General features: G+C 35.5%; 4 protein-coding genes and 1 non-coding gene across 6 annotated transcripts; 4 read left to right on the top strand and 1 right to left on the bottom strand.

Moving 5' to 3' along the window:
* Positions 1-9,311: 9,311 nt before the first annotated feature.
* On the bottom strand, positions 9,312-9,418 carry LOC148581305 (small nucleolar RNA R71). Its single transcript, XR_015895695.1, has one exon. It is a non-coding gene; the product is annotated as a small nucleolar RNA R71 (small nucleolar RNA).
* Positions 9,419-37,216: 27,798 nt separating this feature from the next.
* LOC107624347 (uncharacterized) lies at positions 37,217-39,097 on the top strand. Of its 2 annotated transcripts, none has more exons than XM_016326848.3 (7): positions 37,217-37,599; positions 37,701-37,749; positions 37,834-37,936; positions 38,016-38,111; positions 38,192-38,266; positions 38,583-38,652; positions 38,783-39,097. In XM_016326848.3, exons 1-7 carry the CDS (start codon positions 37,468-37,470, stop codon positions 38,855-38,857), a joined length of 600 nt encoding a protein of 199 aa, XP_016182334.1. In that variant the 5' UTR covers positions 37,217-37,467; the 3' UTR covers positions 38,858-39,097. The 2 variants fall into 2 exon arrangements, with proteins under 2 accessions (XP_016182334.1, XP_016182335.1); XM_016326849.3 differs by having other exon boundaries at positions 37,266-37,599; positions 38,198-38,266.
* Positions 39,098-40,818: 1,721 nt separating this feature from the next.
* Positions 40,819-44,964, top strand: LOC107624349 (UDP-xylose transporter 3). The gene is made up of 8 exons (XM_016326850.3): positions 40,819-41,417; positions 41,594-41,729; positions 42,636-42,820; positions 42,943-43,010; positions 43,145-43,277; positions 43,743-43,904; positions 43,990-44,262; positions 44,587-44,964. The coding sequence occupies exons 2-8, from the start codon at positions 41,609-41,611 to the stop codon at positions 44,683-44,685; spliced, it is 1,041 nt and encodes a 346-aa protein (XP_016182336.1). The 5' UTR covers positions 40,819-41,417; positions 41,594-41,608; the 3' UTR covers positions 44,686-44,964.
* Positions 44,965-47,331: 2,367 nt separating this feature from the next.
* Positions 47,332-51,225, top strand: LOC107623383 (UDP-xylose transporter 2). The gene is made up of 8 exons (XM_016325621.3): positions 47,332-47,829; positions 47,956-48,098; positions 48,983-49,167; positions 49,252-49,319; positions 49,591-49,723; positions 49,935-50,096; positions 50,194-50,466; positions 50,678-51,225. Exons 2-8 carry the CDS (start codon positions 47,978-47,980, stop codon positions 50,783-50,785), a joined length of 1,050 nt encoding a protein of 349 aa, XP_016181107.1. The 5' UTR covers positions 47,332-47,829; positions 47,956-47,977; the 3' UTR covers positions 50,786-51,225.
* A 2,227-nt stretch (positions 51,226-53,452) lies between these two features.
* On the top strand, positions 53,453-55,935 carry LOC107623220 (superoxide dismutase [Mn], mitochondrial). The gene is made up of 6 exons (XM_016325407.3): positions 53,453-53,893; positions 54,162-54,208; positions 54,294-54,419; positions 54,539-54,595; positions 54,808-54,885; positions 55,524-55,935. Exons 1-6 carry the CDS (start codon positions 53,581-53,583, stop codon positions 55,614-55,616), a joined length of 714 nt encoding a protein of 237 aa, XP_016180893.1. The 5' UTR covers positions 53,453-53,580; the 3' UTR covers positions 55,617-55,935.
* Positions 55,936-72,089: the final 16,154 nt, after the last annotated feature.

Genomic DNA, 72,089 nt, shown 5'->3' with positions numbered 1-72,089 from the left:
GGACAAATAATGCTTAATGCCTAATCATTACTGTCAGGAACCTGTGAAGAATTCTTAGAAAAAGATTTGTGAAATAATTCAAGATATGAAAACTCAGTTTTACTAAACTTCACATGCCTAGAAACATAAATCCTGCCAGTAGAATCAAGATATTTGTAGCCTTTATAATTTGTGGCATAGTCTAAAAATAAATATTTGTGGGATCTAGATTCAAGTTTATTGCTAGAATAAGATCGCAACAATGGATAACAAGAACAACAAAAGATTTTAAAAAAAATTATAATATGGTTTTTGATGTAAAAAAACTTCATATGGTAATTTATTTGCCAAAACAGAAGTAGGTAATCTATTAATTAAATATGTTGAGGTAATAACAGCTTCATCCCAATAGATTAAAGACATAGACGTAGTGGATAGCATAGACAAACTCATTTCAATAAGATGTCTATGCTTCCTCTCTGTACAACTATTTTTCTCAGAAACATAAGGACATGAAAAACGATGTGAAATGCCTTCTTGTGCCATGAAATTAGAAAAATCAAGAGATTTATATTCACCTCCATTATCATATTAGAGTTCTATAATTTTACAATTAGTAAGGTTCTTCAGGAGATTTTTATATTGTTTAAAAGTATATAACACATGAGATTTGTTAATAAGCAAAAAAATACAAGTATACCTACTAAATGCATCTATAAAAGTCATATAGTATCGATAACTAAGATGAGAGACAACAGGGACAAGGCCCCAAACATCACTATAAATAAGTTGTAAAGATGCATCATAAGATGTATTAGAATAAGAAAAAGACAGTTTACGCATTTTAGCTTCAGCACAATTTTTACAGATCTTAAAAATTGAATCAGAACTGAAACTATTATAAGCTATATTACATTGATGGAGAACTAATTGAACTATTTTGGTGACAGAATGACCTAAGCGTTTGTGCCACAGATCAAAATTAGAACAGGAAATAGAGAAAACATAAGGAGTATTAGAGGATGATGAAGATTGAAGCACAAAAACATTCACAAACTGATAAAGAGCTCTTCTTCTAAAACCTTGTAGAAGAACTCTCTTGGTAAACTGACAACGAACAACACAATAAATTGCATGAAATTCAAAATAAACAAAATTATTTTGAGTAAATTTGGATACACTTATTAGGTTCTTAGTGATGTGTGTTGTGTGTATGAGCTATTGTAATGAAAACCATTGTTTAGAATCTAAAGAATACAAAAATGAACTACCAACATGAGACATAGAGATACCTGAACCATTGCCAACTTGAACCTGATCAGGGCCAGTATACTCTAAGCAAGAAAAGCATGTTAGATTGATTTGGAGTTACATGATGCGAAGCTCTTGTATTTGAATACCATGCTGGATCAGATATGGTGGACGGTGCAGCAGAAAGGGATTCTCAAACTAATTATATGCTATTTGTGCAATGCCTTTTGGATCAGTTTTGTCATCCCCATTCTCAGTCTCTAGGCTAGTGATTCGGTTTTTTCTACTCCTTGTTTGAAACTTGGAGTGAAAAAATCGAGTATTGTTATCTCCCTTTTTGAGCCATTGAATGCGGGACTTTTCCTTCCAATACCATTCCTCCATTTCTAGTACTTTTTCTAACTCATCTTCAAGTTGTCGAATGGTAACTCCATCTACTAATGCTTCTTTCTCTTTTTCATTGGCTAGCCAAGTTGTAAGGTGAGATATTTGAGCCTGAGAATTGGTGTTATGAGACTTTTGTCAATCGATAATAGCATGCCTACACTATTTTAGTTTCTGGTGTAACTTAAATATAGGTGAGTCCATAACTTCTGTCTTCCACACTTTATTTATTATCTTCCTGACCTCCTCTTTATTGTACCATTTTTCTTGGAAATGACACCTTCTCTTCGATTTATGATAGTCAATATCTAAATTAAGTAAAAGAGGTCTGCGGTCTAAACCAATGTCACTCAAATGATTGATTGTAGCCCTCGAATAACTAGATCTCCATTCACTATAGCTAAGAGCTCCATCCAGTCTCTCCTTGATGAAGTTGCTGCCAAATTGCTTGTTAGACCAAGTGTACTTTGGTCCCTCATAACCTAAATTAATCAATCCACCATCGTTTATAAAGTCATTGAAGCTTTGAATTGATGAAGCTAATTTCATTTTACCTCTTTCCTTCTCATGGTAAGCTCTAATCGCGTTGAAATCACCAATAACCAATTTCAGCCCATCTCTGTTAGCCATTAGACTGAGAAGCTCATTATATTTTATCTCTCATTATCGTTCTTCAATGATTAAATATACCTCCATGAGCTCCAATATCATTTGTGTTCTAGAATATGCCTGTAGAAACTACACATAATAATCGTCACAACTAATTACCTGAACGACCGTATCTTCCTACCAACACAACACTAAACCTCCAGCATAACCCCTAAATAATATAAACACAAAATAAGTTAGGGAAGCCAACACCCCGCATAATCCTCTCTACATATGGGGTGGTATTTTTTGTTTCAAATAAAAATACCACAGGGATGAATGAGCTTTGTACAACTCTTCATGCTGTGAGCTGTCAAGAGTTTTTCCGAACCCCGACAGTTTCACATCAACATTTTCATGGCTCCTTGTGTAAGAACCCGCTTTTTTTCAAAAAAAGATTTTGAAAATAATAATTAATTAGGTAATTCTAGTGTCACAAATAATTTTATCTGTTATTTCTTCTACAATATTCTTAAAATATTAATGCCAGTCAAAGTCTATGTCAAAAGTAAAATCGGCACTACAAGAAAAAGTAATATTTGTAACAAAAAAATTGTTACAAAAAATCAAAATTTTGAAACAAAAGGATTTTGTAACAAAAAAAAGAGTCGTTGCAGTATATCCCGTTACAAAAAGTTTTTGTAACAAAAAATAGAACTATTACAATTCGAAGTAATATTTTGTAACAATTTTTTCTGATACAAAACTAAAAACCGTTACAAAAGTGATAACAAATTTTGATCTTCAAAATATTTTTTGTGACAATATATTTTTTCCTATCATAAAATTTTGTTACAAAATGCAACTTGATTTTGTAACATTTTTTTCTTTAGTTACAAAACACTATTTATTTTGTAATAATTTTTTTAATATAAATTATACACATAATTTGCTAAATTATATTATTTTTTTAATTAATTAATATATTAACTAATTTACTCAACAAGTTAACATTTATATAACATATAATAATATAGATAGTTCAAATATCTTTCATTTAACTAAGATTGTTTTATAAATCTTCAATATATAAACTTTAAAGTACAAACTAACAAGACACATTGAAGAATCCTAATGAACTAGATAGATACATAGGACAAGAAAAATAAGGAATTATAAATCTCCAAAATATAAACTACAACAAGGGTTAAGTATGATTTTGGTGCCTAAGGTAGGGGCTAAAAATTTATTTCGTCCCTGGCCTTTTTTTCACTACAAAATGTCCCAAATATTTAACTTAGTTTTAAAATCATTCTTCGGACTAAAATACCATTTCCCTTCCCCTTCTTCCCCAAAATCAACCAGAATTTCCTTCTCCTTCCCCTTTTCCTTCCCCTTCTTCCTCAAATTCAACCAGAAACAAATCAGAAATAGTAGCAATAATGAAGCAACAACCCTTCCCCTTCCCCTTCCCCTTTCCCTTCTTCCCCAAATTCAACCAGAAACAGAAACAACAGCAATAATGAAGCAACAACAACACCAGCAGTAACAATAATAAAATCAGAAGTAAAATCAATGTAATCAGAAGCATAAACAGAAGCAAAAACACAAAGAAAGGCCCAATGTAATCAAAAGCAAAATCAATGTAGTTAGAAGCATAAACAGAAGCAAAATCAGATGACTATCTGTCTAGTGGTACACGACAGCAAGAGCAGCTCCAATGAAAGGCCAAACCCAGAAAATTCACTGCAATGAAAAAAAGGAGATATGAAATTCAGAAAGAAATAAGTGAGAAAAAAAAGCCGGAAACGAAGAAGACGTACCTGATCATTCCATGCATGGTCTCTATTGAAGATGATGGAGATGATGGCAGCACCAAGGCTCCTAACTGGATTAATCCCAGTTCCAGTGATAGGAATGATTGCCAAGTGGACCAAGAAGACAGCAAACCCGATCGGAAGCAGCGGCAACTGGTGAGGAGCAGCGACAACCGGCGACCGAGTGAGGAGGAGAAGTAGAAACGGCGAGCGGTGAGCGGCGCACGACGTCCACCCTCCCGGATCTGCTGGCGTCAACGTCGAAGAGCAGCGGCGAGGACCAACGACCGAACGACGGAGAGCAGCGGCGGTGGACTCCCTTTTCCTTCCCTTTCCCACCTTCCCTTCTCCCTCTTCTTCCATTAAAAACCCACCCCCCCAGCCTGATTGAGGGATTAACCCTTCCCCTGTTCCCCAGCCTTTAACCCATTTTTTTAATTAGGGGTAATTTGGTAATAAAAATTAAAATTTTGGTAAAAAGTACGATTTTAAAACTAAGCCAAACCTTTGGGACCATTTTGTAGCAAAAAAAAGGCTGAGGACAAAATAAATTTTCAACCCCTGCCTTAGGGACCAAAATCGTACTTAACCCTTACAAATTCTATCATGTTCATACAGCTCCTTTCTCATGGAGAAACTTCTAATAAGTGCCACACACCTGAAAAGACCACCAACCAAAAATTAATAGCTTAAGAAACAAGATTTGTTTTTCTTTAAAAATGCACAGGAAAAACAAAAAACTATACTCGTATTATTCAATAATGAATATAAACTCTAAAATTCTTACCATGTCCTTTCCCAACTTTTTTTTAGTTGAGCAACATACTCAGCAATTCTTTTGATGGCTTCCACCTATCGATGTAATAACTGAAGAGTAGAGTTTAGACTTGACAAAGTAATTTATTAAAAAAATCCGCATAATCTCACACTATTAACTTAAATAATCATAATAATTATGATCATTTATACTAACTGGTTCCAGATTATGATAGAATATTTTTGCAAGAATCACTTGTCACCGTTTAACATAAGAAAACTATCTGTGAATTAGAAAAACAATGGGATCCAACCCCATGGCATCTAGTAACTCATTTTGTCCAGCATTAGAATGAAAACATGCTCTATATTACCAATTAATAAATTACTCCAAAGTCAGTTGCATGATAAATTAATAGTCAGGAATACTGATGAGCGGATAATTTATACGCTTTTTAGTATTATTTTTAGTATGTTTTTAGTAGGATCTAGTTACTTTTAGGGATGTTTTTATTAGTTTTTATGTTAAATTCACATTTCTGGACTTTACTATGAGTTTGTGTATTTTTTTGTGATTTCAGGTATTTTCTGGCTGAAATTGAGGAACTTGAGCAAAAATCAGATTCAGAGGTTGAAGAAGGACTGCTGATGCTGTTGGATTCTGACCTCTCTGCACTCAAAGTGGATTTTCTGGAGCTACAGACTTAAAATGGCGCGTTTCTAATTGCGTTGGAAAGTAGACATCCAGGGCTTTCCAGCAATATATAATAGTCCATACTTTGGCCGAGTTTAGACGACAAAAAAGGGCGTTGAACGCCAGTTCTACGCTGCAGTCTGGAGTTAAACGCCAGAAACACGTCACGAACTAGAGTTGAATGCCAAAAACACGTTACAACTTGGCGTTCAACTCCAAAATAAGCCTCTGCACGTGTAAACTTCAAGCTCAGCCCAAGCACACACCAAGTGGGCCCCGGAAGTGGATTTATGCATTAATTACTTACTTTTGTAAACCCTAGTAGCTAGTTTAGTATAAATAGGACTTTTTACTATTGTATTAGACATCTTTGAACCATCTTTAGATCATATTGATCACGTTGGGGGCTGGCCATTCGGCCATGCCTGAACCTTTCACTTATGTATTTTTCAACGGTAGAGTTTCTACACTCCATAGATTAAGGTGTGGAGCTCTGCTGTTCCTCATGAATTAATGCAAAGTACTACTATTTTTCTATTCAATTCAACTTATTCCTCTTCTAAGATATTCATTCGCACTTCAATATGAATGTGATGAACGTGACAATCATTATCATTCCCTTACGAACGCGTGCCTGACAACCACTTCCGTTCCACCTTAGATTGAATGAATATCTCTTGGATCTCTTAATCAGAATCTTCGTGGTATAAGCTAGATTGATGGCGGCATTCATGAGAATCCGGAAAGTCTAAACCTTGTCTGTGGTATTCCGAGTAGGATTCAGGGATTGAATGACTGTGACGAACTTCAAACTCGCGAGTGCTGGGCGTAGTGACAGACGCAAAAGGATAGTAAATCCTATTCCAGTATGATCGAGAACCTCTAGATGATTAGCCATGCAGTGACAGCGCATCAGACCATTTTCACAGAGAGGATGGGATGCAGCCATTGACAACGGTGATGCCTCCAGATGATTAGCCATGCAGTGACAGCGCATCGGACCATTTTCACAGAGAGAATGAAAAGTAGCCATTGACAACGGTGATGCCCGTACATAAAGCCAGCCATGGAAAGGAGCAAGATTGATTGGATGAAGACAGCGAGAAAGAAGAGATTCAGAGGAACGAAAGCATCTCTATACGCTTATCTGAAATTCTCACCAATGAATTACATAAGTATTTCTATCTTTATTTTCAGTTTATTTATTATTTATTTTCGAAAACTCCATAACTATTTGATATCCGCCTGACTGAGATTTACAAGGTGACCATAGCTTGCTTCATACCGACAATCTCCGTGGGATCGACCCTTACTCACGTAAGGTTTTATTACTTGGACGACCCAGTGCACTTGCTGGTTAGTTGTGCGAAGTTGTGAAGTTATGTTTGGACCATGGTATTGTGCACCCGTTTTTGGAGCCATTGCCAGGGAGAGAACGAACAACAATTTTACAACCTCAGAGTAACAATTTCGCATACCAAGTTTTTGGCGCCGTTGCCGGGGATTGTTCGAGTTTGGACAACTGACGGTTCATCTTGTTGCTCAGATTAGATAATTTTCTTTTTGTTTTATTTTCAAAAATCTTTCAAAAATTTCTCATCTGTTTTCGAAAATTATTTTAGAATTTTTAAGAATGAATTCTAGTGTTTCATGAAGCATGTTGAAGCCTGACTGGCTGTAAAGCCATGTCTAAACTCATTTGGACTGGGGCTTCCAACCCAACATTATCAAGAGCAAGCTAGTTGTTGCTAATCCACCTGCTGCTGTTCCTGATCCACTTGATTTACATGCTAAAGCTTGACTGGCTATTAAGCCATGTCTAACCCTCAGATTGGAGCTTTAGACTAAGAGTGCAAGATTCCTGGAATTCATATTAAAAATTTTGGAATCCTTATTTTTCTTTTTCACAAATAATTTTCGAAAAATCCAAAAAAATTAGAAAATCATAAAAATAAAAAAAATTTCATGTTTCTTGTTTGAGTCTTGAGTCAATTTTTAAGTTTGGTGTCAATTGCATACTCATCTTGCATTTTTCGAAAATTGCATTCATGCATTGCATTCATCATGATCTTCAAGTTGTTCTTGGCCAGTCTTCTTGTTTGATCTTCATATTTTCTTGTTTTGTGTCTTTTCTTATTTTTCATATGCATTCTTGCATTCATGGTGTTTATACATGAAAAATTTCTAAGTTTGGTGTCTTGCATGTTTTCTTTGCATAAAAATTTTTTCAAAAATATGTTCTTGATGTTCATCATGATCTTCAAAGTGTTCTTGGTGTTCATCTTGACATTCATAGTGTTCTTGCATGCATCATGTGTTTTGATTCATAATTTTCATGTTGTGAGTCATTTTTTTTATGTTTTTCTCTCTCATCATAAAAAAATTCAAAAAATCAAAAAAATATCTTTCCTTTTTTTCTCTCATAAATTTCGAAAATTTGGATTGACTTTTTCAAAAATTTTTAAAATTCAATTGTTTCCTATGAGTCAAATCAAATTTTCAATTTAAAAATCTTATCTTTTCAAAATCTTTTTCAAAAATCAAATCTTTATCATTTTTCTTATCTATTTTCGAAAATTCCAAAAATATTTTTCAAAAATCTTTTTCATAATTTTACATCATATTTTCGAAAATATTTAATTAATGCTTTGATTCAAAAATTTCAAGTTTGTTACTTGCTTGTCAAGAAAGATTCAAACTTTAAGTTCTAGAATCATATCTTATGATTTCTTATGAATCAAGTCATTAATTATAATTTTAAAAATCCAATCTTTTTCAAAACTAATTCTAATCATATCTCCCTATCATATCTTTTTTTAAATCTTATCTTTTTCAAAAATTTAATTTTAAAAATATCTTTTCTAACTTCTTATCTTCTTATCGTTTCAAAAATTGATTTTCAAATCTTTTTCAACTAACTAATTGACTTTTTGTTTGTTTCTTATCTTTTTCAAAACTACCTAACTAACCCTCTCTCTCTAATTTTCGAAAATATCCTCCCTCTTTTTCAAAAATTCTTTTTAATTAACTAATTATTTCAAATTTTAATTTTAATTTATTTCTTCTTTTAATTTTCGAAAATCACTAACCATTTTTCAAAAATAATTTTCGAAAATTCTTCTCTCTCATCTCCTTCTATTTATTTATTCATCTACTAACATCTCTCCCTCACTCACCAAAAATCTGAACCCCCTCTCTCTCTCTGAGTTCAGATTTTCTCTTCTTCTTTTCTTCTACTCACACAGGGCACCTCTATATCTGGGTAAAAAGGATCCCTATTATTATTTTTCTGTTCCCTCCTTTTTCATATGAGCAGGAGCAAGGACAAGAACATTCTTGTTGAAGCAGATCCAGAACCTGAAAGGACTCTGAAGAGGAAACTAAGAGAAGCTAAATTACAACAATCCAGCAAGCACCTTTCAGAAATTTTCGAACAGGAAGAGGAGATGGCAGCCGAAAATAATAATAATGCAAGGAGGATGCTTGGTGACTTTACTGCACCTAATTCCAATTTACATGGAAGAAGCATCTCCATCCCCACCATTGGAGCAAACAATTTTGAGCTGAAACCTCAATTAGTTTCTCTGATGCAGCAGAACTGCAAGTTCTATGGACTTCCATCTGAAGATCCTTTCCAGTTCTTAACTGAATTTTTGCAGATCTGTGATACTGTTAAGACTAATGGAGTAGATTCTGAAGTCTACAGGCTCCTGCTTTTCCCTTTTGTTGTGAGAGACAGAGCTAGAATATGGTTGGATTCTCAACCTAAAGATAGCCTGAACTCTTGGGATAAGCTGGTCAAGGCTTTCTTAGCTAAGTTCTTTCCTCCTCAAAAGCTGAGTAAGCTTAGAGTGGATGTTCAAACCTTCAGACAGAAAGAAGGTGAATCCTCTATGAAGCTTGGGAGAGATACAAGGAACTGACCAAAAAGTGTCCTTCTGACATGCTTTCAGAATGGACCATCCTGGATATATTCTATGATGGTCTGTCTAAATTAGCTAAGATGTCATTGGATACTTCTGCAGGTGGATCCATTCACCTAAAGAAAATGCTTGTAGAAGCTCAAGAACTCATAGACATGGTTGCTAACAACCAGTTCATGTACACTTCTGAGAGGAATCCTGTGAGTAATGGGACGCCTCAAAAGAAGGGAGTTCTTGAAATTGATACTCTGAATGCCATATTGGCTCAGAATAAAATATTGACTCAGCAAGTCAATATGATTTCTCAGAGTCTGAATGGAATGCAAGCTGCATCCAACAGTACTCAAGAGGCATCTTCTGAAGAAGAAGCTTATGATCCTGAGAACCCTGCAATAGCAGAGGTGAATTACATGGGTGAACCCTATGGAAACACTTATAATCCCTCATGAAAAAATCACCCAAATCTCTCATGGAAGGATCAACAAAAGCCTCAACAAGGCTTTAATAATGGTGGAAGAAATAGGTTTAACAATAGTAAACCTTTTCCATCATCCACTCAACAACAGTCAGAGAACTCTGAACAAAATATCTCTAATTTAGCAAACTTAGTCTCTGATCTGTCCAAGGCCACTGTAAGTTTCATGAATGAAACAAGGTCCTCAATTAGAAATTTAGAGGCACAAGTGGGCCAGCTGAGTAAAAGGATCACTGAAATCCCTCCTAGTACTCTCCCAAGCAATACAGAAGAAAATCCAGAAGGAGAGTGCAAAGCCATTGACATAGTCAACACGGCCGAACCTAGAGAGCAAGAGAAGGACGTGAATCCCAGGGAGGAAGGCCTCCTGGGACGTCTAGTGATCAATAAGGAGTTTCCCTCTGAGAAACCAAAGGACTCTGAGGCTCATCTAGAGACCATAGAGATTCCATTAAACCTCCTTACGCCCTTCATGAGCTCTGATGAGTATTCTTCTTCTGAAGAGAATGAGGATGTCACTGAAGAGCAAGTTGCCAAGTTCCTTGGTGCAATCATGAAGCTGAATGCTAATTTATTTGGTAAAGAGAATTGGGGAGATGAACCTCCCCTGTTCACCAATGAACTAAATGCATTGGATCAACTGAGATTGCCTCAGAAGAAACAGGATCCTGGAAAGTTCCTAATACCTTGTACCATAGGCACCATGACCTTTGAGAAGGCTTTATGTGATCTTGGGTCAAGAATAAACCTCATGTCACTCTCTGTAATGGAGAAATTGGGAATCTTTGAGGTACAAGCTGCTAAAATCTCATTAGAGATGGCAGACAACTCCAGAAAACAGGCTTATGGACAAGTAGAGGACATGTTAGTAAAGGTTGAAGGCATTTACATCCCTGCTGATTTCATAATCCTAGATACTGGGAAGGATGAGGATGAATTCATCATCCTTGGAAGACCCTTCCTAGCCACAGCAAGAGCTGTGATTGATGTTAACAGAGGTGAACTAGTCCTTCAATTGAATGAGGACTCCCTTGAGTTTAAAACTCAAGGACATCCTTCTGTAAACATGGAAAAGAAGCACAGTAAGCTTCTCTCAAAACAGAGTCAACCAGAGCCCCCACATTCAAACTCTAAGTTTGGTGTTGGGAGGCCACAACCAAACTCTAAATTTGGTGTTGAACTCCCATATCCAAACTCTAAGTTTGGTGTTGGGAAGTCTCAACAATGCTCTGAACATCTGTGAGGCTCCATGAGAGCCCACTGTCAAGCTATTGACATTAAAGAAGCGCTTGTTGGGAGGCAACCTAATTTTTATTTAATTATATTTTTTATTAGTTATATGTCTTCATAGGTTCATGATCATGTGGAGTCACAAAAAAACTGAAAAAATTGAAGAAAAATCAAAAATAGCATTAAAAACAGCACACCCTGGAGGAGGAGTTCACTGGCGTTCAAACGCCAGTAAGGAGCATCTGGCTGGCGTTCAACGCCAGAACAGAGCATGGAGCTGGCGCTGAACGCCAGAAACAAGCATGAAGCTGGCGTTCAACGCCAGAAATATGCTGCATCTGGGCGTTGAACGCCCAGAACAAGCATCAGTTCGGCGTTTAAACGCCAGAATTGCATGCAAAGGCATTTTACATGCCTAATTGGTGCATGGATGTAAATCCTTGATACCTCAAGATCTGTGAACCTCACAGGATCATCTCAGGATCTGTGGATCCCACAGGATCCCCACCTTCCCTCCTCATAATCCTAGTTTCTTCCACATCTTCTTCTTCATCTATTCTTTCTTATCCTGCTCGAGGGCGAGCAACATTCTAAGTTTGGTGTGGTAAAAGCATTGCTTATTTTGCTTTTCCATAACCATTGATGGCACCTAAGGCACCTAAGGCCAAAAAAAAAAAAAGAGAGAAGAGAAAAGGGAAGACAAAAGCTTCCACCTCCAAGTCATGGGAGATGGAGAGATTCATGTAAAGGATCCATAGCTCAATGGTAGAACATTTGACTGCAATTCAAGAGATCCCTGAGATACCTCAGGGGATACATTCTCCCCCACACAATTATTGGGAGCAACTAAGGATAGGAGCACCAAAATCACTAGGGATCAAGCAAAAGAGACAAGGAAGAGACATAGAAGAGCTCAAGGACATCATTGGTTCCTCAAAGAAGGAAACGCCACCATCACTAAGGTGGACTCATTCCTTGTTCTTGAATTTTCTGTTTTTTGTTTTCTTATGTTAAATGTTTATCCATGTTTGTGTCTTTATTACATGATCATTAGTGTCTAAGTGTCTATGCCTTAAAGTAGTGAATATGAATCCATCACCTCTCTTAAATGGAAAAATATTTTAATTACAAAAGAACAAGAAGTACATGAGTTTCAAATTTATCCTTGAACTTAGTTTAATTAGTTTGATGTGGAGACAATACTTTTTGTTTTCTGAATGAATGCTTGAACAGTGCATATGTCTTTTGAAGTTGGTGTTTTAGAATGTTAAATATGTTGGCTCTTGAAAGAATGATGAACAGGAGACATGTTATTTGATAATCTGAAAAATCATAAAAATGATTCTTGAAGCAAGAAAAAGCAGTGAATACAAAAGCTTGCAGAAAAAAAGAGAAAAAAATGGCGAAAAAAAAATAAAGAAAAAGAAAAAGCAAGCAGAAAAAGCCTAAAGCTCTTAAAACCAAAAGGCAAGAGCAAAAAGCCAATAGCCCTAAAAACCAAAAGGCAAGGGTAATAAAAAGGATCCCAAGGCTTTGAGCATCAGTGGATAGGAGGGCCTAAAGGAATAAAATCCTGGTCTAAGCGGCTAAAACAAGCTGTCCCTAACCATGTGCTTGTGGCGTGAAGGTGTCAAGTGAAAACTTGAGACTGAGCGGTTAAAGTCAAGGTCCAAAGCAAAAAAAGAGTGTGCTTAAGAACCCTAGACACCTCTAATTGGGAACTTTAGCAAAGCTGAGTCACAATCTGAAAAGGTTCACCCAGTTATGTGTCTGTGGCATTTATGTATCCGGTGGTAATACTGGAAAACAAAGTGCTTAGGGCCATGGCCAAGACTCATAAAGTAGCTGTGTTCAAGAATCAACATACTGAACTAGGAGAATCAATAACACTATCTGAACTCTAAGTTCCTATAGAGGCCAATCATTCTGAACTTCAATGGATAAAGTGAGATGCCAAAACTATTCAAGAGGCAAAAAGCTACAAGTCCCGCTCATCTGATTGGAGCTATGTTTCATTGATATTTTGAAATTTATAGTATATTCTCTTCTTTTTATCCTATTTGATTTTCAGTTGCTTGGGGACAAGCAACAATTTAAGTTTGGTGTTGTGATGAGCGGATAATTTATACGCTTTTTGGCATTATTTTTAGTATGTTTTTAGTAGGATCTAGTTACTTTTAGGGATGTTTCTATTAGTTTTTATGTTAAATTCACATTTCTGGACTTTACTATGAGTTTGTGTGTTTTTCTGTGATTTTAGGTATTTTCTGGCTGAAATTGAGGGACTTGAGCAAAAATCAGATTCAGAGCTTGAAGAAGGACTGCTGATGCTGTTGGATTCTGACCTCCCTGCACTCAAAGTGGATTTTGTGGAGCTACAGAACTCAAAATGGCGCGCTTCCAATTGCGTTGGAAATTAGACATCCAGGGCTTTCCAGCAATATATAATAGTCCATACTTTGGCCGAGTTTAGACGACGCAAAAGGGCGTTGAACGCCAGTTCTACGCTGTAGTCTGGAGTTAAACGCCAGAAACACGTCACGAACCAGAGTTGAATGCCAAAATCACATTACAACTTGGCGTTCAACTCCAAAATAAGCCTCTGCACGTGTAAACTTCAAGCTCAGCCCAAGCACACACCAAGTAGGCCCCGGAAGTGGATTTATGCATTAATTACTTACTTCTGTAAACCCTAGTAGCTAGTTTAGTATAAATAGGACTTTTTACTATTGTATTAGACATCTTTGAACCATCTTTAGATCATATTGATCACGTTGGGGGCTGGCCATTCGGCCATGCCTGAACCTTTCACTTATGTATTTTTCAACGGTAGAGTTTCTACACTCCATAGATTAAGGTGTGGAGCTCTGCTGTTCCTCATGAATTAATGCAAAGTACTACTGTTTTTCTATTCAATTCAACTTATTCCTCTTCTAAGATATTCATTCGCACTTCAATATGAATGTGATGAACGTGACAATCATCATCATTCCCCTACGAACGCGTGCCTGACAACCACTTCCGTTCCACCTTAGATTGAATGAATATCTCTTGGATCTCTTAATCAGAATCTTCGTGGTATAAGCTAGATTGATGGCGGCATTCATGAGAATCCAGAAAGTCTAAACCTTATCTGTGGTATTCCGAGTAGGATTCAGGGATTGAATGACTGTGACGAACTTCAAACTCGCGAGTGCTGGGCGTAGTGACAGACGCAAAAGGATAGTAAATCCTATTCCAGTATGATCGAGAACCTCTAGATGATTAGCCATGCAGTGACAGCACATCGGACCATTTTTACAGAGAGGATGGGATGTAGCCATTGACAACAGTGATGCCTCCAGATGATTAGCCATGCAGTGACAGCGCATCGGACCATTTTCACAGAGAGGATGAAAAGTAGCCATTGACAACGGTGATGCCCGTACATAAAGCCAGCCATGGAAAGGAGCAAGACTGATTGGATGAAGACAGCGAGAAAGCAGAGATTCAGAGGAACGAAAGCATCTCTATACGCTTATCTGAAATTCTCACCAATGAATTACATAAGTATTTCTATCTTTATTTTCAGTTTATTTATTATTTATTTTCGAAAACTCCATAACTATTTGATATCCGCCTGACTGAGATTTACAAGGTGACCATAGCTTGCTTCATACCGACAATCTCCGTGGGATCGACTCTTACTCACGTAAGGTTTTATTACTTGGACGACCCAGTGCACTTGCTGGTTAGTTGTGCGAAGTTGTGAAGTTATGTTTGGACCATGGTATTGTGCACCCGTTTTTGGAGCCATTGCCACGGAGAGAACGAACAACAATTTTACAACCTCAGGGTAACAATTTCGCATACCAAATACCTTTCTACATATGAGTGTATATATAGAGTACTAAACATAAACTAATACAGCTCTTCCATTAGTTCCATGACTAGATGGCCCTGGGCTAGAATGAGGACTTGCAATTTCTTGCTCTTCACCATCTGTCTGAGCTGAAATATTCTGCCAAACAAGTGATAGAACAGAAGATTATGTATAGTCACAAAAAAAGTAACAATGAACAAAATAACAAATTAAAAAATTCATAACAGGGAAAAGTCATATTTTTAGCCCTTGATAAACTCATACCAAAGCAGTAGTTCAAATGGGAACAAGCACCAAACGTTGATTGCTTAGTGTACACATTAAAGTCCAAAATCAGATAAAACCCCATTATCTGAATCATTCAACGAAGTAGCATTTGTCAAGTCTTCCTAAAGAACCTTAAAAAAAATTTCAAGATATCTATGTTAAAATAAAGATAAGGTATTTACAAACTATGATTATACTAGTGAATAGTTAAATGGATTAGAAAGCTTTCCAAAATGCTTGTGCAGTAATGCAATATGATGCAGAAGTAGAGAATAAAATAGAATCACAAAAGAGATATATGGAGAAAGCTTTGTGCACAAGAAACATGAAATGGGAGAACATTATTGATAATCAGTGTAGTTGTGAATATACAAGATGACTAACTCTCAGGCTAATAGACAACTATATATAGGAGAGCTAGACACAAGAATGATAAGCAATGCTCAAAGCCAGAGAGAAAACCAAGACACAAAACAATCCACAAACATAACTTGATGTGTACTAACTAATTAACTACCCTTTACAGGATTAAAATGATGCATCTATGTTCATTATTTATGTAAGAGGCAATAAACAAAGTATATAAATTAAAGGCAAACAAGAACACTTCAACAAAAAAAGAATATCACTTAAAGAAAAAAATAAAGAACACTCACGGACACTCACACTATAAACAAGAACAATAAATTAACTATGCATTTTCTGAAACCGTATACTTTATGTTTTCTACATAGATCTCTGATCCTTAAGGAAAACTAACACAAAATTCATCGCATCCCTTTGTTGGCTTCGATTCTTTCACGCTCTGCAGAATGAAAATAGGAAGAAAATTGTCATAAATTGTCTATATCAAGCTTACTTCATTTAACACTGCCGATGAATAAATCCATACCTAAATCATGACTTTCAGAGATTGAATGCACGATGGAACATACTTATTAAAAAATAAACATGCAACATTGATCTGGCTCAAGTTTCAATAATTACCTTTTCTTTTTTGAAAAAAAAATACTAATAATAGTTTAGTTAATTGTGAACTACAATGTAAATGCAAATAGAAGCACTAAAAATCAGAAGTTTAAGGTAAAATACTAGAGTCTAAAGGTTGTACACTTGACATCTTCAAAGGGAGGTCTTTAATAAGGCTGTCTATTCTCTCGCTCGCACTCGCTCTCATCTCTGTCCTGCTCAATGACGACGACGAGCTCTAGGGCAATAGCGGTGACGGTGGAACAGCGCGACGGCTGTGGCGTCTTCTTTTTGTTCACGGACCTCCAGTGACAGCGACGATGAAGACCTCAACGGCGGCAATGACGCGGGTTCCACGGAGGTCACAGTGGCTAGACTGTGCAGCGCTACAGCTCGCGAGGATAACGAAGATGGTGACAGTGAAGAACCCCCAGCGGTGGCTCTGGCTCAACGGCGACGCTTCTCTCTCCGCGATGGCAATGGCTCCCCGCGTGTGGTAGTTCGGTGGCAGATCGGTAGCAGGGCGCGGCTCCCTATCTCCCTTCTCAGCTCTCTCAGACGCTCTCCTCTCCTATGTGTGTGTCTACGTTTGAATTGGGAGAAATTGGGAATTAGGGTAAAATTGGAGTTTCTTTTTCTTTCATTTGAAAATTTTGAGATTTAGGGTTAGAAATTAAAGATTTTATAAAGGAGTAAGGATAAATATGAATATATATTTTGATAAAATTAAAGGGTAGAGTAATTTTAAAATCAAATATATTCCATTAAAAATATTTAAGAATATTATTCATCAACATATTGCTAAGTTCAATTAATTATTTTTAATTTAAATTATAAAATAAATATATTAATCACATTTTTATAAAATATAGTTTAAACTCAATATTAATTATTCAAATTAAATGATATAACTTTTTATTTTTTTTATTACTGAAACTTTAATTTCAATTTATAAAATAACTAATTATAATACAAGTTGTATATAAAATATTAATTGACTTAAACTTAAAATATTTATAAAAATCAACCTAATCATTTCTAATAAATTAATTTTTAAGAGTTCAAATTAATAACATAATTCATTCATAATAGAATTTACTTAGATTGTATAATTCTTCCATTACTTTCAAATTATAAAATAACCAATTATAATAAAATTACACAAGAATGTTAATTAACTTAAACTCACTATTTATAAAATCAATTTAATCATTCTTAAGAATCTTAACAGATTATTTTCTAAAATAAAGAACTCAAATTAAATTATAAATTATTCATAATAGAATTTATTTAAATTAAATTATATAATTCTTTTTTATTTTTCAATTATCAAAATTATAATTTCAATTATATCAAATATCCAATAAAGATTATATAAAAATTTTAATTAATTTAAACTCCAATTATCCAAAATTTAATTATCCAAAATCTTGGGATGTTATTACAAGAACCATTTCTGGCCCTGGTTGAAGAAGCGGCAGAAACACGGCAAAATAGAGGCGGATGCACAGCGAAACAGAGGGTGACCAGCGAAGGATAATGAAACAAAAAATATTTGTTATAAATTTATTTTAAATAAAAGAAGGAGGATGACCAGCGAACCAGTGACGACAATTTTGCCTTCTGCAATGAGACAGTGACCTTGAGTGCAAGAGGTGGAGTGGTGGAAACAATGAGAGTGGACGAGAGCGGCGAACAGCAGAATGAAGAGTGAAAGTGAGGATTAGAATTAGAATTTTTACTTTTTACATTTATTTTTATTTTTAAAATTTATCTATTTTTATTTATGTTTAATAATTAATTATTTTAATTAAAAAAATTAATTTTTAGTCAACATTTAAAACTTGATTATTAGTAAAAATCATATATTAATTTTATAAAAAATATAAAATAATATATACCATTTTTAAAAATTAATCATTTAATCTTGAATTTTTTATAAAAATTAATTAATTAATAATACAAATAATATTTTAAAATTAAATTTTTAAAACAAAATAAAATTATCTTAAAGATTTTAACATTTTAAAATAATTTTTTTTAGTTACAAAAAATCTTGTATTTTGTGACAAACAAATAACTTGTTACAAGCAATATTGAATTTTGTGACAAATTAATTTTTGTGACAAAATAATTAGAGTTTTTGAAACAAATAGAGATTTTGTTACAAAATATTTTGAACTACTTTTGCAACTTCATCTTTTGTTACAAAATATTATAAAATTTTGTAACAAAACACCGGTTTGTTACAAAAGCCAATATAATTTGTAACAAAAAAATCAAGTCGTTACAAAATAACAAGATATTTTATAACAAATTATATTATTGTTACAAAATATTATTATTATGTAACAATCACTAATTTTTGTTACAAAAAAATAATTTTTTGTAACAATTTTAAATTTGTTACAAAGTTTTTATTACAAATATTTCATTTTCTTGTAGTACGGGTTAATTATGATGTTTGCGAAAAATCATAGAAGCTAGTTTATGGATTTTTACTACTTTCTTTCTTCTTTTCCAACAAAGAATTTTAGCCACATGTTTATGCACTATTTTCTAGAGTGGTTCTTGACCACACATATTTTTACCATGTGATAAAAGTACTATCTAAGCCTAGTAAGATACACCTAAGCTCCACATTCTTATCCTTTCTCTCTCTAACTAGCCAAACTCTCTATCTCTCTCTCTTTCTCTCTCTTTATCCTCTTCATTAATTAATTTTTATCTTAGATAACCATCCATAGACATTAGAGATAAGAATTCCTACTAAGCCATGACTAGGATATGACTAGGATTATTAATTACTATCTTATCCATATTTATCTTAGGTAATTATCCATAGATATTAGGATAAGATCAAATAGTAGGATATGATTAGGTAGTGACTAAGCACATTAATGATACTCTTATCCATTCTTGATATCATTAATGAAGCATATTTTTCCACCACTTCATTAATTACCTATCATACTACACTAATCAAACTTAATAAGTGAGGAAGAAAAGAAATTAGAGAAAAAGAGAGAGACAGGGGGTGGTCGAAGCCTTGAGAGAAGAAAAGAGTGATTCTTTGTGTTGATTTTCTACGCTTTCACTTCACTAATTCAAGGAGTATTTCATCAATCTTTCAAGAATCAAGTTTTCTAGTTCACTTCTCTATTTTTCTTCTTTTTTTCTTTAAAAATTTAGCCAAGGTAAAGTGCAAAAACCATCCTCATTTTCTCTCATCTCTATTCGATTTTGAGGAGTCTCCATAAGAGATCATTGACGAACAGATTTCTGCCGGTAGAGAAATTCACAAATAAGTTCTCGTTGCTAGTATAGTTTCTAAACCAAGCAAGAATCCTTTCATACAAAAGTTTTGGTTGTCACTTAAGCAAACTCAATAAAATTTATAACCGAAGTATTTAAACCTCGGGTCGTCTTCTCAAGGAATTGCAGAGAGGTGTGTTTATTATTGGTTATGGAAAAAAGGTGTATTTTTTGGATTTTTTGAAATAAGGAACAAATAATTTAAATGGCAAGAAAAATAAATTAATAATTATAAAAATCTCTTGCAAAGTATAAGAACTGGAAATCTCATCCTAGTTATCCTTATCAGGTGTGATGAGAATTGTTATTGCTCTCACTTAGTTAACCCTTACTAAATAAAGGAAAGTCAAGTGGACCAATCAATTTGATCCTCAAGTCCTAGTCAACTCCTGTGGAAAGACTAGCTTTAGAGCGATCCAAATCAATCAGCAATTCCCAATTTTCAATCAACTGCTGAGTCTGATAACTCAAGTGTTACCAATTACTTAACCAAAGCCAAAAGGAGAAAATAGATTTAAATTAAATTGAAAGCATCATAAATAGAGTAAAATAATCATTAATCTGAAATACCTCAAATTATTATTAAATAGAATATTCAAATCTTAACATGAAGAGTTCGTAAGCCAATTTGGAAAGATAAATAACAATTAAAGTAATAGAATAAATAAAAGTAGAAAATAAATTAAAGGAACATTGAACCTGTGATTGAAGAGAAGTAGCCTAATCATAATAGAAATCCTAAATCCTAAGAGAGAGGAGAAAGCCTCTCTCTCTAAAAGCTACATCTAAAACCTAAAAATTCTCAATATGAAAGTTGTATGAATTCTTCCTGTTGATTCCCCCATTCTCTGGCTTCTATTATGTATTTCTGGGCTTGGATCTGGGCCAAAAAGGGGCCCAGAAATCACTGAGTGCATTTTCTGCAGATTCCTGCACGTGGCGTCTGTCACACGTGCGCGTCATCTGGGAGTTTTCCTTATCACGCGAACGCGTCGGTCACGTGTGCGTGTCAGTTGTGTTCTGCTCTAGGCATGCGTCCGCGTCGTCCATGCGTGCGCATTGCCTTATTTTGTGATAGGCACGCGTGTGCGCGTCACTGCCTTTTCTTCAAAACTCCATTTTTGTGCTTTTCTTCCATTTTTGTATGTTTTCTTTCTGTCCTCTAAGCCATTCCTACCCTATAAAGCCTGAAATTACTTAACACACAGATCACGGCATCGAATGGTAATAAAGGATAATTAAAATTAATATTTTTAAAGCATAGGAGACATGTTTTCACATATATCATAAAATAAGGAAGGAATAGTAAAACCATGCAATTTACATGAATAAGTGGGTGAAGAATTGATAAAAACACTTAATTGAGCATAAGATGAATCATAAAATAGGGGCTTATCAATCATCTTGCTTTCTTCTTGGTTTAGATAATCACCCTTAGGAACCACAAGAAGCACAGTTGTGGAGGCTAGAATTTCAAGCTAAATGAATTTACATCTTATCTCCTCCATTGCTCCTAAGTCTCAGTGAGGAGTCCATATTTGATGATAATTTTTGCCTTGAATTGGACGGATTTCATCACATAAACTCACACTTATTCACCAAAATAGCATACTTTTATTTTTATCCCTAAATTGGACCTAAATGTGAAAACATGCATTTTTGTGCTTAAATTGAGCAATTTATTCCACTTTTATTCTATTCAATGCCGTAATATGTTTGTTGAGTGATTTCAGGTCCTAGAAGCAAGAATGGATAGGAAAAAGTGGAAGGAAGCATGCAAGAAGGGAGAACACATGAAGAAAACAAAGGAAAAGTACAAACTGAAGTGTGCGTACACACAACCCTCTGTGCGTACGCATAAGTCTCTGCGCGTGACTTCATTAATGAAGCACGTGGCTCGCGATTTTTGGGGCTCTTTGGCCCAATTTTGGAAGTGTTGAAGCCATCTTGGAGTGCTATATGAAGGAGACTTCATTCCATATCAAAGCATTAGCTTAGGGAGCTCATTTTTAGATAGAAACACATAGTAGGAGTAAGAGTAGTGTAGATTAGGAATTCTCTCTTAGGGTTTATTTAATTTTTATTGTAGAATTTTATAGTTAAGTTTTGATCTTGGATTTTGTTCATCTCATTGTAAGTACTCTTTAATTCCCTTTTTAATAATTTCCACTACTCTTGCTATATTTTCCTCTTGTTCAAGTTACTTTGTTAATATATGCAATTTTGGTTTCTTGAAGTTTTGGTTAATGAATTTAATATTTTATAATTTCTATTTGCTTGATTGAATGTTTACTGTTGATTTTGTGAATAGTTTGGTTATAGTTTTCATTTTCTTTGCAATTTTATATGTTTTGGTTTTATGCCCACCAAGTGTTTGTGAAAATGCCACTTGGTAATAATTTTGAGTAGATTTTTACACCTTGACTTAGGAAATGAATCCCTAGGATACTAGAGTTATAATGTCCGACATTTAGTGGTAATTCTTGGGTAGTTAGTTGGCTCTTATTTCCATTGACGCTAGCTTTTTGCCAAGTCAATTGGTAAGTTAGCTAGGACTTATGGATTAAGGTCAATTATGCTTGCTTGACTTACTCCTTGATGCTAGGGGATGACAAAGCGAGATTGACTAATCATAGTTACCATAGTTGTGGTTATGACGATGATAGGATTCTTTAATTTTCATTCCCAAGTCAAGGCTCTTTTTATGTATTTATATCATTTTCACTAAGTTTTCATCTTGTTTTCTTTTAATTGCATTAATTCCCTTTTTAATCGTTTCTTACTTCTTTTATTACTTATTTCTTTTAATCTTTCGTTCCTTGATTCAAAACCCCTTTTTCTTCACAACCAAGAGTGTTGACACCTTAATTTGCATTGTTCGAAGGAGACGACCCGGAACTTAAAACTCCCGGTTATTTTGTGTTGATTGTGACATCTTTTAAATTAAACTTTGATTGAGAGGATCGATTGTCAGTTCGGACTATGTTACCAACAGAATTATTTTGTCTAAATTCTGAATCAGCATAATTCTCTCTTCATCGTTCAGCCATAAGCATTGATTTTCCATTAATTATCAAGTTACCCTTGTTTAGGAGATTTGGAATTTCTAACATGTTCAAGAGTGAACATCAAAGCTAAGGTAACGGTGATAATGCTTGTTTGACTCCTATACTTGATAATTGATGTGTGTATACTCTCTTTGAAAGTGTATAATGCATGAATTGCATGAATGTTGATTATATGATGAATTGCTTTATTTTAGTGAAATGAATGCTAATTGTGAACATGAGGGCTATGTCTAAATATATTGTTGAGGGCCAAACATTTTAAGACAATTGGGGTGAGCTTTATAATTATAAAAGACACCAAGATGTAAGAATAAGTCTTAAAATAAAGGTTTAGAAAGAGGATTAAGAAAGAAAGTGAAAGATATGAGAAAAAGATGTCAATCTAGTGTATAATCCTAAGAAAAATGTATGATGCATCAAAAGTGACACTTAGAAAAGTTAGGTAACTAATAGGGTTAATTATGTAGCTAATGGAGTTTAGGACTAGAAACATGAAACAGAAATACTAGTGATAAAAGTAAAATATTATATAAGCTCACTAGATCCAAATTGTAAATTAAGTTGAAGGTTGAGTCTAAATAAGGATTTTAGTAAGGAAATAGGGAAAAAAAAGTAAAATTAGGATAAAAATTCAAGAGTTTAAAGAAAGTTAATACTTTAGGTTAATAAGGACAAAATTGATATTAATAAAGAATTTGAGGGTAATATGGTAAATTAGAGTATAAGTTAATAACTTGGTTAGGAAATACCACTAAGAAGGATTAATTATGAGACCTAGGGTTAATATGATCATTTAGAGAAAAGTAACGTCTAAAATAGTTACTTAGTAAGTCTTAGACGTAAAATGATCTTTATGAAAAAATATAATGATAATATAGTAGAGTGTCACTTCTAGGGTAAACAAAAGTATAAAACACATTTAATACTTAATGAAAGCTTGGGTAACATAGTATCGAAGGTTAAAAGGCTAAGAGTAAGAGAATCTCTTGAGCTATGAAATGATATCATGGTAGTGTACTGGGAGCAAGGGTAGCCCCTTCGGTAAGTCACTACACTGTACCCCAAAAAAAGGCAAAAGACCAAATTATGCGTGATGGCCACCTGGTAGTGTAGAGTTATAGATCTTCTAGCTAGAAGTGTGGGGATGCCCACAGATGTCGAGCTGTTTTCCACTTTGAAGAAATATTTGACATGGCGATCAGATGTTCATTTTTGTATTTGACATGACAATTAAATACCTTTATATAATTATGATGAGGCGCATCAGCTGAAAAATCATATCTGAAACTTGTGTCCAAGTAATGTCGGGAGTGGGTAGGCAACCGACACATGAGCTCATGGCCTGCACAAGGCATGCATCATACTTGATTGTGTATTTGCTTGTAATTAAATTGAATGCTTGTGAATGCTACTTGTGTTCTGTTGTTTGATTTATCTACTTCTATATGTGTGACTGCTCTAAAACGTAGAATTAGGACCTAAAATCCCCTAAAATTTAGGCTTAGCACAAAAACCTCTTTGTTTTTCATTATCGCCTTGATGGAAACTATTGGCTCTCACCCCCTCCTTCTTTTTCCACACTGTAGATGGGATCGGGAGACATATTCTTTGAGATTCCTGTTTTGAGCTACTACTGGGATCCCATATGGGGCGAAAAAGTCATATAGAGTGACATTCAGACCCACACTTTTGTCCTTTATGAGTGATCTTTCTCTCATCCTCTTCTTAGTCAGGGGTTCGATCTTGATTCTCCTTATGATTTTTTGCTATCTGAGCTACACCTTGGAGGTCCCAACTCTACTTTTCCTCCTCAGCCGCTATACACGACAGAGCTTGAGTAATAGTTGCCTTTTGACATCCAGCCTATCTACCCCGAGTAGTTTGACCCTGTACCTGAGCCTTTCATATCGGTGGAGTCTGTGCCAGATTATCAGCCTTTGGAGTCGATGGATGCTCAGATCGGTTCTTTAAGAGAGGTCTTTATGCCGGTCATGCCTAAAGTCTTCTTGTCGACTCCTTCCAACGAGACACCATTTGATGTCATTCCACCTTAGGAGGATGTGATGATTATTGATCTAAATTCTAGTCCATAGGAGTACGTGACGAACGAAACTCTCGCGTGATCTAGAATTTTCACAATTAATTTCTCGTTGCAAGTATAGCTTCTAGACCGATAAAGAATCCTTTCGTACAAAAACTTTGGTTGTCACAAGTAACAAAACCCAATAAAATTTATAACCGAAGTATTTAAACCTCGGGTCGTCTCTCAAGGAATTACAGGGAAGTATGATTTATTATTGGTTATGGAAAAAGGTATATTTTTGGGTTTTCGAAATAAGGAATAGGAAAATAAATTGACAAGAAAGTAAATTAATTATCATGAAAACCATTGCAAGGTATAAGAACTGGAAATCCCATCCTAGTTATCCTTATCAAGTGTGATGAGAATTGTTTATTACTCCCACTTAGTTAACCCTTACTAAATAAAGGAAAGTCAAGTGGACTAATTAATTTGATTCCTCAAGTCCTAGTTAACTCCTATGGAAAGACTAGCTTTAGAGGGATCCAAATCAATCTGCAAATTTTAATTTTTAATCAACAGCTGAGTTTGATAACTCAAGTGTCAGCAATTACTCAACCAAAGCAAAGAGAGAGAAATCTAAATTAAAAGCATCAATATTATGAATTGAAGAAAGCAATCTTAAATCTGAAATACCTCAAATTATATTAAATAGAAAATCAAATTAAACATGGAGTTCATAAACCAATATTGGGGAAGTAAACAAATTAAAGTAATGGAATGAATAAAAGTAGAAGAGAAATTAAATTAAAGGAACATTGAACCTGGAATTGAGGAGAAACAATCCTAAAACTAAAAGAAATCCTAAATCCTAAAACCTAAGAGAGAGGAGAGAGCCTCTCTCTAGAAAACTACATCTAAAACCTAAAATTATGTGTATAATGAATGTTGTCTCTTTGAATGAATTGATTTTCCCACTTTATAGCCTCTAATCTGTATTTTCTGGGTCAAAAAATGGGTCAGAAACAGCCCAGAAATTGCCTCCAGCGATTTTTGATACGTCCAGCACGTGGCAAAGTCACGCGTACGCGTCGTTTACGCGTACACATGGATTGAATTTTCTCTAGGTCACCCGTGCGCGTGATCAACGCGTGCGTATCGCCTATCTTTGAGGCAGCTATGGAAAATTATATATCATTGCGAAGCCCCGGATGTTAGCTTTCCAACACAACTGAAACCGCCTCATTTGGACCTCTTTAGATCAAGTTATGACCATTTGAGTGCGAAGAGGTCAGGCTAGACAGCTTAGCAATTCCTTCAACTTCTTGTATTCCTTCCACTTTTGCATGCTTCCTTTCCATCCTCTAAGTCATTCCTGCCCTATAATCTCTGAAAACACTTAACACACATATCACGACATTGAATGGTAATAAAGGATAATTAAAATTTGACAGTTTAAAGGCCTAGGAAATATGTTTTCAATTATATCACAGAATCAGGAAGAAAAATGTAAAAACCATGCAATTAGTATGAATAAGTGTGCAAAGACTTGATAAAAACCACTCAATTGGGCACAAGATAAACCATAAAATAGTGGTTTATCAGTACATTGCACCCAGAGGAGAATAGTTGGATAGTAGTATAGTCTACTTTCCCTTGCATTAGTATATTTTATGAGGGGTTAGGATCTTTTGTATAATAGCCTGACTCCAGTCTAGGGTGGCTTTTACGAAGCCGGAGTTTGGTGCTTAGTATATGAGTCTGTATTTATATGGTTATCTATTATCAATATCTAATGTAGTCGTTGACAACCTTATATGAAACTCTGCTTTCAGGCATATCTATGTGAATATATCTATCTGTGCTTTCCTCTTTTAATATGAATGTGTTAGGTGCTGAATTGTTGAATATAATAAAGATATAACTCGATATAACTCACGCTACAGGCTCATATTAATATAAATAATATACAGTCTAGAGTCTTTAGGTTTAATTGGATGGTAACACATGATGACTGGCATTGGTCATGACATGCTGGAAGTCAGATCGTTACACCTTGGGTGCCCAATTGTGTGTGGTACTCTTTCCCATTTCAACAATTATCAGTTCAGCTTGGAAAACTTTCTTCAAAATAGCATCCTTCATAGAATCTCCAATCCTCTTTTTGACTCCTAAAATCTTCCTCTCCAAGTTCACCTTCCTGGCTAGTTTATTCATTAACTGTCGCTTCTTATTTCCCATCTCATCTCTGCTGCCTCACTTGAAAATCTAACTTTCTCTTGAGGTACCTCTTTACCCATTATTGGATCACCTTTACAGTAGCATTGAAATTATTAGTTGTTGTTTCGGCGGTGATTCTTTCATTTTGAAAAGGACCAAAGACGAGCCTAAAGGCTTCCTACCTAACTTACATCGCTCACTCCTATCCAACATATACATAAATCAGCGTAATAAGGCAACACCTAGTCCATCCTGCCTCAACCTTCATCACCACATACCAGAAACCACCCTCATCGCGTCTCCACCAAAGAGGGTCTCTCAGATAAACATACAGATACAAGGCAAATAAAGATATCACAAGTAGGATTCAGGTACAGCAAGTAAAACAAATAGCAGATAAACATGGCTAAGCAATTAGGCAAACCAAAACAAATGCACACTCAATCAAAACATACAAATGCATATGATGTATGCCTGTCCTATGGCTGATGAGCTCATCTGTCGGTTATATAGCCAACCCGACATATTTTAGTAGCTAACCATTGGACAATCCCTCTGTACACACATCCCCAAGCTCAAATTAATATATATGCATGCCCATGGGGGAACTCGAAGAGGTAAAGTGCCCGGTCACATCTTGCGACAGAGAGTCAACAGAGTATCGAGTCTCAACTTGGAGCAAGTGGTGGCAAGCCACTACGTCTACCCAGGGAAACTCGTGTCTCTGATAATTCAAATACATAAGTCATATGAATATTTCAATCATAATTCATCAATATCTACACCATTCTCAATTATGTCTCATTCATCACAAATCTTATCATCAATAACATAACCATCATCTTCAATCACATTCGTCATCCCACATCACTGTAATCAACCGGAATCATCACTATACCTCAATCATGCTTAATCATTATACTCTCTCTAAATTTCAAAATCATCATCAGAGCTCAATCAAAACCAATTGTCACTAACCACATCTCAATTTCAAGTATAACCTTCAAACATCTTACCGAACTTACTTCCAAGTTAAACATCACACAATTATCATCATATTCCTTAAAATAACTCTCTTTCTCTCAATTCCAATGTTTAATTTCATTAAAACCTCAAACTCACTCTCCTATTCCCGACCCTTGAATTTATAATTAATTTACTTTTTAAAATATTTAGCTAGTTAATCAAATCTTTTTTCGTTGTTATTAAAAACAAAATAAGTTAAAATCACAAATCCACCAAATCATAAAAATTCGATTCTCTTTAAAGTCCTTAAAAGTATTCAGGCTTATCTCTTTTGATAATTAACTCAAACCAAACTCATTTTCGAAATCATAACCAAATTTTCTTCAAATTCTTAGAAAAATTCATGCAGCACTTCTCCTAAAAATCGGAGTTTACCACCTATCACGGGTTCCCTCTTTTCAACCTCAACTCAACAAAACCAGCATTTCAAGTTAACGTTTTCAAATTCGTCATTCAAGACCAATTATTATTTATTTCAATCAAAGAAAACCAAAATCAACATATTCAATCCATTTCACCAGAAATTCAAAAATCAACCAATTCACCAACAAACATAACCTTTCAATCATAGCAAAACAATCATTTACATCACAGACATTCATCCATTTGCATTAATTCACTAAACTCATAACGTATTCAAGCCTAAAATATTTTTAATTTTAAAAACAATCCCCTACCTCGAGGAATCAAGTCTGCAGTGACTTTAACGTGATAAATTCCTTTTCCCTTGGCCCGCAACAGCGGCGGCTACATCCATAGCTCTGCTTACTTCTATAACAACAGAAACAAATTTAATTGCAACATGCAACTTCGATAACTCAATCCTAAATCATCAATGTCGCAAAATTCTTAATAAAATATAATGGAATACTAATGACGAGGGTTTTCAAGCAGGAAAACTTACTGCAACAAAGAAACAGAGTAGCAACGACCTCTAAACCGATATGACGGCAGCTCCGGCAGCTACCTCTAGTGACGACGGCTACCAGAAGCTCTGGCGGTGGATTTTCGATGACCAGAGACACAGCGACACGGCTGTAACGGAAATCAATGACAACAATATTCCAGAAGTTAAAGAAAATGGAAATTACAGGGAAGAACGCCCTTAGTAGCAGTGGATCCCAGCGAGGCAACACTATTTTCCGGCGAAAGAGGCGCGGTGGTGCGGCTAGTTTCTCCTCCAACAGCAGCGGTTTCCCCTCAACTTCGCTGGTGGTGACGGCAACAAGCCTGGCTTCAATGGCGGTAGAAGCAGCAAGAACGAGCTCCTCTTCCTTGTGCATCAATGACGACAACGGTGAAGATCCCTCCAGCGGCGGCGTGTAGTTTCTGATGGCAACATGGACCCCGCGAAGACGACGATGGACGCGACAACAGCTCCCTCTCCTTTCTCCTCAATCGCTTTCCGTCATAGCTCTCCCTCTCTCTTCGCGGTTCTTTCTCTTGCATTTCTGGCTTCCTAACGGCACGGCAATGCGACATCGGCGGCAAACCCAGCGGTGCCGGTGCGACTCCTTCCTCTCTTCCTTCTCCTTCTTCTCCTTTTCTCCACTTCGCTCACTCTCTCCCTCTGTTTCTTTCTTCAATTCTTTCTTTGTGGTTTCAGAGAGTGTGAAGGTGTGTGTTTGGGGGAAGGGGTAGGGTGAGTGGCGGTGAGTGGCAGTGAGTGTGGGTAGGGGTTAGGGTAAAAATAGAATTTTGTTTAGTTAGGATTTGGGTTGGATTTGAAAATTTTTAGTAAAATTGGAGTTTGATCATTTTAATAAAATTAAGGTATATTTTATTAATTTAAAATCTAATTTAATCTCTTAAAATTACTTTAAAAATATTATTTAATTATTAATTTGCTAATTGACTTTTAATCAAGTATTCTAATTTAAAATTAGAGATAATATAATTAATGATCTTTGTCTATAAAAAATTAAAGTATTAAATTCCTAAATCTTAATTATTTAAACTAAATCATATAAAATTCTTATTCTTTAATAGCTACTAAGCTTTATAAATTAAATATAGAAAAATACTCAATAATTTTAAAATCAGATAAAAACCTTAATTTATTTTAAACTAAATTTATCAAAACTTGCTTTAATTATCTTTCATAAAATAATTTCTAAAATTAAAGTCTTTAATAAATAAGTAAATTAAAATTTGCACATAATAAGATTTTTCAAAATTTTTGGGTCTTACAAGTTTTAACCAACTTTTATTAGATTTGACCAAATTTGCTAAATTAATTAAACCGATGATGAGCCTATCTGAATTGATGACCGAATTTTTGATTCGACCGACCATGTCGAACCAAGTTCGATAACTATGGTCTTTGGTGAGCTTTTATGTTTTGTTCTTTGTTTGGTCTTTGATCTTGTTTTGTTTTTATTTCTAGTATTTAGGTTTTTTTTATTTTCTGTTAGAAGAAAATAAATTTTGAAGTTTATTTCTCTCTTTTTATAAATGGTGATAATATTTTCTCTTTATGGGTATTATGGTTTTGATAGTACACTTTTTACTGGTGTAGGAAGAAGGACCTACGAGTAAAGCTTCTTAGTCATAGAAGCAAACGCTTTTGGTAAAATTTTTATTTTATGAAAATATTCTATGGAAACTAGCTTTTAAAAGATAATTTTTTTAAAAATTATAGCATTTATATTTGATAAATTAAATTAAAAATATTTTTTAATAAGCATATATAATAACAATTGTATTTGGTAAAATATTTTTTAAAATTTAAAAATACTATAATAAATATAAATAACAAGAGTAAATTTTGAAATTTATTAATATATGAGATTATATTAGACTTTTTAATTTTGATAAGTACAAGCTAATTTTAAAAAATTCACGTTAAAAACTTTAAAAATATTTTTCTGTTTTAAAATCTGTAAGCATAAATATATGTAGTGGCGGAGCTAGAAGAAAATTTTTTGGGGGTGAGAAAATTTTTAACATAAAAATTATATAATAGTATTTATATTGAAACAAAATATATCAATATAATTATCTTTTAAATTTTTTACTAATATAATAATAAATAAATAATTATAGAGATAAAGATTATAAAATACTTTAGAATGAGACTTTTCGAATTTTAAGTAACTTAAAATCTTTGAGTCTTAAAATACTATCAGGTATTAACATATTTTAATATTGTATAAGCTATATTCTTCTAAATATTAACATTATTCTTAAAAAATGCATCATTTTTTATTTTTTATAATTATAGTTGTAGAAAAATTGTAATATATATGATGTAAAATATGTAAAAAAAATATAATTAGAAAGATAAATATAAAAATTTATAATACTTATTAAATGTTTGAATGTTTTTTGCTAGAAAAATATATTCAATTAAAGAACTAATAAAATATAAAAGAATACTAACTTAAATAGATAAAAAAGTATTCTTTTTCTTCAAAGGAATATGATATGTTGGAAATTTTTAAAAATAAATGAGTAAATATAGATTGGGAGACTTGAATAGTATGACATAATGGTTAGTACTAAGCTAAAATGGTGTTTGATATTAAAATTTTGGAAGAATAAAATAAGACTATGGTCGTTGAATTGTCTACCATTATCAGATATTATTTCTCCTGAAATGCCATATCTACATATAATGTTCTTCCACAAGAAAGATCATACATTTTCGACTGTTATTCGCACTAGTGGTTGTGCCTCAATCCATTTTAAAAAATAATCTATTGAAACTAAAAGGAATTTTATCTGGCTTGTTGCCTTCAGGAATGGTCCGAGGGTATCTATTCCTCACTTATAGAACGGCCAGCTTACTTCAACACTGTGTAATTGCCCGATGGGTGTTCTTATGATTGTTGCGTGCTTCTGAGAATTATCACATCTTTGTACTTTACTTATGCAATCTCGCTTCAGCGTCGGCCAATAGTATCCTGTCCGAAGTATTTTGGCTGCTAAGCTTCGTCCTCCTACATGGTTTCCACATATACCTTAATGTGTTTTAGCCAAAACGATTTCAGCCTCATCCTTGCTGAGGCACTTTAGTAGCGGTTGTGAGAATCCTCACCTGTATAGATTGTTTCCAATGGTTGTGTAAAAACTTTTCCTTCATCGAAAAAGTCATGGATTTGTCTCTTCGACTGGAATAACTCCGTTATTAATGTAATTGTGAAAAAGAGTCTTCCAATCACTTGCCTGTGTGATACTTAATATGCATGTTAAATCTATACTAGGCTTTTCAAGTGTTAATTGTGATCATGTTGGTGCGTGTGTGCTTGCCCTTGTGGTAGCTACTTTAGATAAGACATTGGCTCGAGTGTTTTGTTCTCTATGCACATGAATAATTTCAAATTTGACAAATTTAGAAATGATATCCTTTGTCATGAGCCAATATTGTTCAAGCAAAAGAACTTGTACCTGGAAGCTTCTGTTAATCTGTTGTACAACCAAGAGGGAGTCATAATAAATCGTGAGCCGAGGTATCTAGGCGAGCTTTAGTCCTACCAGCAGAGCTTCGTATTATGCTTGATTGCTGCTTGCAGCAAAGAAGAACTGTAACGACTACTCAACTATCACCCTGTCTCCGTCTTTTAGCAATACTTCTGCTCCACTACCTTCTTGGTTTGATGCCCTATCTATATGTAACTTCCAATCCTGCTCCTGGAGTTGTTTGTTGGTAGTAAATTCAGAAATGAAATCTGCTAGTATTTGGGACTTCAAGGTTGGCCTTGACTGGTACTGAATATCAAATTTAGAGAGTTCAATGGACCATTTGATCAGTCTTCTGACTAACTCAGGCTTAGCTAAGATTTACCGCAGAGGTTGATCTATTCTGACGATTATTGTGTGACTTTGGAAATAATGGTTTACTGATTTCTGATCTCTGGAGTATTGGAGGTGATGATAAGATAGTCTTTAGTTCCGTAAATGATCCTTCGCAGTCCTCAGTCCTCCTGAACTGTTTGCTTTTAGATATAGTTTGAGAAAAATGGTATAATCGGTTTGCTATTGTTGGTAGGAATTGTGATAAGGCAACTACTCTCCCAGCTAATTATTGTACTTCTTTTATGGTTCTCAGGCTTGTTATGTTGAGTATGACATTGCATTTTTCAGGGTTTGCTTCGATTCACGATAAGTCAGCATGAATCCGAGGAACTTACCTCCTTGTACCCCAAATGCACATTTCTCCGGGTTTAGCCTCATGTTATATGCTCGGATTTGACTAAAGATTTCTAACAGGTCGGCGCAATGAGAACCCTGCGCGGATGTCTTTGCAACCATATCATCAACATAAACTTCCATATTCTATCATATTTGTTGTCGGAACACCTTGTCCATTAATCGTTAATATGTGGCACCTGCATTCTTTAAACTAAATGGCATTACTGTATAATAAAAATTACCAGAATATGCATCTGTGAAACTCAAGCTATTAAAATCGGAAGCATTATCAACCAATTTGTTAATGCAAGGTAATGGGTAAGCATCTTTAAGGCAAGCTTTATTAAGATTTGTAAAGTCAACGCACATGCGCTATTTATCTGAGTTTTTCTTACCATTACCACATTTGATAACTATGTTGTGAATCGTATTTCCTTGATGAATCCAACAAGTAGTTTCTTGGTTTCCTCAAGAGATGCCGTCATTTTTTCCGTTCCAAGGTTTTGCTTTTTCTATGCTATAGGTCGGGCTATTTTGTCAATTGCCAATTTGTGACAAATAATGTCGGGGTCAATCTTTGGCATGTCGGCAAGGTCCATACGAACAGATCGGCATTGTCTCGCAATATGGTTGTTAGTCGCAACTGTTCTTCACCTGTAAGGGCACCTCCTATATATGTGAATTGGTGTTCGTTGTTAGTTAAAGTTACCTTCTGAAGGTTGTCAATGGACTGAGGTCTTTCACAGAAATCCTCTCTGGGATCAAGTTAGGATAATAAGGGCAACTCTTTCGAGTTATACACTGCTTGCATGCGTGTTGGTGGCATCGCCTTTGCTGAGTTTTGCTTTAAGCTTGCGTTATAACATTACCGAGCTTCTTGATGGTCGGTGTGCATTATTGCCACTAATTTTTTCTACACGTGAAATTTGACCCACAAATGTAAAATAGACACTTTTTCTCCGAAAGCATTCAAAGCAGGTCGTCCAAGAATAATATTATATGGACTAGGACAATCTACTATGAGATACTAGATGTCGAGAGTTTTGACAAAGGATTTCCCCCCATCATAGTCTTTAGCCAGGTATGTCCAAGTATAGGAACTCTTTCCCCATCATATGTCGGCACTACTACTTGGGTCTAACAAGACTTTTCTTACCAACAAGTCACCAGTCTGGATAGAAATTACCACCGAATCATCAAGGTCTGGACTCGAAGAACGATAGTCGGATTGGGCGAAGGCAATCGCTGTTTTTGCCGTATCTTCCTTCGCTGAATGGGTTGTTCCTTCAATTGCTAGCATTATCCGATAACTTCGCTTTCGAGCCGAGTTTGTTGCTCCTCCTCCTGCGAAGCCTCATGAAATACATTTTATGATTCCTCTTAGTTGGTTGGATTTTGTCCATTTACCTTTGTCTTTTTCTATTGAGGTTTGGGGGTGGTCTTCTCGGGCCGGGTTGTGTTCCTTATGTATCCAGCCTTCTACGTATTTGTCCAAGAGACCTTGTCGGGATAGTCATTCGAGTAGATCTCTGGCTATTACACACTCATCTATTGTGTGGCCGAACTTCTGGTGAAAAGCACAATGCTTAGTTTTATCAACGAACCTCTGATCTTGATAATTTTCTGCTCTTCTTGGAGGCTTTATTATTTTGGCGTGGAGGATCTCTTTTATGATATCCTCCCTTTTGGTGTTAAATTGTCTATAAGTATCAAATTTTGGGGTGAGCTTGAATGGTTTCTTGGCATCCCTGTTTTGTGGAGTCTTGAGATTCTTTTCCTCCTCATGCCGAAGTGGTTGTTTGTCTGCCCTTTCGTGCTTTACGGAGCTCTTTAATCTCCATCTATCCAATGGCTTTTTCTCGGAACTCAGCTAGTGTTTTCAGTTTTGCTACTGCAATAGTTTCTTGAAATTTGCCAGGACGAAGTCCGCTCTTGATTGCAAGTAAGTGGACATCCAGACTAAGGTCCGGAATTTCCATGGTTGCTTTTGCAAATCGGGTCATGTAATCTTTGAGGCTTTCATGTTGTCCCTGCTTAATGGTGTTAAGATAGTCCGATCCATGAACATATATTTTTGATGCAGCAAAGTGGTTAGTGAGAGCCTCCACCAAATCTTCAAAATTGGAAATAGATCCTGTAGGCAACTTGGAAAACTAGAGTAAAGCAGCACCATCTAAAAAGGTAAGAAAAGATCAGCATAATATAAGGTCAGAAGCATTGTTAAAGAACATCATCGCCTAAAACTTAGTAATATGAATATGTGGATCTCTGAGCCCTTCATGTGCTTTGAGAGTGGTAGGCAAAGTGAAATTCTTTGGCATCTGAAATTGCATAATGTCTTCTGAGAAAAGGTTGGATATCATCTTCTTTTCTTTCGGAGGAACTGTTTCCTTTGGGTGAGCTTTTAACACCGGCTCGTTGTTGCATTTGGGGTCGCCCTTGTCTTTGTTTCCATTCTGGTTCTGCACAAGTAGGTTGTTCACCCTTTAGAGTTTTGCCTGAAGTTCCGCATTTTCCTTGAGTCGAACACCACCGGTAGGAACACTTGTAAAAGATACTCTGACACTTAAGTCAAAAATAGATCTTAATGATATGATAACAAATAATCAAAATGGGCAGAAAAGCTGTGTGTATATCATTGTTATTTGTTCGTTTATATAGATAAATAATTTAGTGGTTGGTTTAGAGTTTGGCCAAGATCTTCGTTTGGTTCGAAAATCTCGCTATTTGTGAATGTTAAGTGTAACAGTTTGCTGCTGACTGGTGCTCCGCGTGGCCGAGCTTTTCTCTTCTGTTGCCGAAGTGTCAGGTATGTTACCGTTTTCCCATAACCGAGCTATTGGGTACATATCATACCCTTTATCAACTGCTATTTATTTGGTGAATTCTATAGTGCCTATAACTCTATGATGCACGGACACTGACACGGGACACGACACGACACGGGACACGCCGACACACAAATTTTAAAATCTTACATGACACGGGGACATGCATATATATAAAATATAAAGTATTTTTTAGATAAATTGTAATGATATTTTGATATTTTATTGATATTAAAATATAAATTAAAATTTTTAATTATTTTTAAAGTCTTATTTTAATTATATCAAGTATTTAAAATATTTTTTGTTTTAATAAATAATAATATATACTATATTTAAATTTATTTTAAGAATATATATTAAGAATAAGACTGGACACGCGGACACGTGATGGTATTTAGGTGTGTCCAGGCATATCCGGAGAAGAATATTTTATTTTTTTATTAAGACACGGTTGGACACAGCAGACACGCGTGTCGAATGAGTGTCAGTGAGTGTCGTGTCCGAAATGTGCCCAACACGCGGACACGATAACTCAGCGAAGCGTCCCTGCTTCATAGCTATAACTTGGTGTCTAACTTTTGCCTAACTTATTTTTTATGGAAACTTTTGAATATTTAATAATTATTTATTTTTATACTTTTAAAATTAAATATTGATTTTTAATCCTCTTTGGTAAGTTAGGCAAACATTTTTAGGCGTCATAGCAATCACCTCTTTATTTATCACAAATCATATCAATTGAGTGAAGTTTTGTTCCAAAAGTTATTAGTATTTATTATCTTTTAAGATTAAATTAGTTTTTTTTTCCTTGAACGCTTCATCTTTATGTTTGGCAAATCTTCAACCCACGTTTACCAAAAACTACAAATTCTAGCCGTTGATCTTTTCACGTTGGACTGAACTTTATATTCTATGTACCAATTATGTCCTTCATATTCATATGTTTATTATTTTTTTATAATATTTTTTTTCTAATACTCTCTTATATATATTATTATTTTTTATAAAATTTCTGATTTTTTTATATGAATTTTTTTATGTTATTGTTATTTTTTTGTATGGAATATTTTTTTTATTTTGTATTATAATTTTATTAATCTTATTAGAGTATTAAAAAATACTGAGAGTACTAAAAAAAATATTAAAATTTATTTAAATATTTAAAATAAAATTATAAGATAACATAAAATAATTATTTAAATTCATGTCCTTTTCTATAATTTTTCATTTAAGAGTGATTTTGAATAATGTAATCCAAATAATATTTAGTTTACTATAACTCATTTTAAATAAAAATTACCAAACATAAATCATGTTAATACCAACTCACTTTTGATAAATTAATTTTACAAAATCAATTTTATACAAACCTCCCTTTCCAAAGGGTAATTCAAACACACACCTAATAGTTACTTTTCTCTTGTTATAAACAGCCACAGGTCCAACCAATAGAAACTTTCCACGGGCAGTTGTAAGTTTTCATGACTCCACCTTAAGGTTCACACCAACTCCTTACTCCTTGTCATCATCCCCTTCCGATAGTGAAAAACACAGAAAAAGTCAAAGATCGGAGAAGACGACGATTTGAAGTAGCACAAGCTCCTCCATTTCTATTAGAAAACAAATCTTTTCTATCCAGATTGAAACCCTAACACGAGAATGGAGTGTATTGGTAGGACTTCCAATGGAGAGAGCAGCGTAGCTCGGTTCCCATTGTCACCATCGAGCTCTTTGGTCATTCAGAAAGGAGATATCACCAAATGGTCCATCGATGGTTCCTCCGATGCAATAGTATCTTCACTATCTTCCCATCTTTCTTCGTGTTCGTCAATGAACCGAGAATATACAATCTTTTATTTTTTCTGAAAAAAAAAAGTCCATCTTGTTTTCAGGTAAATCCTGCAAATGAGAGAATGCTTGGCGGTGGTGGTGCAGATGGCGGTAACTAACTTTATTTTGTATCAACACTGATGGTGATAAACTGAAAATTTGATTTTTTATTTTTATTTTTATTTTGAATTTCAGCGATACATATGGCTGCTGGTCCTGAACTTGTTCAAGCATGTTATAGTGTTCCAGAGGTGAGGCCTGGAATTCGGTGCCCAACTGGGGAGGCAAGGATCACACCGTGAGTTTCTGTTAGTTTTCAAAATTACTTACTATCTTTGTGATGATAAGGTTGTAATCTGAAGTTGCTTGTTATGCAGTGGTTTTAGATTGCCTGCTTCTCATGTTGTTCATACGGTTGGACCAATCTACAATTCTAATAGTAATCCTGCTGCTTCTCTTTCAAGCGCTTATAGGTAGCTTCACATTGTGTTTGTGTTTACTTACTCCATTTGGTGTGTGTTTGTTTATTATTATTACTCACTTTGTTTTGCAGGAACAGTTTGAGGGTTGCTAAGGATAAAAACATTCAGTATATAGCATTCCCAGCTATATCATGTGGTGTCTTTGGGTAAGTTACTTCACTCACAAATATGAATGGTCATTATTAGGTGCTCAATCTCATAGATTTAGGTTATTAATAATGATTAATTATTGATGATCACAAAGAATTAATGGTTGGTGGGGAAGTTTATGTTGTAATTCTTTGGAAAAAGTCCCTTTTTTCCCCTGAAGCTAGCAGTGAAAATCTGATATTTATGCTTCTAGTTCTTTTATGAGGAAACTCTTCAGTTTCTTTTGGATATCCATAATTGTTTTTTGAAATAAGAATATGTGACAAGTTCATCACTATTATTACATAAGACTAAAATGCTGTATTATTTCAGATATCCTTATGATGAGGCTGCCACGGTAGCGATTTCTGTCGTCAGGGAGTTTCGAAATGAGTTTAAGGAGGTATTCCATTTCAAAATAGCAATTTCAAAGCCAGGAGCTTATGCTTTTTGCATTGCATAAAATGAGATCTTTTACTATATTTTTGGTATCCAGATTCATTATGTATTTACTGTTCAATATTTTGTTGCAGATCCACTTTGTTCTGTTCTTGCAAGATATTTATCAAGTCTGGGTAAATAAAGCAAATGATCTGATGAAAAATTAGCACCGTAGAATCATCGAGAGTCAACTATTTCAATGGCTGTATGTTAGAATAATTAAGCGTAATTGTCCATGCACTGTAATCATTAGATGTTCATGATGCTTCTGTTCTATGAAAAATCATAGCCTTTTCTTTTTGGGTTTGATAATTGCTACTAATGTGACCTTTTTTCCCCCTTGCTGTGGATCTGATTATAATGAATATTATATAGTGCCTCTATCAATTATCATGCTTGTTTCATCACTTTGAGAGTCATGAGAGACCTTGCATTCAGTTAATCAGTTCCTTGTGAAAACTCCATTATTGGGGTTGCTCCCGAGTAATATGATTTATTAATTTTGCTTGCTTTTTATATCTCAAGTTACATAATTCCCCTTTGAATAGTTTGTATTGATGAAATGAAATTTTTAATGGATTGTGTTGTACCAAAATAATAAAATTTTGTCGGTTTTTTTAAGGATTCTATTGTCTTTTGTGTGAATGAAGAGTAACTAGATGGTAGGAGTATATATAAGGTTAATTTTTTTTGGATATTGGATAAAAATTGGTGTAATTTTTTAATATTGGAAGTTATGGTGTTTTAAAAAATTTTGGGGGTTATAGAATTCCCAGAGTACGAATTGTCAGATCAATTTTTTTTTTTTAATTTATAAAGACAATACACAGACTGCGTATTGTATTGTTTTAATATTAAATTACAATACATTGACTGCGTATTGTATTATTTTAATATTAAATTACAATACACAGTCTGCGTATTATCAGTACAATACGTGTTCTGTGTATTGTGTTTGTCCAGAACAGCGCCCCAAAATATTGTAAAGCTCTTTTTTGTAACATAAAACTCTCTTCACTCTTCACTATTTTTTTATACTAATAGAGATTGAACTGCCTAACCCTAAATATGTAACCCTAAATGGGCCTATTTTTTAGATTTTAATTATAAAACTTAAATACTTTTAGACCACAGTTATATTTTTAATTATAATTTATAAAAGAAAATAAAAGTTTAGTTTTTAGTTGTTAGTAAAAAATTGGTATTCAACTTTAAACTTGAATCTCTATAAATTCCAATTCTATGTATCTTAAATTATTGTTGTAGTTTTATAATTTTTATTAAAACAAATGAATTAATTTATAATTAATATTATATAATATTAGTTAAAAAACACAAGATTGACTATTTACTCTAATTAACTACCAAACATAGTGAAATTAAGAATAAATAATTTTTACATATATTGTTACGTCAATAAAAAGAATTTGATTTTCATACAATATTAATATAAAAATTGTATACAAATAACTAATTGTGTATTACGATATTTTTAAATTTTATATTTAAAAAATTATCTATGTATCCGAGTGGATAACTGCATCAAACTCTTTACGGTATCAATTTATTAAAATTAAATTCCAATAAAAGCAATTATTGATTATAATTATGACATGAATAAGACCCAGTTTGAATAAACAACTTAATTAAGTTATTTTTGAAGAAATAGCTTAAACAATAAATATTTATATTAAAAGTAGTTTATAAATAAGTTATTTTGTGTTTGATTTTTTAGTTCTAAAAGTACTTATTTTAAGAGAAAAATGATAAAAAAAATTTTATTATAAAAAAAATCATTTTTTTAACTTTTCTTTAAACACCAAAATAGCATTTTAAAAAGTTGTAATTTTGCTTTGAAAATAGTATCAAATTTTTTTTGGTAACTAAAATAGTATCAGATATTAATACTATACCTTTTCAAAAGTTAAAAATTAAAATAAATTACTTATGGAGCTATTCAAAAGCGTATAAAAGAACATCTGATTTCATAAGTTTTATTCCTTATATCAATTATATCAACCATTTTTTTAATGTGTGTTTTGCCCATTACGATTTTTCGTACAAGAATTCAAAATAAGCTTAAGAATATCTGAATACCAGTAACATCAAGAGGTGAGCATCAGTGTCAGTGAGTGACAATTTTTTCGGATCAAATTTTTTGTTTCTTTGAGCTTAAATTAAATTAATAATTAATTAATGAATTAAATATAAAAGAAATCAACAACAAAATCCAGTGTGCATCGCAAAACCAATAGTTAATTTAGTAAAGTTTCAAATGAACAAGCGTTTATTACTTAATTACTAATTACCCTTTCTCCTAAATTTGGACCCTTCTCTTTCTCTCCCTCTTCCTCTTCCTCTTCTGCAACTTGAACAAACACGTGCCGCGTTAAAATTCAAGTTCATTTCCATTTTTCACTCAACTAACGTAACAACAGCGACGAATCAAAACCTCTTTTTGCTTCTTCCATTTCAATGCCACCTTCCTTCAATTTCCCTTCTTTCCGATTATCGTTCGGTTTGGTTTTTCACTTCCATAACCACATTTTCTCGAAGCTTTTCTCGGTGATTACCCCTGAGCGCGCTTGTTCATGCTCTTAACTTCCATGACCCAGAATCGCGGATTCTCCGTAATCGTTGGATCAGATAGCTTCTCTACCAATTCGCAGGGCTTCACGCCGACACCAGCCTCCATTTAGTTTCATTCCTCGCTTTTTTCTCCCTTCTGTAAGTGATTTTTGCATGAACTTATCATTTTGTTTTCTGGGTTGGGCTCATCTTGTGGATTGCACTCTACCTGTTTGCTACATTGTCTTCTTCTTTTGATCCGTCTTTTTCGTTCATTTCTGTTATTTATTGTGGTTTGATTGTGATTGCATTTTGTGTTTTTGTAATTTGTTTAGAGAAAAAAAGAGAAGATGGGTGAGGGAGAACAATTTCAGCTGGGAACTGTTGGTGCATTGTCACTATCTGTGGTGTCGTCGGTATCGATTGTGATTTGCAATAAGGCGCTTATGAGCACATTACATTTCATTTTTGGTAAGTTCCTCAGGCATTGACTATATAGAGGCTGATATTGTTTTGTATTTATTTTGTACCTCTTGTCCTTTTTGTTTTTTGTGCTGAACAATGATTACAAGTGTGTTCTTTCCATTTATTTGCTTTTCTTTTTCAAAGGGTTCTTTTGATAATTTCATGGTGGTGGTAGATAAGCCTTAGGATTAGTTTGGAATAAGATGGGCTAACTTGAGCTCTTGTTTCATCCATAGATGCATTAGAGCTTTAAAAGTATTAGTTTTTGGGAGCTTTGCCCTCCCATTTGTTATTTATCTCTTTTGTGTGAAGTACTGAAGTGGCTCCATGCTTGCTGCTACGCCATTGGACTGCACCATTTGGCGACAGCTTGTTCTAGTACTATATTGGTGATTGAGATGGAGTTTGGAAATAAGCAAAGAATTTGTGATTTGTCCATCTAATATCGCTAGAAGTACATAGTGGAGATTGGATTTATCAGACATCTTTGTTCACTTGTCCTAGTCCTTTGTGTTTTGGATTTCTGTTTTAACAGATTCTGTTCTTGGGGTGAGAGGCAGATTATCAGTATCTGCCTCCCTTGTTGCAATTTAAAAATATTTCATCGTACTTAAGTCAAGGAATTATCCTACCCATGCAAATTCGGTGCGGTCAACTTATATGTTGATATTATGGGAAGCATCCAATGGGTACAAATCACTTTGCATCTTCTAATTCCTTACACGGTTCATAAATTTTGTCAATATTCAGTCCAACTGATCAAGGAAACTATAATGCTTTATAGTTGGTGTGACATGCGATATGCTAACATCCTTTTGTTATTATTGTTCAATTTAATTCTCAGTTTGCCCTTTTTTGTGTGGTATGTCCTGCTGTTAAGAATTTAATAAATATTCCTGGATTCCTATGCAGCTACAACTTTGACAAGTTGGCATCTGCTTGTCACATTTTGTTCTCTTCATGTGGCGCTAAAAATGAGATTGTTTGAACACAAGCCTTTTGACCAGAAAGCTGTTATGGGCTTCGGAATTCTAAATGGAATCTCAATAGGACTTTTAAATTTGAGCCTTGGATTCAATTCTGTTGGTTTCTTTCAGGTGGCTCTTTTATTTTCGGTCACAGACTCTCACTTCTGTTTTTCTCATGCAATATTTAGATTTTTGCTGTTATAGAAGTTTAATTTAGTTTTTATAATAAGCTCAGTCATATTTGCATTCAGATGACTAAGCTGGCAATCATTCCATGTACCATTCTTTTGGAGATCCTTTTTCTCGGGAAAAAATTCAGGTCTGTTTAGTATCACATCATTAATGGTATCTTATATTCTGGTTGCTTATAACTGTCATAGTGAACTTCGCCTTTGATGGTAATTACATTAGTTTTGAACTGTATTAACATTTCTTCTATTGCTATCATTGCAGTAAAAGAATTCAATTTTCCCTTGCCATTCTCCTTCTTGGTGTTGGGATTGCAACAGTCACTGATTTGCAGCTCAACGTTTTGGGCTCTTTCTTGTCTCTTCTAGCAGTGGTTACAACATGCGTTGCTCAGATTGTATCCTCAAAAGTTACATATTTCTTGGCGCTCAATTTTTTTATAGCTATGATATATCTTCATTAGCTATGCATATTCTTAACCTCATGAAAGTTTTCTTCATGACAATTATGCGATTATACTATGTAGAGAAAACACGTCGTGTTAGTTTGCAATTGGCTATGACAAGTTAGCTTTCTTCCCTGAGACCTGAGTTAATGCAGCTCCAATTTTCATGGTTTTTCTGCTTCTAAATCTGTATAACTTTACCCGCTGTGTTCTCCGATTTTACTAAACAACCATACATGTGTATATGCAGCATGTGCTTGCCTTGTCGCTTTCTTGTTTGTATTTTTTATTTTGATGGGCCATTGTCAATATTTTCATTTGAACATAAAACCTTGAGAACAAGGTGCTTTTTATTTTATAGGCACAAGGCAATTTTCGCATTTCTGTCTTGTTAAGATCTTAATTAGTCCCTTTCAGATGACAAATACAATCCAGAAGAAGTTTAAGGTTTCCTCTACCCAACTTTTGTATCAATCATGTCCATATCAATCAGCAGTCTTGTTGATATCTGGACCATATCTGGATAAACTTCTGACCAACCTTAGTGTGTTTTCATTCAATTATACAACACAAGTGACGGTGAGTTTCAAAACATTTTATGTGCTTACATCCAAATTGAACTTTCGTTATTGATGTATTTTTAACTGTTATTTGTTCATTGCAGGTTGTCATTATTCTTTCATGTGTTCTGTCTATTGTTGTAAATTTTAGTACATTTCTGGTAATTGGAAAGACATCACCAGTCACCTATCAGGTTCTTGGGCATCTGAAGACATGCCTTGTATTGGCATTTGGTTACATTATTGTCCGTGACCCATTCAACTGGAGAAACATTCTGGGGATTTTGGTGGCCATGGTTGGGATGGTTATGTATTCCTACAATTGCACACTTGAGAGTCAGCAAAAATCTAATGAATCTTCATCACAAGCATTACAGGTTTGATTTACTCAGAATAATCAATCATTTTTCATATGTTGTCTTTTATCTTTATCGTTCGCCTTAAGGATGTGTTTGTTAAGCCTCAATAGAGACTGGAGGTAGGTATATAAGAAAAACTATGTTTTTGTTCTTGTTTCTATTGTCCCTAGTTTTTTTAATAAACAGAAAATTAGACAAATTTTATCTTGGGACGAGGACATCTTGAATGGTTCTGTCTATCTCTCTGTCTCATTCTTCAAACAAGTTTATATTTTCTACTAATATCTTTGTATTTCTGTCCCAAGACTGATTTGTGACTCCTTTTCATCCTAATGTTTCCAGGTTAGAGAAGGCGCTGATTCTGATCCTCTACTTAGTGTGGAAAACGGGAATTCGGTATTCAACAAAAGGAGCCCTGTGTGGAGCAAAGAGAAAGACTAAGCATGCTTGTTGAGCTTTTTCTAAGTCTCCATAAAGAACAATATATGAGCCTATAAAGGAATTAAACTCTTTGATCAGAAAGTTCTTGCAAATTTAAGTTTCAAATACGTATAGGTCTTAGTTGTTTCATTGGTACTATTAGTTTACAATTTTATGCATAGGTAGCCAACATGCAATGTCTGTGGCCAGCATATAAACATGGCTCAATTTAGCAAATTTTGAATGGATGTTTTTCACATCATGCTACACATACATATAGATAATCCAATTTTTGCGTCATTGGGTTGATTGTGTTCATATAGTTAATGAAGTTTTTGCTGGGTGCATTGCTCTTATAGCTCTTACAATGATCTAACAACCTTTGATTAGTTAATCACCTCTGACCTGTGACCTCTTAATGGTTTGAGCATCAGAGCGATACATAAAGAAACAAGACATGATCTACCTTTTTTTTTTTTTTTTGAGTTTGCTACGTTTTATTTGCTGCCGAATTTGTAGGATTAACAGGATCTCCCCTCTTGTTTAAATGCATTTCATCTTTCTTTCTTTTTTAATTTAATTTTATTTTTCTTTGCTGTATTTTCTGGTTTTAAGATTTTACAAAATAATATTAAAACAGAACCAAAGTTGCATTGTGTCTCATTATTTATTTATTTTGCAAAATTCTATAAAAATAAGACATAAGTACTAAATCTATTATACCGTATATACCTACTTGAATTTTACTGTTTATATATGAATTATGAAATATGGTTCTAGAACAAAATCAATTCTATATTTTTAAAATATGGTTCCAGAACAATTATTAATAAACAACCATATTACTTTCATACTATAAAATAATTACCAAATAAATTATTCGTATAGAATATATATTTAAATATAAAATATATATATATTAAAATTGAATTAAATAACATATATTTATATACAAATATATTATAGTTGATTTATTACGTACACATAATACTTTTTATTAGTAAGACATAAGTACTATATTAAAAAAAGACCAAGGTGGATTATATTTTAAACTAAAAAGTTGGCCAAGGCAGAAAGTGACAGTTCAACTTGAGGTCAACTCGAAATGTCTAAGCTAGCCTAACTATCATACAAAACTTTGTTATAATCTCATGTAAGCATTTAAAATCATTATTTTAATATTTAATAGTTTTAAATGAAATATTTGTTAACATATTAAATAAAAAAATATTGAGAATATAAAAATTTGAATTTTTCAGTAACTATGTTATGTATTTATTGAAGGAAATACTTAAAAAATTATTCTGGATATTCTCTTAACAAATACTTTTAGCAGGCTCAAATGAGAACAATACTCATTTGATATGTTCTCCTACAATTGTACCCATTTAACTACCAAAAACAATGCAATGGCAATAAACCAGGTGAAAGCCCATTTAATAAAATAGCTCGACTATTAACACATTTAATAGTACAATCATTTTCATATTAAAAATTGACTTCGAAAGAGGATATGTACCAAACCGAAGTTCGTTTTGATCTGGGTTTGACTCTGCTAATGCAATGGAATATTGGAATGGAACCCCCCATTAATCATGCCACTCGCCAAACCCCACTCTTTTATTTTGGCTAGGCGTCCATCCATTGGTCATTTTGCCCTTTTTCTTGAGAATTAGTTAATAACATTCATTGATTACTCGTAAATTAATTAGTAGCTTTTTTTATTTTCAATTTTTAATTTACAACATTTAATATAATAAAAATACCCTGAAACATAAAAAAAAAAATTGTCAATTTCATTTTTCTTTTTTGCTTTCTTAAAAGGGTATGTTCGTAATTGATGAGTATTTTATTTTTTATTTTTTTATTAGATTATTATATGATGTTATTTCTATAGCAGAGCGTTGGAAGTCTTTCATTTCTTTTATTTGTCTCATATATAGACACTTATATATTTTTTTTATTTTATAAATGGAATTATCTGATTTTTTTTTTAAAAAAAAGGTATGCTCGCAATACACAATTACAGAGAATAAAATATTTTTCAAATTTCTCTTACTTAATTGTCACATTTTCTCTCCTATATAATACATTAATACTAATACTATTTATTTATTTCAATAATGTTATTAAGTTAGAATGTAATTAAAAATATTAATGCTACCTAAATTCTTTACATGAACAATTATTTGTAAAAAGAAAAATAATTTTTTAATTGGATAACTATACTTTGAGAGATGTCAATACATTCAATGTATTAAATTCTTTTAAATTATAAAAACATTCTTTTACTACAAAATGTTAAATAAGTACACTATCCTTGACTGAAATTAAGACATATATTCAAAGTTTGAATATAAGAATAGATTCAGTTAACATATGTTTCTAGAAAAAAATTATAAAAGAAAATCTAAAAAATTTAATTTTCAATATATTTATTGGTAATTTATTAAAATAAAAAATTAAAAAATTTTTACTAATAAAAATAATGTTAACTTGTGTCGTTAATTGGTATCTTATAATACTTGAATATATTTCTTACATATTGTATCAATGATCTACTATTTAAAATGAATTAAAAAAATACAATAATCTGTGAGCATAATTCATTAATTAATCACCAAATCCATTGATTCCCGAGTGTTAAATTAATCACGTTTCTGTTGCAAGCGCGTATCAAAATGTAAATAGGCAATTGATTTTGACAGTCACAATTCACAACCACACTCGCACACACTCACATTCACTTTCACCCTCTCCATCTTAATAATTCACAATTCCACCACTTGATCACAATTCACAGCACATACATGCCCAAACCCCAAACCAGAAAGGTTGGTTGGTGGATTTCAGTATTTAGGATCTTCTTCATCACCATGACAACCTCCATACACAATCCTTCTCTTTCTCTTCTTCATTTTCCATGAAGCTTTTCTCTCTCTCTCTCTCTCACTTCCCTACATCCCTGCTTAGACCTCAACACTACTCTGATTGATCACTTTCTCTTGTTGCTTACCCACTTCCTACCCGATCCAAATCTCTAATCTTTCCCCCCAAATCACGAACCCCATTTACTCACTTTCCCCTTTAGCTCTACAATTTTCAACCTTTTCCCAAAATCCCCTTTCTCTGCTTTTTGGTTAAAGTTGCTGTTTTGATTTCTGGGTATGGCTAATTCTGCTTTGACTACGCTGCTGAGTGTCTAGTTTCTTCTGTTCATTGAGTATCTCTCTGACTTCACTGAAATTGGGGTTTATTTTTCAATGGGGGCTTTTGGATTTGGTTTTTCAGGTGTTGGAGTAAAGAAACAAAGATGGGTGAGGGAGAACGATTTCAACTTGGGACTGTCGGCGCGTTGACTCTTTCTGTGGTGTCATCGGTGTCGATTGTGATTTGCAATAAGGCACTGATGAGCTCATTGCATTTCATTTTCGGTAAGCTTATAAAGCTCCCTCTTTGGATTTTTGCAACGCATTCATTAGTTTGTGTGCCACTTTTTGTTGTTATTATCATGCTTTTTGGTACTTAGTCTCTACATTTCCTTTTTTGACTGAATTTTGCTAACATATTGGTTCTATTAGGCTACATAATAATCCTTGGTGTTTAGTTATTTATCAGTCCTATTAGATTTGAATGTCTAATGTAGTAGCTTGATCCATTGTGCTTGCTGCTACCCCATGTGTTACAGCTTGTAGCATTATGCTATTGCTATACTGAACCAGTGATCTAGGGCAAGTTTGGAAATACGTAAAGCATCCACTCAATTAGGGTGTGCTAGTTTGTTTAGGTGAAGTTTTTCCAAATGAAAATCACTTTATACTTGCTTGCTATAGCAAAAACAGAAAGCTGGATAACGAAATGTATCTTATTTTCAACCTTGGTTGACAATCGTTTTCAAATTGAACTCTTAACTTTCACCAACTCAACCAAGCAAGGCCCTTAATAATTCTAGAACTATTAATTGGAGATTAGATTTGGCAAATTTTAGTTTTCTAATTTTCCATGGTTTTTGGAACTTAGTTCCCTACACACTGTGCATGAGGATGTTGTCAGTCTGTTGTTATCCCGTCTTTTTCTAAATGAAATAATGACTCTTTGGAAGCATAAATTTAATTACTTAGTTCCAGCAATTAATGATTTTGTCTTCCTTAAGAATTTCCCAAAAATAACAGAGTTAGGCATCTCTTGTCACTAATTTCTTTACCTATAATCAGTCTAATATAAGAAAATGTATGCTGATAGTTTGTATTATTACCATGCTATGCAAATTCAAGCTTACATTCAAGTCTTTGAGCCTTGTCTTTTGGTTCTGATGCAGCTACAACTTTGACAAGTTGGCATCTGCTTGTCACATTCTGTTCACTTCATGTGGCACTCAGAATGCGATTCTTTGAGCATAAACCTTTCGAGCAGAAAGCCGTAATGGGATTTGGGATTTTAAATGGAATCTCAATTGGACTCCTAAACTTGAGTTTAGGGTTCAATTCTGTTGGTTTTTATCAGGTATGGTTATTTGTTCTAATTCTGTTCCCTTCTGCTTATTTGTTTATCAATAACTCTGACTGACTCTCTTATATTTGTTTCCAGATGACCAAACTGGCAATCATTCCATGTACTGTAATGTTGGAGACCATTTTTCTTGGGAAGAGATTCAGGTTTTACTTAGCATTATATTGAAACTATGATTTTTACGACTAGCTGTTATACTTGAAGAATATCTTATTGTAAATTATATAAAGGTCAATGAAAGAATTCTTCAATCACCCACCTTCTGGTTTTTCAATTTCTTGTTCTTGATTTCGTCATTCTCTCCGAGTCTTTGTTTTGACCTCAATATCCCATTGTTGTGCTCAGTTTATTTGCATGGTTGCGTTTAGTAGTTATTGCATAACTAATAAATTTTCCCCCTTTTCATTGTCATTGCAGTAAAAGAATTCAGTTTGCCCTAGCTATCCTCCTTCTGGGTGTTGGGATTGCAACTGTCACAGATTTGCAGCTCAATGCTATGGGCTCTTTTTTGTCGTTGCTAGCAGTGATTACAACATGTGTTGCTCAGATTGTATCCTTAAATAGCTTTCAATCTGTGTCAGCACCTAAAATTTTTGGTTTATCAACTTTGCTTAGGAATTGTTGCTCATGTATTCAACATAATTACGAGTCATATATCTGTTTATCACATGCAAAGATTTGGAAAGATGGTTATGATGCCTTTTCCCCCCGGGGAAACATGTTTTCTTTGGAATGTATTGTCCTTAATTAACCACTTTCAGATGACAAATACTATTCAGAAGAAGTTCAAGGTTTCTTCCACCCAACTTCTGTATCAATCATGTCCATACCAAGCAGCAACTCTGTTAGTCTCTGGTCCATTTTTGGATAAATTTTTGACCAACCAAAATGTTTTTGCTTTCAACTATACAACACAAGTGACGGTAAGGGTTGAAAATTCTTCTTCCACCCTTTTTTCTCATCCAACTTTTTTCTTTAATAATTTCTGTATGTTCTCTGTTGTTTCCTTCTTCATTGTAGGTCTTCATTGTTCTGTCATGCCTCATCTCCATCTCGGTCAATTTTAGTACATTTCTTGTTATCGGAAAGACATCTCCGGTCACCTATCAGGTACTTGGACACCTGAAGACTTGCCTTGTATTGGCATTTGGGTATATTTTACTCCATGACCCATTCAGCTGGAGGAACATACTCGGTATTCTCATCGCCATGGTTGGAATGATTCTATACTCTTATTATTGCACTCTTGAGAATCAACAAAAAGCTGTGGAAACTTCAGTACAAACCTCCCAGGTTAGTTTTACCTTAACTCACTTTGCACATGCCTTAGGAACATTCACTAATTAATATGAAAAGATGAAAGATGTGGTTAGAAATGTTTTTGGAGCACGTATTAAATGCACTCCAATAACATGAAAATATTTCTCCTTGCGAGTCTGCACCCTTGATTTACAAGACCCGAAGACCGTATTTTGACACCTTCTGGTTCCTCTTATGTTTGCAGGCAAGAGAAGCTGAATCTGATCCTCTTATTAATGTGGAGAATGGAAGTTCAGTTGTGAGTGATTCAGTTGTGCAAATGTCCCCTCTATGGAGCAAAGACAAAGACTAATATGGTTATGTTCTTTGTTAAATCTGATCCATGGTCAAGAACGGATATAAACCTTATAGAGGGTTAATACCCATAATTTATATGGAGTTAGGAAATTCTGCAACACACAAAGGCTCGTAGTTTTTATTTTTTTTACTTTTTTGGTTTTTTCTTAGTAGCATAATTAGTTTTTGACATTTCATGAATGGTGGTGTGAACCAGCAATAGTAGTGAGGAGAAGAACAAACAAGTACAAGCTCATGATCATGTCGCAATCCTATTGAGCCAACCAATGGTAGCAGACATTTCCTGATTCATGATGTTCTTTTATATTGTGTTACATTTATAATTTTATATAGATATTCAATTTTTCTTTTGTTTTTCTTTTTGTCATAAATAACATTGTTATGTCTTGATTCTACTTCTATAATGAATGCTTCATACCTTTTTTTTGCTCCGAAGATGAACTTTACCTTGTTCATAGCATGAGGACCACATATTTTCTTCACATTTGATTTTAATTTGGTTTAATTTTAACATTCAAAGATAATAAATTAAGCAAAAGAAATTTAACTAAAGTTACATATTGTGAATCAGAATAAATATATTTCATAGGAAAGTTTTTAAGTATATCGGTTGGTATTTTAGTAAATTTTAATCATTGGTTTTAATAATATATATTATATATTTTTTATAATTAAAATTAATGATTAAAAATTACTGAAATACTAATATACCGCTATTTTTGGAAATTTTTCTATTTCATAATTATAGGATCATAGAATGGACCATCTAGCTTTGTGTTACTTGTAACTTAAGGATAGGTATTGAAGTAGATATCAAGTATGAACAAAGCTCAAAGAGGGGGAAAAAAAAGTTTTAGTTATGAAGTATGGGTGGCCAAAATTTAGAGATTATTATTAGGAAAAACTACCAAAAGTACTTATGAAGTTTACGAACGCTGACAAAAGTATCCATAAACTAAGAAAATTAATGTTGTACCCATGAAAGATAGATTCCATATGACAAAAATATCCAAATCTTAATTTTTTGTTGATTTTTTAATAAAATTCCTAAACTACCTTACACTCAACCTCAACTCACTTTTTCAACCTTTCATAACTCAATTTGCACCAACTTTAGCCATGGAGTGCAAACTACTCCTACAACAAACCAGACCGAAATCAATGGTAGTGGTGGTGGTGGTAGAGGATCGGACCTCAACCGATTCACTCATAAGTTTATAATCCATACCCAAACCAAATTAATTAAATACCAAAAAATACTCAAAACATAAATTTTTAAATCCATTCATCCAATTTCAATTCACTTTAGCAAAACTAGAAATAGAAAAAGCCATCAACCATAAAAAATCAACAAATCCATTCATCCAATTTGAAATTTATTTCAGCAAAAATCAGAAGTAGAAGTAGCCATCAATTGAATCTTCTGTAAATCAATCTCAGCCTTCATAAAAAATAGAAGCAGATTTAAAAAAAATAAAACAGTATCATTTTAGTAGTAACTAAATCAATTTCTGAAAAGAAGAAAAATAAAATAAAAATGTTTTAAAAAAGAAATACATTTTTCTTCGCCGGCCGACTGTAACATCGTCAATGGCAGAACCTCCATCCACAGGTGTGCGACAACGGTGTTCTCCTCGGTTGAGTCAGACGCGCCACAACGACATTCTCTTTGGCTGCAACAGGCGCGCCACGACAGCATTCTCCTTAGGTTGGGTCACAGGTGTGCGATGAAGCTTTTGTAGTCACCTTAATAGTGAGAGGGAGAAGCAGTGAGAGGGGAAGAGATTGGCGGTAATGGAGTAGGTGGGTGGCGGACGGCAATGAGGAGGTAGGAGGAGAGTTTCTGTAACTTTGTGAGGATTTTTGAGGGATAAAGTGAGGAGAGAGGAAGAAGAGAAGAGAAAGAGTGACGGTAGAATGGAGTTAGGGTGGGGTGATTTAGGAATTTTATTAAAAAATTAGCAAAAAATTAGGATTTGGATACTTTTGTCATACGGAACCTATCTTTCATGGGTACAACATTAATTTTCTTAGTTTATGGGTACTTTTGTCAGCATTCGTAAACTTTATGGGTAATTTTGGTAGTTTTTTCTTATTATTATTATTATTATTATACGAAGAATTGGCAGTTCAAAGTTGAATAGCATGATTAAACAAATACGCAGTGGGAATATGCCGCAGCACCTTCCAGGCTGTAAGGCTAACCAATATGAAATCACCCCAATTGTACTTGCAGATGGCGCTGCTGCACCACATACGCATCTTTTTACACTATACTCCCTCTCTTATTCCAAAACATTTTTATTAATGGGTACTCTAGCATGTCCCACCAAGTGAAATTTTTTGCTATTGAGAGAAAAAACTTCAGAAAAATAAAAGTCTTACTAATTGAATTTTGCTTATTTTTTGCATTCAACTTCTAAATAATTATTGAAATATTTTTATAAAAATTTAGATCAAATACACAAATGATATTTTTGTCACTTCTAAATAAAAAATAATTTTAAAGAATTATTAAAATTATGTAATCATTAAAAAGGATTCTTTATGTTAAAATCATTTAAAAAAATAATTTACGGGATATTTATGAAAAATAACCAAAAAATAAAACTTGAATTTAATTTGTATATATTATTAGTTAATACAAAATAATCCTCAATTACATATACTTATCAAAGCATCCACAACTCTACACTAACACGAAGCAACTATTACACCCGGCACTTATCGAAACCTCCATTTGCTTCCAAAATTGTAAGAGCCACCGAACACTAGAATCGTCACATAGCTATGGCTGCGCGATCCCTATTGACCCGAAAAACCCTAGCCACAGTGCTCCGCCGTGACTCCACGGCACTGGGCGCACAAGCAGCAGCACATTCGCGCGGACTTCACACTTTCACGCTGCCGGATCTGAATTACGACTACGGCGCACTGGAGCCGGCTATAAGCGGGGAGATCATGGAGATTCACCACAAGAAGCACCATCAGACTTACGTCACTAATTACAACAAGGCCCTCGAGCAGCTTCACGATGCTCTCCCTAAGGGCGATGCTTCTACCATCGTTAAGCTCCAGAGTGCCATCAAGTTCAACGGCGGAGGTCTATTTCCTCATTTCATTTCTTTTCTTTAACCCTTCTTTTTATAATAAATTAGATACTGCAGATTAGGTCTATTTTGCGTAATAGGGTGAATGGATGGATGAATTGTTTATTGTTTGCATGGTTGAACTGTATAAGGAAATTATGGCTGGGTCAAAAATAAAATCTAAGGTTATTTTTTAAAAGAAGGAAGCAAAGAAATATTTTCCATGCTTGTTGATGTTGCTTATTTTGTAGTTTATGTATGTCTGATGATCATTTACTGCAGGTCATATCAACCACTCTATTTTCTGGAAGAATCTAGCTCCGCAACGGGTAAGTTTGTGCCTTGCCTCACCTTCAATGCCGTGTGTGAGTTATCTTTAAGTAGTTCTTTTGCTTAATGCTTCATTATTTACAGGAAGGAGGCGGCGAGCCACCCAAGGGTTCGCTGGGATGGGCCATTGACGAGCATTTTGGCTCTTTCGAAAAATTGGTACAGAAGGTGAACGCAGAGGGTGCTGCCTTACAAGGGTCTGGATGGGTGGTATGTTTTACTAATTGTGTTATGTCCATGTAGATCATTAGAGCTCTATGTTTCAGTTATTATTTTATTTATTTGAATTATCCTGTTTTCGCTCTACTTAAGTCGTACTACTTTGCCAGTGGCTCGGTCTAGACAAGGAGTTTAAGAAGCTTGTAGTTGAAACCACTGCCAATCAGGTAATCTGTCCCTTCTAACTTTCTTAGTTAATCTTGGGTTTCTACTACATATTCTGCAAATGCTGATATTGCTTACTGATTGCTATGGTGAAAAGTGTAGATTAGAGAAGATGTTTGTCACAGTTCCACACGTTTTTTTTTTTTTTTTTTTTTTTTTCACTTTCTCATTATTTTGAGTTGCTGTTATCCATGCATATCCCTATGTTTTGCAGGACCCACTGATTACAAAGGGACCAGGATTGGTTCCATTGCTTGGCATAGACGTTTGGGAGCATGCATATTACTTACAGGTAAAATTTCGGGCTTGGTAGTTAACTGGTGATGGCATGATTGTTGTGATGACATTATTGAAGGCCTGTTTTTCTTTTCAGTGTGATGGTTATGATTTATGAAATGTTGTGTTAACAGAATTTTCGAAGTTTCAAAGATTTCGAAATACTTTTCCTTGTATAAAAGTTGTTATTATCATTTTCCTTATATGCTGATAAGTGGCTGAGAAAATTTGCTTCCTTTCTATGCCCTTCAAACATTCTCCAATAGATTTTTATAAATAGTTGCATCGTGATATTACCTGACCGGTTCTGCTTTTCGTGTGCAATTTCACATCCTCGTTTAATTGGACTTGTTTGTCTATCTGTTTTAAATTAAAGGGTAAAGTATGTTTTTTGCCCTTGATGTTTTCACATTTGCTTCAAAAATACCCTTTAACGTTTAATTTCGTTCAATTTTGTTCCTAACGTTTTCAATTTGTCAAAATTACCTTTCTTCTTAGAGAGACCATTCAGTCAGTTATACTTTCCCTTCCCTTTATAAAACTCCCACTACAACTCTTAGCATAATGCCTTTATTTAAGTATATATAATCTTGTTAGATGCACTTCAGTTTTCAGAAGGTTTTCTGAATTATTCTTTTGTTTTTCTTACGGCAGTACAAGAATGTCAGACCAGACTATCTGAACAACATTTGGAAAGTTATTAACTGGAAATATGCCAGCGAAGTGTATGAAAAAGAGAGCTCTTAATCTGAAAGTGTTGCTTCATATGGAGCTTGTGATGATGAGTTTGCTGCTGCAGGATTAGAGTTTAGAGATGGAATAAAAGGATGTAATGTGGCATATAAGACCTTCAATGGCATTCTGGATTACTTTTATATGGAATAACAATCATTAGCAATATATGGTTGCATTCCTTGTACTATATCCTTGTGATGGTGTGCCAATGTGTGTTAGATTTTCTGATGCTTGGTGACATAGTACTATTATTGCTTTCTGTCGTATTTGTAATCTGCTGCTTTTGTGCGACTCTTTTTCCCTCAAATAAGAGTAATGTATAGTTGCGAAATTCAAGCTCCCTAACTTCTTGTTTCATTTGTTGGACAAACACTCCTCTGCAAGGAAATGGTTTTTGCTATACAAGCAATATCTATCAGTAGGGTGGCAAATGGGCTGAAGCTCGCTGGTCCGGTCCGTGTAACTCGCCAAAAAAGGTGGGTCCGGCTGGAAATTTGAAACTACAATAATTAAAAAGTTCGTCTAACCCGCGCTGCTTAATCCGCGGGTTTTGACGGGGCGGGTTTTTCCAGCGGGCCTGTCTTGATTGATTAGAGACATGAAGATGTTTGATTATATGTTATGGACAATGTTTCTTTTATTTTTTATAATATTAGTTTTATTATATTGTTTCAAAAATTTAGTTAATGATTATGTTTATTACATATTTAGAACTATAAATACTTTAATATTTGTAAATTTAGAAATTATAATTTTTTTATATCTTTAGAAATTATAAATTTATTGAAGTGGTTGTGAAATTATATATATTGTTTAATATTTAATGATTGATTAATAAAAAAAATATAAGAGAATTGGCGGACTTAGTCCACCAACCCACTGTTAGGCGAGACAGGGGAGGAATACAAGACCGCCTTACTAGACGGAGCGGGACGGACTTTTGGCGGGGCGGGCTAACCCGCTACTCCTATGGATATATTATTTTTATTGAATATTCAAATTCATTTTTTTATTACTATTTTTTTTATTTTGTGATTTTATTTTATAAATTTAATTATATTAAATTAATAAGTTTTAAAAGTTGAATTCAATTTTTATTTTGAGATTTGTTTTTAAGTTTTACAATATACCCTCCACATATATAAATAAAAGATGATATAATTAAGTATAGAAGATTTTTTTAATAGAAAAAAAAGTTCAAACCCCTCCATCCCCTATAATGTCTTAGTTTTCTTTATTTTTATTTGGGGACTTATATATTCTATTTTTGAATGTGCCTCACAATTCGAAAGAATTCATGAGAAGGGGTCATTTTAGTTCATTTTTAGATCTATATTATATGAAAAAATATCCATAAGGTAGCTTTTGGAAGAGAGATATTGAGACTGATTAAGACTGAAAAAGTGAGATTAAATTAAATCTCTTTATCGTATTTGGCGTAAAATGTATAGAACTGATTTATGTTTTAATATCTTATTTGATTTAAAATAAAAATAAAAACTTAAATAAATAAAATTACTAAAATGTCTTTAATTGAATCAAAATCTTACCCCTTTCCCTTTTCCCTGTTCCCTCTGTTAATTTAGGCACGAAGTTCAAAAGTCGTTTCATTTTTGCTAGATGTTAACTAAATATATAAGACTCTTCCTAGCTGGTTGGGCATTGTTGGGCATTAATGACATTGTAGGCAATGACATTATTGTTGTTCTCTGCCATATTGATTTTAATTTCTTCTTCAATTTTCTCTTCAATGTCTTCTTCAATTCTCTGATCTCTAGCTTGCTTTCTTTGTTGTCAAAGAGTCCTTTCAATTTTAGGATCGTGTTGAAGATGTTCTTTATCATTGTTGCTCTACATAAATACTCAGAAAATAAGAAAAATTAGAATTTTCTATATCAAAGTAAAGGAAATTCCCAGTGAGGTAAACAAAAAAAAAAGAGTCTAATCTAGATGATCAACTGGTCAATTTATTGTTAATCTCAATTAATTTCCGACAACGGCGCCAAAAACTTGATGCGGATTTTCGCAAACTACTATCGGCAAGTACACCGAGTTGTACCAAGTAATATCACGGGAGTGTGTTATCGTTTCCACGAGAATTATTAATAGACTGAGTAACAGTGATCAAGTAATTAATCTAGTCAGACAATCAAAATTTAGAATTTTAGAAGTCTTTAGCAAAAAACAATGAATTAAGTGAAAGCATGCAGTAAGTGTTTGAGAAAGTAATATTATGGAAAGAGTTAAGGTTTCCGAGATGTTGAACTTTCGGAATAATGCTTTTCACTCTCTACTTTGATCTTGCAAGATATATCTATAGAAAATCATTAGTAATCAAACTTCAATCTCTTAGTAATTCAATTTCTCTTAACTTAACAAACCACCAATTCCTTGATTAGTTGATTATGAAAAGAGGTGAAGTATGTTCACTGATTTAAAAACCACACAATTCACAAGAATTAACCCTAGTTGATTCAATGTCACTTATCAAGTCTAGTTTCAAAACATAAAGGATTATTAGGAGTTTTCAAGCTTAATTCCAAAAATCAAGTTTTCCAATATTATAATTAGAATTCAGTTAAGATTATAACTATTTTCTAATAGATTCAAACCCCTGTGATGAAGAACGAAAACTATTTTTTAAGAAAATATCAATGCATTAATCAAAAGTAGAAAAGTTATAACATTAATTCATTAAAATACCAAGAAGATTAGTGACTCATGCTAAGTTTTGAAATAAAAAACAGAATATGAAAAATGGCCAAAAGGTCCCGTCAAAGTTTTTTTCAGGATCCTTTTATATTAAACCTAAAACAAAACCTAAAATTCAAATTCAAATTAAAATCTAATGAAATCAAATCTTCCACAATTAATCTTCAATTCTCAGTGTGATTCAGATCCAAAGCTTAATGATCTAATCCTTCAACAATTCAAATGTGGGCTTGAGTGATAACTTGAAGTTTGTGGGTTCATGGGCGGGCGTGTGGCATGCCCACTCACTGGCGTGTTGCACACCCAATATTCTCAAGCCCCTGGGAGTGGTCACCTTGGGCGTGTGGCACGCCCACCTCTAGGCGTGTTGCACACCAATCTTCTTTTAAGCCCTGGGAACCTCCTCTTTGGGAGTGTGGCACGCCCAACTCTTGGCATGATGCACGCCAATTTTCTTAAGTCCCTGGAAGCAATCACTTTGGGCGTGTGGCATGTCCAATCTTGGCATGTTGCACGTCAACTTTTAAATATTGGATGAGGCTTCGAAGGCGTGTAGAAACGGCACGACATTGTTGTTTAGTGTGTGGCACGCCATGAAATTGTGCAATCCTGGAGGCAGGGACGGACATAAGGGGGGCGAGTGGCGGCCTCGACCCCCCAACTTTTTTTAATAGTAATAAGTTATTATGTATAATTTATTTTTTTAAAAAATATTTAGTATTATTCTAATATAAATAAAAGTTCAGTCTAATTTAAATATTAATAATTTTTACTATCTAAAAAATAAGTAATAATATTAAAAAAATCTGAAAAAGATATTATTACTAATATTTTTTAATTAAATAAAATTTTTTAAATCTCAAATTCTTTTTTTTTGTGGCCTTTTTTTATTCGTTTGGTATTAATTCTCTCTGTTTCAACTACTACAATTAAGAGATCTTTTTCAACCATGAATATTGTGAAAAATAACTTAGAAACAAAATAAAAGATGAATTTCTTGCTAATTGTCTTTTAATTATATTGAAAAAAATTTTTTGAAAATTTTGACACAAATTCTATTATCGGTGAATTTTATGATACGAAGAATCGACCACTTCGTTAGTAAAAAATATACACATATTTTTTTTACTTTAAAATATATTCTCTATCCGTATATTTTTATAATACATCTTATATTATATAATTTTTTACATAATTTTTAATATTATATGTGTTATTGGCCTCCCCATAATATCATTTCTGGATCCGTCCCTGCTTGGAGGTCCACCTTGGGCATGTGGCACGTCACCTTCTTGGCATGTTGTATGCCAACTTTGAACTTCATTTGGAGACATCTTCTTTTGGACATGTGGCACGCCTTTTTCTTGGCGTGTTGCAGGCCAATTTTGTGCCTTGAAATGCCTTAAATTTGAGCCACTGGAGAGTTGGCCCAGCGTGTTATGCTTTTGCGTTGGCGTGTGGCACGCCAACTTCAATGTTGGTCATTCTTTGTGCGTGTGACACACCCCTTGCTAGCATGTTGCATGCCAGTTTCAATCAAGGTCCTGAGAGGTTGGTCTTGGGCGTGTGGCACGCCCCTTTCCTGGCGTGTTGCACGCCATCTTCAAGCTTGAATGATCCTTCGAAGGCATGCAAGAGTGACACGCCTTCGTTAATTGGCGTGTTGAACGCCACAAAATGGTGGTCCTAGAGGCTTGTTGGGTGTGTGGCACGCTCCTTGCTTTGGCATGTTGCACGCCCATTCCTTGCATTGGTCATGGGAAGCTTCTTCTTGACCTATGGCATGCCCCTTACTTGGCATGCTGCACACTAGCTTTTGTGAACAATCTTGGTTCTCTAGAGGTTTGGCCCAGCGTGCCACACCTTTAGGTTCCCAACTCTCTGTCTTGGATATATGGATGTGTGGCACGCCCCCTATGGTGTGTTGCATGCCACTTCTTTATCTCCTAGAGAGTGTTTTTCTTGTTGTGTTTCTTTACTCCTGCTTTACTTCTCTTTTACTATCATTCACCTACAATTATCAAGAAATCAAAGCACTCAAAGTATCGATTGTGTAAGACCTCAGATTTTTAAAAAATAAATAATGAAATATTTATGTTTATATATATGGTTTTATTTTAGAAAGTTACTTTTATTAAAAAGTAAATAAACCAAAGTTATGAGATTTCGAGTTTTAAATTAATTTGGATTTATACAAATTTCAATTACAATTAGATATTTTTTATTATTGAAATTAATGATTTGGGTTTTTGATTAATTAAAGTTTAAAGTTTTAATAATTTGAGATAAAAGAGTTTTATACATGATTTAAATTACATAATTGAAAGTTTTGATTAATTTTATGAACTAAAAGGGAATTTATTTATTTATCTCCAAATTATAAATTAGAGTATTTAGTTAATAATGATTTGTAATTTGTGAAATAAATAAGTATTCTTAAAATTAATTATATTGGATTAAATCTAGTTTCAAATTAAAACTCTATTCAAACCCTAATTTCAATAACCCTAACCCCTTCTACCCAACCCCCCACACACACGTAACCCCCCTCCTCCACACCCGTTCATCCCTTAATGAGCCACATTCACTCACTCTCACCGTCACTCATCACCGCCATTCCCTACCCTTTTCCTAACACTCACAGCACACATCACACACCACACACCACACACAACCAATATACAAGCGTATACACAGACACAGGCATAGAGAGAGATTCGAGGAAGTGAGGGAGTCACGAAAAAGAAGATGAGAAGGAAGGGGGGAGACCGCGCCGGCATCGCACCTTACCGCCGTTCAGCTTTGTTCTGTCCGCGTTTGGTTCGCTGTGGGGGAAACCGTTCACGCCGTCACCGTCGTGCTAGGCTTGTCACTGTCGCCGAGCCGCCGTCGATGCAAGTGTTCATACCCTGGGTCGAGCTGCTTCATCCTGACTGGACGACGTCAAAACAACCGACCTCTTGTAAAGGTTGGTCGACACTGACCTCTCCCTAAAGTGGTCGGCCAAACCATCATAGAGGCCCAAGTAGGCCCAGATCAAAGGACGCATCCCACTCTAAAGGCGGCTGGCCTGAAAGATAAGGTGACTCACTCAAAGATAAAGATAAGATAACTAAAATTATCTCAAGGAAGGTCACTCCACACTACTATAAATACACTGGAGCACCCAGGTATAACACGATACTCTGATTTTACCAAAAACACTTGCTCAAAGCCCATGCTCACTTAAGCATCGGAGTCTCTTGCAGGTACCACCCCCCTCCGGTGATCAAGGATCAGCAACATCTCAAGGATCAACAAGTCAGACGTAATAGCATCGACCAGCACAGAAGATCTTGTCTGAGATCGACCTTCAGTTTCAGGTAACCCACGGAACCTTGGCGCCGTTGCCGGGAAACCTGGAAGTCATCCCACCATCATGGAGGACAACCTTGACAACGATCACAACTCTGGCTTGGAAGACAAAACACTGCACAAGAACACGGATACCATACCAAAGGATATGCCTCAAAATAAGGGAGATAAACAACCCCCAAACACCGAAATCTTGGAAGCTATCCGTGAGCAGCAGCATTGACTTAAACAACTTGAACAAGAAGCCGACCGGCAGCGAGAGGCTGAACAAGACCTTTGGAGAGAAACCAGACGGCGTCGAGAGCTGGAGGACAAGCTCCTAAAGCTCGAAGCCAATCTCAAAACCAAGACCACTCGAACCAGCCATGAAGATAGCCCACACAAAGGCCAACATCTGTTCACAAAGGAGATCATGAAAGCTAAAGTTCTAAAGGACTTCAAAGCCCCTGACATGACCCCATACGATGGTACGTCTGATCTGAGCCATCATCTCAGCAATTTCAGAAGTCGGATGTATCTTACGGATGCCTCAGACACAATCCGTTGCAAAGCTTTCCGGACCACCTTGACCAAGACGGCAATAAAGTGGTTCGAAAGTTTGCCGCCAAGGTCAATAAAAAGCTTTGATGACCTCGCCAAGAAATTTCTAGCTAGATTCTCTATCCAGAAAGACAAAGCCAAACATGCCCCAAGCTTGTTATGGATTAAGCAAGGAGATCGGGAGAGCCTCCGCAGCTACATGAAAAGATTCAACAAGGCATGTCTGGACATACAAAGTCTGCCAACAGAAGCAGCCATTATGGGTCTCATCAATGGCCTGCAAGAAGGACCCATTATCCATTCCATATCCAAAAAGCACCCAACATCTATGAACGAGGTACAAGAAAGGGCAGAAAAGTATATTAATATGGAGGAGAACTCTCGACTAGGAGAAACCTCAAAATCCGGATTCTCCTATCCACCTTGGAACAAGGACAAAGAGTCCAGGAAAAAAGAAGGCCAGCCTACTGAAAAACCTAGAAAATACCACAATTACACTCCCCTCAGAGTGTCCCTTGTGGATGTCTACAGAGAGATATACAACACTGAGAAGATCCCGCTCCCTCGTCCGATTAAGCATAAAAGAGGAGAAAGTCGGACAGAGTATTGCGAATACCACCGAGTCTACGGACACCCTACTAATGAGTGTTACGACCTGAAGAACATAATAGAGAAGCTAGCCCGGGAAGGAAGACTAGACAGGTTCCTGGCCAACAAAACAGATGAACCAAAGAAGCGAAGAAGGGACGAAGAGGTCGGACGAGCTGAACGTCCCCCTCACACCCCTGAGAGGCATGTTCACATGATAAATGGTGGATTCGCAGGAGGAGGGATCTCTAAGTCATCCCGTAAAAGACACCTCAAAGAGGTGTACCATGTTGGAGGAGGGGACAGGTCACCCGACCTCTCCACTATTACCTTCACTCAAGAAGACGCTGTAGGCATCATCCTGGGGCATGATGACCCCGTATTCATTACAATCGTAGTAGCTAATGCCAATCTCCATCAAACACTGGTAGACCAAGGAAGCTCCGCGGATATCCTGTTCAAATTCGCCTTCGACAAGCTCGGTTTACAAGAAAAAGAGCTCAGAGTGTATCCGAATAGTTTATTTGGGCTTGGAGACGCTCCAATTCAACCGCTAGGGTACATCCCACTTCACAAAACCTTTGGAAAAGGAACTCAGTCTAAGACATTAAGCATAGACTACATAGTAGTCGACGTAAGCTCGGCCTAAAACGCTCTAATAGGTCAGACAACGCTGAACCAGCTCACCGCGGTGGTCTCCACTCCACACCTATACATGAAGTTCCCAACCACAGAAGGGATAACTACCATAAAGGGAGACCAAAAACTCGCGCGACGCTGTTATAATGAAAGTCTAAACCTTAAAGGTGACCCCAGAGGAAAAGAAACCAATACTATAGAACTCGGGAGAATTCGAGCTCGCAAAGAACTCCGCCCTCAGCCAGAAGGTGAAACCCAAGAAGTTCAAATTGGAGACACTCCAGACAAAACAACAACTATAGGGGCAAATCTGAGAAAAGACTTACAGGAACAGTTAATAAAGCTCCTAAAAGATAACTCCGATCTCTTTGCATGGAAGGCCGCCGACATACCTGGTATTGATCTCGGACAAATGTGCCACAAGTTAGCCGTATATCCAGGGTCTCGGCCAGTACAGCAAAAACGTAGGAAGCTTGGCCCAAAAAGGTCGCAAGCTGTAGAGGAGCAGGTACAGGCCTTGTTGGAGGCAGGGTTCATAAGGGAGGTAAAGTACCCATCATGGCTAGTCAATGTGGTGTTGGTCAAAAAGTCAAATGGAAAGTGGCGGATGTTAACTGATTACACCGACCTCAATAAAGCCTGCCCAAAAGATCCATACCCACTCCCAAACATCGACACACTAGTTGACGCTTCGTCAGGCTATCAGTACCTTTCTTTCATGGATGCTTACTCGAGATACAATCAAATCCCAATGTATTAACCCGACCAAGATAAAATATCATTCTTAACCCCAAAAGCAAATTACTGCTACATAGTCATGCCATTTGGACTCAAAAACGCAGGAGCTACATACCAGAGATTGATGAACAAAGTCTTTGCCGACCACATCGGAAAGCTAATGGAGGTTTATGTAGACGACATGCTGGTAAAAACACAAAGTGAGGAATCATTGTTATCCGACCTCACTAAAGTGTTCGACACCATAAGAAAGCAAGATATGCGACTTAACCCCGCAAAGTGCACCTTCACGGTAGAAGCTGGCAAATTCTTGGGCTTCATGCTCACCCAAAAAGGAATCGAAGCAAACCCAGATAAGTGCCAGGCCATACTTTGCATGAAAAGTCTGACCTGTGTCAAAGAGGTCCCACAGCTCAATGGAAGATTAGCGGCTTTGTCTAGGTTCCTAGCTGGATCAGCCTTAAGATCTCTCCCCTTTTATGCAACATTAAAGAAGGGAAAGAGGTTTGAGTGGACCCCAGAATGCGAACAAGCCTTCCAAGATTTCAAGAAATTTCTGGGGCAACCACCCGTCCTTACTCGACCTCGGGAAGGCGAAGAGCTCATACTATACCTCGCTGTAGGAAGTCGGGCAATAGTATCAACACTAGACAAAGAAGACGAAAGTGGGCAACAACCCATCTACTTCATCAGTAAGGCTTTACAAGGGGCTGAATTGAACTATCAAAAGATAGAAAAGTTCGCTTACTCCCTCATACTCACTTCCCGATGACTTCGACCATACTTTTAAGCTCACACCATCAGAGTACAGACTAACCAACCCATAAAGGGGATCTTACAGAAAACAGAGTCAGCTAAAAGAATCCTACAATGGGCAGTTGAGTTATCTAAATTTGACCTCAAATATGAAGCCTGGACAGCTATCAAATCTCAGTACCTAGCCGACTTCATCGCAGAATACACTAACATCCCGGGCAGCCCCACAGAGTGGAGCCTCTATGTGGACGGCTCCTCAAACAAAACCGGGAGTGGGTAGGCGTCATCTTAGAGAGCGATCGGGGAACACAAATTGAGCTCTCCTTAAAGTTCGAGTTCCCTGCCTCAAATAATCAAGTTGAGTATGAAGCACTACTGGCTGGTTTGAGGCTGGCTAGGAAAGTGGTAGCTCAAAGACTTACCATTTTTAGTGACTCCCAATCAGTCACTTCGCAAATAGAAGGGAGCTATCAAGCTAAGGATCCCACTATGAAAAAATAACTTGAAAAAACCAAAGAACAGCTCGAATAATTTAGGGGATATGAGGTCCGACACAAACCCCGTGAACAAAATGCCTGAGCTAATGCACTTTCGAAACTAGCCAGCACCAAACCAGGGGGCAATAATAGAAGCCTCATCCAAGAAACACTACAAAATTCGTCAACCATGGAAGAGAAAAAGGTCCTAAATATATCAAACCAGGACCAGGGGTGGATGACTCCTATAGTCAACTATCTCAAATCGGAAATACTTCCCGCAGATAAAAAGGCTAGTACGAGAAGCACAGTACTACACCATGGTACAGGACGTCCTATATAGGAGAGGAATCTCTACGCCCCTCCTAAAATGCGTCCCGACCTCCGTTGCAAGGGAAGTTCTCGAAGAAGTCCACAGTGGCATGTGCGGCAATCACCTCGGGGCATGAGCTATTGCCAAAAAGGTACTCCGAGCTGGTTTCTACTGGCCGACCATGCAAAGGGAAGCGACAGAGTTTGTCAAGGCATGCCCACCATGCCAGAAGCACGCCAACTTCCACATAGCTCCACCTGAGGAGCTCATCTGCGTTACTTCACCCTGGCCATTCGCAAAGTGGGGGCTCGACCTCCTTGGACCCTTCCCCCAGGGGCCCGGACAAGTCAAGTTTTTCATTGTAGGCATAGACTACTTCACAAAGTGGATTGAAGCAGAGCCATTAGCTAATGCCACCGCCCAAAGAAGTCGGAAATTTCTATACAGAAACATTGTCACAAGGTTTGGGGTCCCATGCTCCATCACCACAGATAATGGTACTCAATTCACCGACACATGCTTTAGAAATCTGGTAGCTGACTTGAAAATCAAACACCAGTTCACCTTTGTAGAGCACCCACAAGCCAATGGACAGGTGGAAGCCGCCAACAAAGTCATACTGGCCGGGTTAAAACAGAGACTACAGGATGCCAAGGGAGCTTGGGCTGAAGAGCTCCCACAAGTCCTATGGGCATACCGAACAACACCACATTCAACCACTGGAGAATCACCATTCCGACTTGCTTATGGAATGGAAGTGTGGAGATAGAAGAAGGATCTCCCAGAATGATCCTCTACAATGAAGATACTAACTCCCAAGCTCAAAGGGAAGAGCTTGACCTACTTCCGGAAGTCCGAGAAAGAGTTCGGATTAGAGAGGAAGCCCTAAAGCGTCGAACGGATTTGAGATACAATCGGAAAGTAATCTAGCGAAGCTTCACCACCAATAATCTCATCCTAATCTGAAATGATATCGGAGCAGGTCGGTCAGAAGAAGGGAAGCTAGCAGCTAACTGGAAAGGACCATACCGAGTAGCACAAGTACTGGGGAAAGGTTACTACAAGGTGTTCGACCTCAAAGGGCGAGAGCTACCAAGATCATGGCATGCCTGTAACTTAAGAAGGTACTATAGTTAGAAAATAAGATCTTAGGACAAGGCGCACTCTTTTTCCTAAAAAGGTTTCTTAATGAGGCGCCAGGCCGAGATCTAAGAAACCGCCCGACCTATAAGGGTAAGCACTCGTATGTACATACTTATATTTTTATTTTCACCTCATTATTATAAAAGTCACCAATTCCCTAAAAAGTTTCCTACCAAGACGCATTAATCTAAGCTCACGCAAAATTCATCGTCTGATTATAAAGAAGTCGGCAAGGTGAAGCGATAGAAGCAAGTTAATATAAGAAGTTATAAAAAGTAGCCCATAAAAAGCGACCTAACGAGGTCTGACTAAAAATTGATTACTAAAAATAACTTAAGAAGGCCCGACATAGAAGTTGGACCAATGAAAGGATCACAGAAAAGGGACAAAGAAGCATAGCAAAGGCCAAGAGTGCTCCGCTGAAAGGTACAAGTCTTGCGAAAAAGACATTACTTAAAAAGCGAAAGCACAAGTCGAAACGGCGCTAAAAAGTCATCCAAACAAACTATAAAGAAAAGGTTCCTCATCAGGAACACTACCTAAAAAGTTGTTGGAACATGACTAAAAAGCCCAACTAAAGAAGTCGTACAGGTCGACAAGGGCAGAGGTACGACCTCAAAGAACGAAAAAGCCAAAAAGGTTGAAAAACTACTTAAGGCTCAAAAGTGCCTAGCTATAAAAGTACAAATCTTGCCAAAAAAGACACTACTTAAAAAGCAAAAGCACAAACAAGAGCTAAAAAGTCGTCCAAACAAACTATAAAGAAAAAGTTCCCCTTGAAACACTACCTAAAAAGTTGTTGGAACATGACTAAAAAGCTCACGTCAAACATCAACCAAAGGGGCGACCTCGTAAAGCAAGCACGACCTTAAGGAAAAAATAAGAGCCAAAGAGGTTGAAAACAACCTGAGGATCAAACGTGCTCAGCTAAAAAGGGAACAACTCTGATCAACAAAGGAACAATCTCGAAATAAGGCTACAAAGAAGTCGTTCAAACTAACTAAAAAGGTTCTATAGAACACTAAAAAGTTGTCGGACAAGTTACTGAAAGCCCAGACACCAAGCCACCGGGATTACTTCGCCAAAGCAGAGGACAGACAACACAAATTCAAAGCAAGGCATGACCCAAAAAGGCAAGGATAAAAACTCACACTACAAAGAGGTCGGACAAGAAAGTACCGAACCTCTATAAAACCTCAAGGGTTGCAAAGGTAAACCTACAAGTATCAAAGGTTTAACTAACATTCCATAAAACGCATCCTTCAAAGCACTAAAGATTCAAAGGCTGCCTTAGTTTAAATGTTTGTTTTTCAAAATAAAGGTTGCAAAGAAGCAACCAAATGTCAGAAAAAGTCAAATACAAATAGGACTGGCAAAAACATAAGCAAGTTCAAAAGTCCACAAGTCGGACTATAATGCAAACACAGAAAGTTATAGAGGATCCAAATTCACATAAACAAGTTCAAAAGTCCACAAGTCGGACTATAATGCAAACACAGAAAGTTATAGAGGATCCAAATTCTCCCTAGTAGTAGCATCCTTGGCTAGGGGAGGAGGAATGGTCGAGATCGGGACATCATCAACAGTTCCATCCGGCCAGTTCAGAATCTGCACATCAGGCTCAGGCTCTGGATGGTCGACCTCTGAAAGGACGGAAGAAGCTGAGGCTGCTGAGGCTCTCCCTGGTGGCACAAGAGGAGGACCCTCATCATCATCATCAGAGGCAGGCACGATCTTGTCGTCCTCCACTATATTATCCAGACTAAATAAAATAAGGTCGAGCTCAGGGACAAGAACCCGGACCTGGGCCTTCAAAATTTCATATGCATCGGTCACACTATCCACCATGTGACCCTGGAGCTCGGCGTAATTAGCCTGGGCAGACTGAAGCCTTTCCTTATTTTCCAACAGCTCGCCATAGGTACGGGTGTAGCTCTCGTTGTATTTTTTTGCCGTTTCCTCAGCCAGGTTTGCAGTTGCCTCAGCAGCAGTAGCTCGGGATTTCTCCTTCTTCACATCCAACTCTAATTTAGCCACCCTAGCATCCAGTTCATCCTTCAAACCCTTAATTCTATCAAACTCCGACTTGGCATCTTTCATAAAGGCCTTAGTCGCATGAACTGGAGAATCCTGGACAACACGAAATAAGGCCGCACCCAGGTTTGCCATCTGAATACTATTGCTGGTAATAAAATCCAGATGATAAAGGATGGACACATCATCCAATGGAACTTTACCATGAGGAGATATTACCTTGGTGGTAAAACCCACGCCGTCAAAATCCTGGCTATTCAGATCATAAGTACCAATAGTTTTTTGCCGCTTTGGAGGAGGACCAGCAGCAGTAGGAGAGGAGGCAGCACCAAAGGTCGGTTGAACAGGGTTAGATGGAATCTTCTGAACTTGTGGTGTCGAAATGATCTTCCTCGAGCCTAAAGTGTCAGAAGTCGGCTTCTTCGAGGGAACCTGAGAAGACCCTTTTTCCGAGGTCTTTGCCGTCAAGTTTTGTGTAGCTGTCGCCTTCTTAGCCCTACGGAAGGCCTTCATTGAGTCTGAAGACTTTACCATTTCTGAAAAGGAAGTCAAGAAAATAGTTACAACCACAGATGAAGGCAGAATCCCAAACCAATACAAATGTACACTTTGCACAAAAGAAGAGCTCGGGCACTACCTAGCTCGACACTGAGGAGGGAAGGATCTCCTAGAAATATTTTGTGTCCAGATAATGAGGCTTCCTCCAGTGCTCCTCTAAAACATTCACAAAAGCTTGTTCCACCTCATCTAAACTCTCCCAAGGGTATTTGAGAACTACAGGATCTTTTTGCCACTATAAAGGAAAGGTTGGCTCATTATTTTGATCTAAAAAGAAAGGTCGAGCATCCTGAATAGATCGGACCTTAAAGTAGTAGTTCTTAAAATTCCGGAAAGACTCATCAAACATCGAAAACACTTTCTTCCCCTGGGTAGCCCGAAAAGAAATCCAAGAAGCTTTCTTCTTGGCTACCCCATGTTTTGTCAGAACAAAGAGATAAAGAAAAAGCTGAATGGTAGGTTGGACACTCAATTCTTGGCATAGTAACTGAAAGATCTTTATAAAGGCCCAGGAGTTCGGATGAAGCTGAGAAGGGGCTACATTACAGTTCCACAACAAGTCGGTCTCAAAAGTGGTAAAAGGGATGGTGATATTCAGCTGACTAAAAAAGTAGTCATAAGCATAGAAAAAGGGCCATTCTCCTTGAGTTAAAGAAGGGAAACTAACCTTCTCCTCAGGGTCAGGCGACACCAGTTCATAATTCTTCTCATCCTCCCTATTACTACAAATCCTATGAAATCGCCTAAGTTTCTCACAGTATTCTGGATCGGCCACTGTAACACACATCAGGACTATAGAGTCCAGCCAGTCGGCCATGCCAGCAGGGATCCTGGTAGACAACTCAACAATGTTTTTTCGGGAAGACATATGGCAAACTACACCTACAGCAAAGGAAGATAACAAGGGGTCACTACTAAACAACTCGGACAGAATCGAAAAGAGAAGGAACAACCAATAAACAAAGAGGTAGGGCAACAAAAAGGGGCATCCCAGGGTCTACAAAAACAAGGAATAGTCAGCAAAACCAGGGGCATTCTTTGGAGGAAACATGACGGGAACACAGAAACAAACGCAAAAATAAAAAACCTTACAACTCTTAAACAAAAGCAAACTAATGGAGATAGCAACGGAGACCTAAAAAGCACACATCTTCCTAAAATAGGAGCAGCAGGGATAAAAGAAATCACAAACGTTGATAAGAAACAAAAGACGCAATCTTTTTCAAAAAGGTTTAACCTTCTCAAAGAAAACTCAATAAAGATCAAAACTTGGCATGAAAAAGACAGACATGCAAAAGCATACATAAAGATGACTATCGAGGCATAAAAAGGAAGAAGAATACCAACCTGTGGAGAAAAGGGAACAAGCACAAGAGAAGGCTCAGACAGAAGTGCCGACAATCCGCACCAACGAACGTTCTTAAGCAAAGAAGGTAGGGAGCTTGAGGGCGTGAAAACAGAAAGGCCAGTTGAACAAAATACTCAGCAAACAATGAACGAAGAAGTGAAAGGGAGGAAGAAACAGATGAGTGAATTCTTGTGTCAGTATAGAATATCTCAAATGAATGAATTCTCGTTGCAAGTATAGTTCTACACCAACAAACAATCCTCCCAATAAAAAATTTTGGTTGTCACAAAGAACAAACCCCAAATAAGAATTAACCGAAGTATTTAGACTCCGGGTTGTCTCACAAGGAATTGCAATGAAGTGGTCAATTATTGGCTATGAAGATGCAATGAGGTTTTGGGTTATAAGAGGAACAAGAAAAAGTAAATTAAGCAAGTAATTAAAGAAAGCAATTAATAAAGAGAGACATTCATGGCAGGGTTTGAGATCATAGGCTTTCTATCCTAGTCATTAATCATAACAATAATTAACAAGAATTTATCTTATTACATCATCCCTAATGATGGAAGAAGATATAGGTTATCTTCCATGAGAGAAAGTCTAATAAGACTAGCTAATCTCAATCCAAAAGTCCTAATCACCTACTAATTAAATTAGCAAGAGATTAGAGTCAATGGAAATCATACTAGCTAACAACTCTAGATCACCAACATAAGTTGGGTTTTCATGACTCAAGATTGCATAATTACTCTTTCCAAGCCAAGAATGCTCAAAATCTACTCTAAAGCCCAACCAAGCACTTTGTCAAACACTTGGAAGGCATAAAAGGAAAGCATAGTAAAAATACAAGAATAATAAATCTACCAACTACCAATTGCAAGAAAAGTAAATCAATAACTCAATTCATCAATAAGAGAACATTAAACATCAAATTTCATTAAATGTGAATCAAATCCAACAAGAGCATCCTGAGCATAAAAGAGATCCAAATCCATCAAGAGTTCATCATCACAAAAGAGAGCATAAAAGGAAAATTAACATGAAAACTAAGAGATTCAAGTAGTAGGAACAAGAAATCATAAAGGAAACAAGATGAAAACATGAAAATTGACCTAGATCTAAGATGGAAACGTCTTAAGAACCCTAATTCTAGAGAGAAGAGGGAGCTTCTCTCTCTAGAAACTAACCTACATGATGCCAACACTTCAAATAATTGCTCCTCCCTTGCCCAAGCTTTAATTCTACATGAAATAGTATCATAAATGAGTTGGATTGGGCCCAAAATG

Source organism: Arachis ipaensis, chromosome B10 (assembly GCF_059453495.1).
Source record: "Arachis ipaensis isolate K30076 ecotype BB chromosome B10, ASM5945349v1, whole genome shotgun sequence".
NCBI classification, from domain to species: Eukaryota; Viridiplantae; Streptophyta; class Magnoliopsida; order Fabales; family Fabaceae; genus Arachis; species Arachis ipaensis.
This window is presented reverse-complemented; position numbering and strand designations above follow the sequence as displayed.

Coding starts and splice junctions, on each gene's coding strand:
- LOC107623220 (XM_016325407.3), top strand. CDS start 53,581: ATGGCTGCGCGATCCCTATTGACCCGAAAAACCCTAGCCACAGTGCTC. Junction 54,596..54,807: donor TTGAAACCACTGCCAATCAG/GTAATCTGTCCC, acceptor TATGTTTTGCAG/GACCCACTGATTACAAAGGG. Junction 54,886..55,523: donor AGCATGCATATTACTTACAG/GTAAAATTTCGG, acceptor TTCTTACGGCAG/TACAAGAATGTCAGACCAGA.
- LOC107624349 (XM_016326850.3), top strand. CDS start 41,609: ATGGGTGAGGGAGAACAATTTCAGCTGGGAACTGTTGGTGCATTGTCA. Junction 41,730..42,635: donor CACATTACATTTCATTTTTG/GTAAGTTCCTCA, acceptor ATTCCTATGCAG/CTACAACTTTGACAAGTTGG. Junction 43,011..43,144: donor TTTCTCGGGAAAAAATTCAG/GTCTGTTTAGTA, acceptor CTATCATTGCAG/TAAAAGAATTCAATTTTCCC.
- LOC107623383 (XM_016325621.3), top strand. CDS start 47,978: ATGGGTGAGGGAGAACGATTTCAACTTGGGACTGTCGGCGCGTTGACT. Junction 49,168..49,251: donor ATTCTGTTGGTTTTTATCAG/GTATGGTTATTT, acceptor ATTTGTTTCCAG/ATGACCAAACTGGCAATCAT. Junction 50,097..50,193: donor ACTATACAACACAAGTGACG/GTAAGGGTTGAA, acceptor TCTTCATTGTAG/GTCTTCATTGTTCTGTCATG.
- LOC107624347 (XM_016326848.3), top strand. CDS start 37,468: ATGGAGTGTATTGGTAGGACTTCCAATGGAGAGAGCAGCGTAGCTCGG. Junction 37,750..37,833: donor CGGTGGTGGTGCAGATGGCG/GTAACTAACTTT, acceptor TTTGAATTTCAG/CGATACATATGGCTGCTGGT. Junction 38,267..38,582: donor ATATCATGTGGTGTCTTTGG/GTAAGTTACTTC, acceptor GTATTATTTCAG/ATATCCTTATGATGAGGCTG.